General features: G+C 40.1%; 3 protein-coding genes across 3 annotated transcripts; 2 read left to right on the forward strand and 1 right to left on the reverse strand.

The window, feature by feature from the left end:
- The first annotated feature begins 390 nt into the window (after positions 1-390).
- Positions 391-6118, forward strand: wdr20b (WD repeat domain 20b). Its single transcript, XM_044106916.1, has 4 exons — positions 391-743; positions 2939-3121; positions 3232-4623; positions 5175-6118. Exons 1-4 carry the CDS (start codon positions 495-497, stop codon positions 5223-5225), a joined length of 1875 nt encoding a protein of 624 aa, XP_043962851.1. The 5' UTR covers positions 391-494; the 3' UTR covers positions 5226-6118.
- A 12441-nt stretch (positions 6119-18559) lies between these two features.
- mgat2 (alpha-1,6-mannosyl-glycoprotein 2-beta-N-acetylglucosaminyltransferase) lies at positions 18560-20300 on the reverse strand. Its single transcript, XM_044106917.1, has one exon. It carries the CDS (start codon positions 20126-20128, stop codon positions 18701-18703), a length of 1428 nt encoding a protein of 475 aa, XP_043962852.1. The 5' UTR covers positions 20129-20300; the 3' UTR covers positions 18560-18700.
- A 3956-nt stretch (positions 20301-24256) lies between these two features.
- rps29 (ribosomal protein S29) lies at positions 24257-25307 on the forward strand. The gene is made up of 3 exons (XM_044106918.1): positions 24257-24406; positions 24860-24959; positions 25205-25307. The coding sequence occupies exons 1-3, from the start codon at positions 24345-24347 to the stop codon at positions 25211-25213; spliced, it is 171 nt and encodes a 56-aa protein (XP_043962853.1). The 5' UTR covers positions 24257-24344; the 3' UTR covers positions 25214-25307.
- Positions 25308-72089: the final 46782 nt, after the last annotated feature.

Here is a 72089-nt window from a genome sequence, read left to right on the forward strand (position 1 = left end):
GCTGAATATAAATGATCATCACACTAGTCAGATTTTTATTTCATTGTAGTTTTTTTTTTTCCTTTTGTTTAAAAAAAATCGAAACCGCCCTTTTCTTCCATTTCACGGTTAGTGTTGGTTTGTGAAATAAACTTGCCAAGTTCAAGAAGTAAGGAATTTTAGATTTAATCCGTTTAAATTTCACTTCTTATTACATAAAGGATTGGAAGGAATTATATACGAGGTAGCAGGAAATAGTGACATATTAAAGGTATAAAATGATTAATTCATATATAGTAACATAGAAGAGCGATTAATTGTTCTCTACCACAGATGGTGAGAGGGGTTTAATTTTATGAATAGCTTGCCCGTTATCCTATTTGAAAATTGTTCATCTCCTTGCTAGCTAACATCTGTTTTCTTTCCAGTCCCGTCTCCCTGCACGCACGACTGACGGCCTCTACGTGTGTGTGTAACATCCGGGGCTGGGACAAGGATGAACGCCAATTTCCAAGATGGCGGCGGAGGGAGGAGGGAAGGAGACGAACGAAATTAAAACTCAGTTCACCACACGGGAAGGCGTCTACAAGCTCCTCACTCACTCTGAATACAGCCGCCCGAACCGGGTGCCTTTCAACTCGCAGGGCTCCAACCCCGTCAAGGTCTCTTTCGTCAACGTGAACGACCAGTCCGGCAACGGCGACAGGATCTGTTTCAATGTGGGCCGGGAACTGTACTTTTACATCTACAAAGGCGTGAGAAAGGTAAACAATACCGACAGACCCACCGGTGTCCCCGGGGAGCCCAGCGACCGGGCGCCTTTAACAGGTGTAAGCGCTGTGGGGTGCTGTCAGTGAGGTGCGCAGGTTGTCCAAACAACAAGGCCATGTAGCTGACCCTGCTAAGTTAGAGACTAATTAGCATTCTAAGCTCACATCGTCACAGTTGTTTATGCCTCGATAAGAATCCACTGGATGTTTAATGTGTCTGTGACAAGCTGCGACACGAGATTCCAATTCAACTGGAGGAGACTCGAAAAGCCTCGTCGTGTCATGTGATGTATGCTTATCGTGGTCATTTACATGGTGACATGGTAAACAGAATAAGAAAAAAAAATTGGTCAAGTGGTGTTCACAAGGAGGGACAAACTTTGTGAGCCTTGGAGAAAATCAGCTAAGGGATCCCGATTTAAGCCGTTGGACTGGAAGTGTAGAAAAAGTATTTGTTACCCTCGCTGTAATGATGTTCACATTTAACTCTCAGACTTTGAATGTAATGCATAGTGATCCACTGGTTGCATACAGTCGTTCTTGGCCTTGTTAAACAGGAGTGGTATCTGTGACTATGAAACCGATGAAGTGTTTTGTTTGTGATGCAGCGTCCCGCGCAGGCAGTAAGAGCATTGGTGGGCTGTCTGCTTTTACAACGTGCTAATATGTGCACATGAAAAGTAAAAGTGATCGTCTGGGCTTGCAACCTTCTCTGTTGTATGAATTCAGAAGGGAGTTGACATGAACTCTACAGGCTGACATATAACGTGCCATATTTAGACATGGAGGCTAATCCGCCCGCATGTTTAAACCTTAAAATATGGTATGAAATTGATTAGCATTAATACATTATTAATTGATTAGCATTAAGACATTAATCCGATTAATCGTGATGAACGGATTCGTGAGATAAACACTATCTAATTTAGTAATCGATTATTTGCTAACTGGAGTATACAGGCTCAAAAAAATGGGACAATTGCTGAAAGAACAACTCAGTCAGAGCGGTAATTGTGCCAAAACTGTATAAAAATTATATCCATTTTTCATTTAAGATATATATATATATATATATATAAACATATATATATATATATAAACAATAAAACTTTGTCTGCAAATATGTTTTACCTGGAACTGCTGAAGTGGCTAAGTTTTAGCTCCAGAAAGTTCTAAATAAAAACCCTCTTCATATTAAACACCCTTGTTGCAGCCCTATAATAGATAAAAATGATCAATTGATTGATGTTAATTTTTTTCAGCTATTCATCATTGTTAATCCATAAAAATATTTTTTTTATGCTTGGAAATCTAATAGTTTGTAAGTTGTATATTGAACTCAGAATCATTTCAGGTGTTTATGTTTAGTTATAGTGAAGAAAGATCTGTATACACACACAAACTCAGCAAGCCGCTATTAACAGGTGCCTGTTGGATCCTAAGATCCCTGTTGGATCCTAAGATCCCTGTTGGATCCTAAGATCCCTGTTGGATCCTAAGATCCCTGTTGGATCCTAAGATCCCTGTTGGATCCTAAGATCCCTGTTGGATCCTAAGATCCCTGTTGGATCCTAAGATCCCTGTTGGATCCTAAGATCCCTGTTGGATCCTAAGATCCCTGTTGGATCCTAAGATCCCTGTTGGATCCTAAGATCCCTGTTGGATCCTAAGATCCCTGTTGGATCCTAAGATCCCTGTTGGATCCTAAGATCCCTGTTGGATCCTAAGATCCCTGTTGGATCTTAGGGTCAATGTCAACATCTTCACATGAATTTATTACAACTTCATTTAGTATGGATACAGAAGGCCTGGTTTGAACAACTTCAATATGGCTGCTCAAGAGAGTGATGAGATAATTCGTCAGTTGACTAACCTATGAGATGACTTCTTGAAAGCTAAGCAGTTCTGCAGAGCTTTTTACATTGAATTTCCTTCCTTTGTGTGCCTGAACAAATAGCAGTAGTTTCTTTCTCGAACCAATGTCAGCAAAAACACAAAGGCGGATCCAAAGTGAGGCTGCCGCGAACTTAAAAAGAAAAAGAAAGTCACGCTACCTGTATGTTGCACAATGTGTGGAACAAGACCTTTTAAAATAACAAGTGGGGACACATCCACTGTTGTGTGGAAGCAGTACAAGCAAATTTCTACACAGAGCAAGTAATGTGCGAGTATATTTGTTCCCGTCTTAGGCTGCTGATCTCAGTAAACCCGTAGACAAGAGGATATACAAAGGCACGCAGCCGACATGTCACGACTTCAACCCCCTTACAGCGACAGCAGAGAGCGTCTCCCTGTTGGTAGGCTTCTCAGCCGGTCAGGTGCAGCTCATTGACCCGATCAAGAAGGAAACCAGCAAACTCTTCAATGAGGAGGTAGGCTTACATCAACGTTGTTTGTAAATTAACACCACAAATTTCACCAGTTTACGTACCTAAGTCAACCAGAAAGAAGCTGACCTTTCTATTTCTTCCTCTACTTATAGAGACTCATCGACAAGTCGAGAGTAACATGCTTACGATGGGTTCCTGGTTCAGAGAGCCTGTTCCTGGTGGCTCACTCCAGCGGCAGCATGTACCTGTACAACGTGGAAAACACCTGTGGCACCACCGCCCCTCACTACCAGCTCCTCAGGCAGGGGGACAACTATGCCGTACACACTTGCAAGAGCAAGTCGGCCCGTAACCCCCTGCTTCGCTGGACAGTCGGTGAAGGGGCGCTGAATGAGTTTGCCTTTTCTCCGGACGGCAAGTTTCTGGCTTGTGCGAGCCAGGACGGCTTCCTACGAGTGTTTGGCTTCGACGCTGCAGAGCTCCACGGAACAATGAAAAGCTACTTCGGTGGCTTGCTGTGTGTGTGCTGGAGCCCTGACGGGCGGTATATCGTGGCGGGAGGGGAGGACGACCTGGTGACCGTGTGGTCGTTCTCGGACTGCAGAGTGATCGCGCGGGGCCAGGGTCACAAGTCGTGGGTGAGTGTGGTGGCGTTTGACCACTGCACCACTAGCGTCGAGGATGGTGACCTACCTGCCGAGTTCAGCGGGAGTGATGAAGACTTTCACGAGCAGATTCACATGGGGGCAGGCAGAGAGAGGGCCAACAGCTCCCACTCTAGGCTTTCTAAGAGAAACTCTACGGAAAGTAGGCCGGTCAGCGTGACGTACAGATTTGGCTCAGTGGGGCAGGATACTCAGCTGTGTCTGTGGGACCTTACAGAGGACATCCTTTTCCCTCACCTCCCCTTATCTCGCACAAGAACTCACACTAACGTGATGAGTGCCACAAGCCCTACAGCCACTGGACAGACAGTTACCACCGTATCCATCACCTCCGCCACCAATTCCAGCGGCACCAATACTAAAGACAACGTGAGCAATAGTAGCGCCACTGGCAACCCAGCTAACTCACTTCCCGACACCCTGCCCCGCTCCAACAGCCTCCCCCAGGCCACCAACCCAGCCGGAGGCAGCACCCCCAACAGCCACACAGGGAGCAGCTGTAGCAGTAACAGCAGTAAGGGCAACAGCATCATCGAAAGCTCCTTTATCGCCAACAAGTTCGCAACGCTGTCTCTGCACGACTCGCGAAAGGAGCGCCATGAGAAGGACCACAAGCGAAACCACAGCATGGGTCACATCAGCAGCAAGAGTAGCGACAAGCTCAACCAGCTCAGCTCCTCGCGGACGGCAAAAGCCGAGGCAGCCAAGACTCTAGGCACGACGCTGTGCCCGCGCATGGAGGAGGTTCCCCTGTTGGAGCCGCTGGTGTGCAAGAAGATCGCCCACGAGAGACTCACTGTCTTAATCTTCCTGGAGGACTGTCTGGTTACAGCTTGTCAGGAGGGTTTCATTTGCACATGGGCAAGGCCTGGTAAAGTGGTAAGTTCAAAAGGCTTATTGGCTAATTTCACTTATCAACACTAGACTGAACTATGGTTTAAATAGTTTGCTGCCCATCCAATTAGATGGATTTTTAACTGAACCATAAGAATATTTATGGATTGACTACATTTCTGATCTTTTTGTCAAATTTTAAACTGACTCTTGTTCTTCTTTAACTGTAATTCACAGAAATTAAGAAGTCTTTTAGCCCTCCTCTAAGATATTAATTACTAATTTTTGGAAGTGATGTAATAAAACTGCTATCAGTTTACCCTTTAGAGCTTGATTAGGGACTCATGTTGACTTTAATCTCTCTTGCTGCCTCGATCTTTTCACAAAACAAATGAAGACAATAGTGTTCAATTAATATTTGGTCATAAACAACCAAACAACCATTGACTTACTTACTTCTTTGGTATTTCATTAAGTTCTGCAAAGGCCTAATCACTTAAGTTTGGTTTTCAGAACTAAGAAAACATTTAAAATATTTTATCTATCTAAACTGCCTGTTGTTTTACATCGGAGTAACCCTGTCTATCTTTTTGCAGGGCTTATCTCAAAACAACCCAGCCAACTCTCCCAGTGGAACAGTAGTATAGACACGTTGCCGGTGCTGCCGGCTGATCCATGCAACAGAGATGGGAATGTCCAAGCCCAGTGTGTGGCCCTTCACACACTGTCACACAGCTATTGACCTTCTGTTTCCGTGTCATATTCATCACTACTGCTACCCCAAAGTTGTCCCCCCTCATGTTAAGGAATCTGATGTTGATTGGGGCTCAAGGGATTTTTATTGGTAGTTAAAAAGTGTGTGAATGGATCATTGTTACATCTTTGGTTATATCAAATTGTCTAGTCTGAAGCTAACAAACTCTAATACCCAATCTCTTGTGCCTATAGATGTTCAAAGACTAGACACAGTGACGTGATGATGCCTCAACCCAATCTTTACTTATGGGTTTAGTTTGGTGACTTGTTTGTTTTGATGTACCCCAAAATAAAAGGGAATAAGATCACTTTGAGGAGGCTGCAACATATCCCTGAAACGATTTCTTGTTCTTCCCTTAGAAATATTAAAATCTGAGGTATCACACAGAGTGAATTTTGCACACATTTCCCTTCCTTTCGTACTCGTTCAATAACTCCCCCTCCAGCCCCCCCGTTTTGAATTTGTGACGGCAGAACGCAAGCGCAACTTTTCACATCTCTTTTTGAAGCACTTGGAGGAAGAAAAAAAAAAACAAAAAAACGGCTTATCGTTGTTCTCCGTCTCAACGTTAGATGCTGCAATCAGTTTTTTTTGTATGGAAAACAAATTCTTTGCACTTAATAGTTTATTAGAGGAGAATGGCTTTACTGTTTTTGGAGTGTGTCAGGATTCTGACAAGGTTGAGGTAAAACAAAAAAAAAAGAAAAAAAAAAGAAGCAAACTTTGTATCTATTGAACATTTATTTTATTATTGTTTCAGATTAAACTGTCTTCTGTATTATATGTAAATATTGTACTTCAATGATTTATGGGTGAAATTAACATTAATACTCTAGTTGAAAGATTTCTCATTTCATAAAAAAAAAATAGTGATATTTCTTATACAGAAAGTCTAACTAAGCGGAGTCTTGAATATGCAGGTGAGTTTTTCTTTTCCTGTTGTACATAAAGAGAATTCAGGTGTATTTTTTATTAAGGAAGCGTTTGGTATTAGGAAATTTTTTGAAATCCTCTCGTCTAACAGGTCGTGCCGTACGCTTGCTAGCCTGTTGCCGCAGGTTTTCGTTTTACAACACAGACAGGTAGGAACAGATGCGGCCATCATTGAGCTCAGGTAAACCATAGGAAGACTATTGCTGATACAATCCCCCCTCACCCAGAGGCCTTTGTCCCACCCTGGCAGCATGCTTGTGAATTAAATTCAACAAGACTGACAAACGAGTTCTGCACACCGGGCTGAGACTCCTGTTACACCGAGTTGTTTTGTTTCCGCCATTTGTCCTGAACCGATGCCGAACTCGTGAATAAACTTCTGACACTGTGATGAATTTCTGCTGAAAAAAATGTCCGCATTTCAAGGTGGTGAAGCTGAGGGCGAGGGGGGATTTATCACGCACCCCACATAGGACTGAGGATTTTAACAATGGGAGCCTTTTCCTTTATTTGACGCCTATTAAAACAACTTTGACAGAATACAACGTGTGTGTGTGTGTGTCTTATTTGTCTGAAACGATGGCATTCCTGTAGCTTCAGGAAGAAACCCCAGACATCCCTGCCTCCAGGTCGTTCTCAAGGTGTTTCGAGCCCAGACGGGATGTGCATAGACCACCTGTGAATGTTGAATTGAAAACATGTAAATCTGTTGAAGAAGGGACGAATTATTCTTACGAAATGTCACATGCATTATTAAAAAATCGGAATAGTTGGATCTATGATTCTAGAGAAATTTGGTCATAAAATAATCTAGAATGATTGGTGAAAGTAACAATTAGTCACTTGGTTTGTTGAAATGTTAAAACTCTGAAAAGAACAACTCCATGTGGACAATACAAGGGCAGCTTTAGGTATTGGGACTAAACAGCATTGCTTTAAAGTGGGTGTTCCATTAAATCCAGAAAGTGCCATTTTAAAGCACAAAGGTAACTGTTGCATTTATTTCTAAAACTGCTGTATATATGGAACATGAATTTGACTTCGTAATTTGACGCCTTGAAATTGTGCCTTTGTCTCTTTAAGAACTTGTATCATTTCTGACACTCTTCATCGCAACGTTACTCCTCAACGCTACATACTTATATATATATATATATATATATATATATATATATATATAAATAATGATGATTATCATTTATCATGACTCTACAGTTGCTTGCAATTTACACAAGGTGGAGCCAGATACCAGTTCACTTACTGCTTGGTCAGCTGACATCTGTATGTCTGCAGTCATATTTTTGAGATTTTATTGCATCAGGTGCTACCAATAAAGGGAGGGTATATATATATATATATATATATATATATATATATATATATATATATATATATATATATCTGTATGGATAGATAAATTTAGATATAGATATATATATCTTGCCCAGAAAGATAAATAGTTTTCAAAATTTTTCCCAATTTGTATAAGTTTAGACTTCTAAAAAGGCTCTTTTTGTTCCACGTTGTTTATGTTTTCTTTTTCTAAATCTCCCTCTAAATAAATAATTGTGGTTGTCTTATTTTCTGTTTAGAATTAGGAATAAAAATCTTACAATGGATGAACATGAGTAGGCTATAGATGTTGTTGAACGTGGCGGAAGCCGGAGCACCCAGAGTGAACCCACACCTACACGGGGAGACATTTCCCACCGTGCAGTCCTGGCTTTTTAATATTAAAATGTCCAACTAACAACAGCAGTAGTTCTTTTTCCAATTACCGCCAATCACCCAACCCATACGTGGCCCCACCTCCCTTTCAAAACTATGGTAACATAGACCTGGCGTAGAAGTGACGGCATTAAAACCTTTTTGAAATGGCTCCACAGTGAAATCGTTTTCATGTGGCCCTCTTCTTGCTCAGAGATATTGTTCTGCTCAGCTGACTCTTCAGCTGCTTGAGTTTCTGATTCCTGACGTGTTGTTTGAATCACATCTTCGTTTAATGTAACCGTTGTCTGTGGAGGGGATGTTTTCTGTTTTTCCATTAGACCACTCTCCACTTCTGTGGATTCCTTACCTGTTACGTCTTCTGAAACTTTGCAAGGTTTTGTCTCTATTTTCTTGAAAACTGTCTGGGGGATCTCTGGTATTATTTCTGAATTAGCTTTTGGTGCCTTCGTGGTTTGGATCAAGTTTTGATCTGATTCTATTGGGTTTACAATGGTTTCCAGTTTAGCTTTCATTGCCTTCTTTCTCTTTTTCTTACATTTAGATTTAGTCAATGGTCTTTTCTCATCTTGCACATCCCCATTTTGTTGTATTTCAGGGACCATTCCGTCTTTAGTCGCCTGCTGTAATTTACCAATCATTGTTTCATTTCTATGAATCTCATTTATGATGGTGGCTGTCTGATCCCTGTCTATTTCCGGTATTGAAACTTCTTGTTCAATGTTTTCTACAGAATGTTTTTCATTATTGGGCGTTTCCAATTCAGAAGCAGCTTCCATTGCTGCCTTTCTCTTGTTCTTATGCTTAGATTTCTTTGATGACCTTATCTTCACTTCTTCATCCCCATTTTGTTGCGTTTCGGAGATCATTACGTCTTCAGAGATTTGCTGGGTGCTGGAAATAATTTTTTCAACCATAGGAATGTGATTTTTGATGGTAGCTGTCTGATCCCCAACTGTTTCTGGTATAGAAACTTGTTCTTGTTCACTGTTTTCTCCAAATCCTTTATCATTGTTGAGGTTTTCCAATTCAGAGGAAGCTTTCATTGCATTCTTTCTCCTGATCTGACGTTTAGATGTTTTTGATGACTTTCTCTCATCTTGTTGGTCCCCATTTAGTTGTCTTTCAGAGACCATTTCTTCTCCAGTGATCTGCTGTACTTAAGCAATCACTGCTTCTTTTGTATTCTTTTGTTTTTGATGGTGGCTGTCTGATCCCCAACTATTTCCGGTACTGAAACTTCTTGTTCAATGTTTTTTCCAGAAATGTTTTTGTTAATGAGGATCTCCAGCTCAGAGGCAGCTTTAAATACTCTCTCCTGTTCTTACCTGTAGATTTGTTCAACAGCTTGGTCTGCTGATCCTGATGCCTGTTCAGTTGTGTTTCAGAGGGCTGGTTTTTGAGCAATAAAAAGGGCTTAGTTTGTGTCAAAATCCTTTGATAAACTGGTTTGAATTGACATCTGGTTTCCAGCACATTCATCTTAGTTTGCGTTGAAATTGTTCGACATAGTGGTTTTAATTGATAGCTGGTTTCCTGTACATCCATCTCCGTTTGTATTGAAGCAGATCGATAATTGTCTGTTTTCTGCGTTGGGCTGTCTTGCGAATCTGTCTGAATTTCAACAGAAACCATTGAATTTTTGCTTTGTCTTCTTTCTGAGAGCAGTTTCCTCATCAGATCTTTCTGCTGTTTAAGTTTAGCATTTAGTTTCTGAGTTATATCAAACATCTTATCGAGCTGTTTCATAAAGTATTTCTGTACTTCGATATATCCTAATTCAGACACGTACACTTTGCTTGACTTGTCTGTTCAGAAGAGTGGGGCAAATTCTGAATTTCAGTTAAACACTCTCCTTGAACATTTTCCACTGTTTGATTATCAGGGACCTCAGTTAAATTCTCTGTTAGGATGTTGTCCTTGGGCTTACCCGCTGATGGACATTTCTCCCCTTTTTGATCCAGTGTCTCCAGCGGTTTGAAGATGGATTCCTTTTCGGTGACTAGCTGTGTTGTAGAAATCCCAGGGTTCTCGGAATAACTCTCCTTTTTCAAGGAAGCTGCCTCGTCACGTTCTTGTGCCAGCATTGAAACATTTTGGGTTTCAATATTCTCAGCAAAAACACTTACATCTATGCGAGGTTCTGAGTTGGGGAGCAGTTTCCAAAATGTCTTCTTTCCACTGCTAGGCAAAGCTGCCTGATAACTTTCTTTTTCTGGCAGAGGACCTTCATTGATGTCGCTGTTTTCAGTAAAAAACGCAAGATCTGACTCTGACTCTGGGAAAGATTTCCATAACAGTGGCGCCTTCTTGATGCGCTTTGTCTTTGATGTTTGTTTTTCCCCTTTTTGATCCACTTTCTTCTGGGATTTAGAGATGTATTTCTTTCGGTGACTAGTTGTGATGTAGAAATCACAGCTTCCTCTTTGCAAATCTCCTTCTTTAAGGAATCTTCCTGATCACCTTCTTCTTCAGGCAGAGAAGTGTCCTGCTTCTTAACATTTTCAGTGCCAGATTTGGAGGACTGTTCCTTCTCTGGTGTCTCCTGCAGTACGGAGATCGAATCCTGTTTGGTAACAATTGAAGTGTCTTCTGTTCCAGTACTTTCAGCTGAATCCCTTAGATGAGCGGGGGCATGTTTCTCCAACCAGATTTTAAATGGTATCTTTTTCTTCTTGTTCCGCCTCATCATTGGTGGCTGTTCCTTAGACTTAGAGGAACAGGGCTGTTCCTTCTCTGCTACATCGACTGTCTCCTGCACTCCAGCGGTGGATTCTTCTTCACTGACCAATGAATTGTTTTGCTTTTCCATATTTCCTGCAGAAATTTCTTGGTCAATAGGGACGAGTTCCTCCAACGAGGTTTTAAATGGTGCCTGGTTCTTCTCATTGGACTCATTCTCAGCTGGCTGTCTGTTCCCTTTTTGATCCACTGTCTCCACTGCTTTGGCGATCGATTCATTTTCAATCACCAGTGAAGCGTCCTGCTGTCCAATATTTTCAGCAGAAGCCTTAAGCTCTTGCTGCGCCAACCAGACTGCCAATGACACCTTCTTCTTCTTGCGCTTGGGTGGCATAGGTGGCTGTAATTCCCTTCCAACAATGTTGTGGGACGCAACCTCTTCGATTCTAGGCTGGTTGGACTGCATTGTAACCTTTGCTTGTTTCAGGTTCTAAGATAAGTCACTTCTCTGGAAACTCAGTAAGGATTTCACAATAAGTTTGATGTCAATCTCCAAAAGAAATGTACACCAAACAAAGTTGAAAATCGTACTGTGAACTGCTAAATAAATTCTTAAGAGAAATGTATCAACAACGGCTGCTAAAGGGTTGTGATGAAAGGAGGTCGATGTGACGAGCTTATATACTCAGGCAGTTTCATTTGATATTCAGAGCGGATTTGTCTGATGGATTTTTTTTTATTAACACGACGGATACGTGCGCAACCTGACTGCAGAAAGCCTTAGTGGGCTTTTAAACTGTCACTGGTTGCTATAGTTTTTTTCCCCCTTGGTTGCCATAGTTACCCAACTTGTTGTTTTGACGATGTTGTCCGCGTAGCTAGCATAGGCTACTGTAACTGTTTAAAACTGAGTGCTAAAATAAGTTACGGTACCAAATTGACATTAGAGAAACAGGATACTGTAAATCAGTGGTCCCCAATCTTTTTATTAAGCGGACCGGTCAAGACTTGGCAATTTTATTGCGGCAGGGGGTGGGGGGTGATATGTGGAAATGTTTATTACTATAGCTATGTAAAGCTCAAATTATATATGTTTATTATATGTGGTTATGTTTATTCAGTTAAAAATGTTAACTACGAAAAAACATAACTCACCTCCAAATCATAGTGCAGCAAATAGAGCAGGTTCTCCCGCCATCTTTTATCAAACGCCTTTTCTTTTTGTTACGTCTTTTATCTCTTAAAATGAGTCCACAAACTATACGTCGTCCTCCGTGTTTGATTATTCTAAATTCACGTATGGTATGTTGGGGGTTTTACTGGATTTTCTTCTGGAATCGGGATGTTCGTGAGTGGACTCGGTTCTTGTGTGGTGTGTTGCTCCTGCCGTGTAGCTGGACACAAGAACCGATCGAACCTGTTGGACTTTTGTCGGCTCTGTGGTCACAGAGGTTTGGAAAATCGGCCGACAATCCTTAAATCCTACGGTGTGAACCAGTCCTAAAACTCACAAGCTCTACTCCTCTTATCTCTGGTCGCTATGGTAACGTTTACATAACTCTTCAAAATAAGATACAGATGCGTCACAAAAACGAACATTTTACTTTCGTGAAAATTGTAACTCACGATAAGGACTAATGAGAGCCGTGAGCTTGTTTCTCTGCAACGAGATGTTCCCATTCGGGAATGATGAGACATTGACACTCGACGTGTTGCTTATCCACAGGGTGCTTGGTCTCTAAGTGGCGAAGCAGTTTGAAGCTTCATTGGCTCATTAGCGAGCAGAGCGGGCTTGGAATGAGGAAATCACCTACCGGGATAAATCTATTCTCCTGTCTCTTCTATGGGCCTTTTCCCCTTTACAAAGAAACTTTCCAAAGACATCTGATCTGTTTCTTACTCATTTTGCTTCTCGTGGGCTCAGTGTTGGCGCAAGACGTAACCTACAGAATCCGGTTAAAGGATTTTCAAAATAAAAGATCCTCCAGACTCAAATAATACATAAAACGGAAACATTTAATTATTTCTTGCGCGACCCGGTACCACTTGGTCCACGGACCGTGGCGGGGGGTTGGGAACCACTGCTATAAATGGCTAAGAGTTGTATGGTGGTTAGAATTTTCCTGCTTTAAACAGAAATAGAATATCAACGTAAAACTAAAACCCAAGCTAACAATTTAGGAAATCTAAACTGTGGGGTTCATTTTTCCTCATGTTTCAATGTCTTTAGTTGAAATGAGAATGTTAGTTGCACTGTGGAAAAGAGTGGGCTTTGCTATTTGTTTTGCTGCTAACGACGGTCCACCAATGAACAGATGTTCAAAATTAGCAAGGCTGCCATAACACAACAATGCATTTAGCATTCCGATGTATTTGTAATTGCTCTTCATAAAAGGTGCTCCCCATTTTAACAGCTTAAACACTAACAGAGCATGGTCACAAATAGATATTTCAAAGTGTTAAAGATGCATACCAACAACTTTCAATATTTTGTTTGGGTGGCAGCCATATACTGCTGCTAAACTGGGAGTTGCTCAGTGAGGTCCAGCTTTCCCAGTCAGAATTGTTATTTTTATTTTTTTTACAATAAGAACACACCATTCTTTTACCAATCACCTCTGATCAACCCCGCTTGTATGTGTTCAAGAATAAAGATGAGAATTTTAATTTGTGACATATCCATTATTTTCTAGTCATATTTTAATCTTAATGTTTATTGGGAACCATCTGGCTGTACGCTGTCTGCCCTCTCCTTTGGTGTCAAGTCGATTTAGGAAAATTCTGCATGATTTGTACATCGGAAGGGAGACACCTGCAGATCCCTCTGTTACTGTGCAGAAGAAGATGCTCTTAAACTGGCCTTGAAGAAAAAAAAAATCCTTTCAGTTAGAGTGCATCCGTAATGTAATTATGTTGTATTTCAATAAAAGCTCGTTGCAGACATTTAATTAAAATCTCTGGAAACTATGTTACTTTCCATGAAGGTGAGCAATGCAATTGTGTTCGATTGTAAGAGCGACACCCTGGCCTTAGGTGTAATGCATCAGTAACACAATTTAGAAACACTCACTAGTCTCAGGGGATACTTTACTATTTAAGTGCATTAAATTCAGGACTTTCGGTGCAAGCAGCATTTTAAATACAGTGACCTAATAGAATATTTTTGCAGAGTGGTTTTAGAAAGCCACTCCACAGGGGTAGACCTTTAAAAACAACATAGTGCACTGCATCATGTCTCGCTTTACATGTGTTTTTAGTTTTAATCATAAGCAGAAAAAATCTGATTAGGTGATCAGATTTTCTTCTGAAACATCATCTTTCAGAAGATGTTCTAAGCTTCTCACTGCATGTTCGTCACACTGTCGTTACACAGATCTAAGCCAGTCTCACTTCCCTAGAGAGTTCTGGGTCTGGCACCTGTTAACCTTCAAGGGGCACTTGTGCGGTAAAAATGAAGTCAGAAGCTGCTTTTTTTTTTTTTTTTTTTTTTTTTTTTTTGCTGAGACATGTCCTCCCAGCAAGTGATATTTTTTATTATTATTATTTTTTTGCTCAATAGATGGCAGCATTGCTCAGAGAAGACTCCAGCACTTGATCGAACTGGAAAAATGACCGTCTCCCTACATTATCTTATCGTCTCCATTTCTTCCTTTCCCTTCATTCTGCATTCTCACAGCTTCAGCTCTGTTTTGTATTCCAAACGAATAATAATAATAATAATAATAATAATAATAATAATAATAATAATAATAATAATAATAATAATAATAATAAACACCACTCCTCCATAATTCATTAGTCACTTTTTGAAGAAGCAGGAGCTCTTGTCCCTCTAAATATGGCAACTGTGATTAGCAGGCCGGATTGACTCAGTCATCCTGTCAGGGAGCTGCTAAACGGCTCTGACTGACTGCCTGAGCTCCTCTATGGACTGCTCTCATCCGTGCCAAGCAGGTATCAATCAGAAGGGCTGATCCCTTAAATAAACAAACAGAATCGAATGGAGTTTGGGGGGTTTTTTGGGATTTTTTTATTTTCCTGCCCAGTTCTCCTGTCAGACACTTTTAACTGGCTATATACAAACCAGGTCACTTTTTCTCAGGGGAATTTATGAAGCAGCTGAGCCAAACTTCCCAGTCCTAGTCGGAAAAGTATCTTATTACCAGGCATTTAAAAAAAAAAAAGATATTGGAACCCTTCATTTGCAACTGATCCAGAATGCTGCTGCTCGCGTTCTCACTAAAACCAGGAAGATGGAGCACGTAATGCCAGTTTTAAAGTCCCTCCACTGGCTCCCAGTAGCTCAAAGAATAGACTTTAAAATACTGTTGCTAGTTTATAAATCACTGAATGGTTTAGCACCACAATACATTAAAGATCTGCTGCTGTTGTATCAACCTTCCAGACCTCTCAGGTCTTCTGGTTCTGGTTCTGCTCTGCATCGCCAGAACCAGAACCAAATGAGGAGAAGTGGCATTTAGCATCTATGCAGCACAAATCTGGAACAAACTTCCAGAAAACTGTAAAACAGCTGAAACACTGACTTCCTTTAGATCTCGACTAAAAAACCACCTGGTTAGAATTGTATTCGAAACTTAATCAATTACAAATTTAACGATGGCACTTGGCTTAATGCAATGTTTTGATTGTTGATTCTAGGTTGCATGACTTTGTGTTTGTTATGATGTAAAGCACTTTGAAATGCCTTGCTGCTGAAATGTGCTATACAAATAAAATTTGATTCGATCGACTGATTGATAGTAACGGTATAGTTTCGTTTCCCTGTGTAAACAATGATTTTTTTTTTCTAAAATAAACATCTGAAGTTAAATGAATGCATAGATTCCTTTTGAATTACAATTATTCAACATCAATATAACGCTCATCCTCACGAGCAGCTCGTGAAATCCTCTGGCCAGAACTGTGCTTGTCCAGGGAAACGGGCCCGGCCTCATTGCGACTTTGATCAGATGAGTTCAGTGTCCTCGGCTGCTCAGATTGTTAAAATGGCCTCCGTTTGTTTATGTAACATGTGTGCACTAAGGCTCATAAACAATGAATGAATTGTAAAAAGCAGCTGTTTATGTGTTGGGATGAGAGTGAGGTAACCTTTGAAGTAAAGATGATGCGACTGAGTTAGCAAAATGTCGTTGCTAATTGGAGTAATAAATGTGAAATATTGCATTGTTACACAATTATCTGAGATGTGCAGGGATTTTAGGAGCTACCCACAAAAGGAGAAATTTAGCGGCTTAATGCTCAACATCTATAAGTTGAGTGCTGCCGTGCCGCCTGTAGTTCTTTAAAATGAGGCTATTAGTGGGTTGTAATGGTGTACATGCTTTCTGCTTTTACTTTACTGTAGGCGAGAACAAATAGGTCTGTGGCTATCTCTGCAGGGCATTCAGTGGAAGCAGCGCGTTGTAATTTCTAAAGGCTCCCACATTAGCTCACCATCGGTCATCACATGAAGAGCAAAATGCCACATCCTCCATTCTTATTTCTATTCTGAGACAGCCATCTTCCCTTGAGGTGCAGGCCCAGTTATTGAGTCTCTCCGCCATGAGAGCAGCTGCACAATGTGCCAGTCACATGACCCGAGCACCGCAGCGTCGTGTTAGGAATTAAAGTTCACGCGCAGGAAATTAACTGGGGCTTTTCGGAGATCCCTCGGTGTGCAGGAATCCTTTGTCAGGCCTCATCATTGTTGAGGTTTTAAACAGATGTTCAACTGAGCAGCGGTGTTGGATTAAGCGTGTAGCATCAAGTTTAGGCGATGCTGAAAATGGGACCACCAGCAGAACTGTCTTATGACCTGGCTACGCGAATAACCAGCTTCAATTAAATACTTTAGGATTTTAAAATAGCAGGCAGGATGGAGAGATACATGTTGCTGAGTTGAGGAGGAGGGGAAAAAAAATAATCAATTCAGCCTAGAGGCCAGCAAGCTCTGGTCTCAGTGGAAACCGTCAATACAGACGCACTTAAAATGGAAATGCATCTTCAATAACAACAAAAGGGACAAGATAGCAGCGCGAGTGCCAGCGGACCTCTCTGGTTGTGCCTGTGCTTATCGGGGAAAAGAAAAATAAAATCTCTGCAGAGACGCAGTGGCCCAAACTTCCGTGTTCCCTCCTTAGGAATCAAGACAGTGATGCATTGCAACAAAACGAAACAATGCCCTGCAGGCTGCAGTTCTCGGCAGCAGCTCCCAGGATGGGCTTTTTCTGTCAAAGTTTACTGGACTGGGGAAATAAAAACAGAAGCTCCCATTTCTGTGTATGCCTTAAGCAGAAATAGACATTTCTGTTTAAGGCAGAAATTTTCTCAAACAGAAATGTTTAAGCATGTAAATAGGGTATGTTCGAAGTGGTATTCTCAGTAAGACTCCAGAAGCCTCTAAATGGAGCAAGGTGTCTAACTTGGCATGTCTGATCTCAGTAAATGTACCTGCTATAAATACCTTCAAATTAATCATGTGTGCACAGCAGGATTGTGAACACCAGAGGATTACCAGCTTTATGAGTACCCTGATGAGACAGGGCTTCAGTTCCTAATTACATTTCTATTTAAAGATGGGCTACATTTTGCTTTGCGTGATAAAATGTATTCCGATCTTTTAAAAGGATAGGTCAGAGTTCCTGGAATAAAGTTCCATTAAAGGGTTATTATTAGGTTGTATATAAAGTATACGACTGTTGATATGGCAAACACCCAGGGTGGCATGCCTTGCAGGAAATTTGTAAGCTGTGGGGTCAAATTTTTAAATATTAAATTGGAATAGGTACATTGTCTAGCGCAAAGTCTAGGCAGAGTTGGAATGCTGCAGTAGATGGCAACTTGCTACAACCGTCCCAAAGGTTGTTGTCAGATTTCCAGCTTCACATTTGCCACTTAAATACATGAACTTTTTTAAAAAAAAAAAACATTTAATCTAGATTAGAGTCAATTATCTTTAAATTGAGACAAGTCAAACCAAAACTGGATTGGTTTATACATTAGTTTTGTTTAGCTGATATACTGTTTTCAATGTTTTTTTTTTGTTGCCATAAGGACCACTTCAGATACAATATAGACTGGTCAAACCAGGTTAGTCCAACAACAATAGAAAAGTTAAAGTATTTAAGAGTTTTATGATTACAATTTGCTTTTATGAAAGGTCTCTTTTGGCTTACTTACTTTTGCAGCCTATTGAACCAATAACTTGTGCAAATCTACTTTACCCTAACAATAGCATTGAGTGTTTGTAGTTCTTAATGACTTTTAAGAAAACTTTGTTGGCCTCGTAAGAGGAAAGGGTGTGTTTTAAACATAAAACCGTTGATGGAAGGGCTAGCACTGCTTTGCATCTTTGTTTTATGTAAATCCAAATTCTCCCAACAGCTAAAGATACAAGAGGGTGAGACGGCAGAGAGCGAAACGATTTTAGGACTTGTCTTAAAACACTAGTATACGGAATATATAAAGGTTTTCTGGAATAAATGTTTAATACAAAAATAAAGAGATGTAACAAGGAGTTTAAGTTAACTACTGATACTTTTTACTGCAATATCAGGCACTGAAACTCATGTTCAAAGCTTCATACATAAGAAGCACTTTCTGCATTGATTTCCCAGAAACAAGACAGCGTTTGCAAAAACCACTGTTGCTTTTGTGGTTTGAGTTGTTGTGGCCACTTTGGCTTTTGCTCCTCAAGACCAACTAATCGCAATTTATGAAAAAAAGAGGCCAACCAAGTCATCTAACACAAGTAAAATATTATTTTTTCATGACCTTTGAACAAAAGCTCACAATATAAGAATTTTTACTCTAGCCGATATTCTTTAGCACAACATGGGTATCAACAACAGAGCCCAGATGTTCATGAAGAGAAGCCAAAAATTCAACATTCGTCTTTATTTGGAACAATCCAAGAAAACAGTCCAATAAAACAGGCAATATGGAGAGAATAGTCCATAAAGATTTACTTTTTTATATATAGGATGCAAAAGAGAAAAGAATACATAATCGTAGCAATTAAGGTCACTGTAATCGAACATAACTCTTGCAGAGTTCATGATCCCTGATGTCTCCCCAGCCTCCATTTTTCACATGCGGGGCCACTCCTCCGGCGCCGTTAGCCGGCAGTCTCTTTGTGATCAGGAGGTTTTTGGGGAACAGCTGGTTCCCACTGCTCTGGAGGATGTTTTCGATCTTTGTCTTCTGGCTGATGGGCATGCAGGAGGCCTTCTTGTGGTGCATGCCGCAGTCCCCGGCGTGAAAGATCCTGGGCGCCTCGCTCACCATGACCTTCCAGTAGGAGGGCAAGCAGGCCACAGTTAGGTGCTGCAGGGACCAGTCCCAGTTGTAGTCGTCGTAAGTGCAGAACGTGTCGGTGCATTGGATGAGCTTGTGGTACGTCTCTCTGCTCAGAGCCATTCCCATGTTGTGCTCCGTCGACTTCCAGGCCTTCACCTCCACCTTGTTCGCTTTGCTGGAGTAGCCGATGTGGCTGTAGCTCCCGAGGGACAGGATGTCGCAATCGGTGCACTGCTCCCTTCTGAGAGCTTTCATCAGCTTTAAAAGGTGGATAAAGTCTGGCGACAGATAGTGGTCTTCCTCTATGAGCAGAACCAGTCCTTGGTGGTCTTTGAGAGCTCTCACTCTGTCCCAGACGAAGTGCAGCTTCCACCACCAGTGGTGCTTGGTCTGGGAGAACTTTGCCTCGCGGTAGTGGCCGAAGGAGTCTGGGTACTCTGCATTGATGCATCCGAGTTTTAAGGCGTCTTTTTTGGGAATATCTCTTGGGCAGTCCCTGGGGTCATTCCCCGGGAATTCTTGGGGGTAGAGCTGAATGCTGAAGGGGAAGAAAATCTGAAGGACTTGACAGAAGTCAACGGAGGCCACCACTTTGTTTATCTCTGGAGACCAGTAGTCATGGCTGAATATCAGCAATATGCTCTCCACTCCCCTGGCCTTTCGCAGGCTATCCACCAACAGCTTCAGGTAGTCGGGTCGGTTGTGGACCTGAACTACCACGACCAGATCATCTTTCTGCCGAGTCTTGTACTTCTCTTCGTTTCTTATTGTCTGGTCAAAATTCAGCTGGAAGACGATACCGCGATAGACGAGAGTGGCGTTGTCCACCTCTGGCTTGTTAATTTTGGCTTTATCCTTTGCATTGTCCAGGTGCGTGCCGTTTACTTGGATAACGGGTGGTGGGACAGGTGCACGACTAACTGCAGGAGTGGCTTGCAACTGGATGTGATTGTTGAGGCTGCCACTGCTGCTGCTGCTGCTGCTGCTGAGGCTGCTGCTCCTTTTCACAGCCTCAAATTCCTTGGGGAACTCCTTGGAGAATTGAAGAGTTATGTTCTTTTTTTGCCTTCCGCTGCTCCAAAAAGCTAGGCCACAGATAACAACCACCAGAGTCAGTATCACCACCTTCCTCTTGTAGATTCGGAATCTCATGATAGAGAATCTGCCTCTTACAAAAAGATAAGAAATTCTGTACAAAAAAAAGTAGAAACACAACCAAAATATAGTGGTGTGTTTTTCCACAGGTGAAAAAAAAAAGAGGCTCAGTGAGGCTAATTGTTGGCAAAAAAAGCTCTAAATGTAAACATTAATTCTTCTTGGAATGTCATAATAGAAAATAGGGGGAAAAAAACCCCAACAAAATTTAAATGCGACATTGGTTGTGCAGTGACATTAAATGTTTTGCACAACACGACAATTTACGTACAAAAAATATACAAAAGTATGATTGTGGACTAGAAAATACTAAACAAAATTCTACCATAAATAAGTAACTAACACAGAAACTGTTGCATAAAAAGTAAATTTATATTTGTGTTACAAAGTGAACAACCCTCATTGTTATTTTTTCATTGGAAAGTATATTTAACGTTTTGGGATTTTAGGATGGCAATTTAAAGCAAGTTCGTTGGATTAATGTTCATTTGAAGACTTTTATTTTAAAGCTTATACACCCCAAGGGGTTTGTAGTGCATGCTCTGGTGCTTCATTTCTCATTTCTAATGAACTCATCTTCAGGGTTTGTCGAGGTTTACATAAATGAATCACAATGTACACACTGACGATTGTGAATTACAAAGTCGAAGCGCCCTACCTGTAATACTTTTTAAAATATGGTCTATTATAGAGGTTACATTATAAAAGACAATATAACTACATCATAAATAATAGAGCAAACAGAAGCTGCTCTTGACAGTACTAATTCATAATTTAGTTTTTTTTTTCAAAGCCTGCAAGTCATTTTTAAACCAACTTTCTGACACATTGAGGTTTTTGGATCCAGTGAACCATAAAACAAAAAGTGTTCTGCATGTTTTTGATGTGTCTGGATTTGTAAAAGCATGTTGTTCAGCGTTTGAAACATCCCAAGTCTAAAGGGATGTAATATGGTGCACGCCACAGTGACTATAAATCAAATAAAACTGCCACTCATGCAGTCCATAACACCGGAATCTCATGCAGAATTTCAAGCCATGTGTGCTTTAATTTAATACAGCAGATAAACTATCCTTATACTAAATGTTTACTTTAAAAATAAATAATGACCTAATTCCATCTAAAAACAAAAACCTGCTTCATGTCAAAGTCTATATTTAAAACTAGTTTATTCATTTATGGTCACAGAATGGATTAATTTTAGACAAGAGCTGGTCCAGTCATGAGCTGCATTATTATTGCAATGTTCTGACACATCCTCAACATCCCGGGAATTACCCAAGGATGCAGAAAAGACCCACAGTAAGAACTGAGGAAAGTTTGTCCAGGCTCATTTTTATCCTCTCCCCATCAATTTGCATTATTCAACTGAGATCGTGTGCACAGAAGGAATGTAATAGGATGAGATCAATTAATCATATTTTGCAAGAGCAAAATATGATCATAACCCATTAGTTGACTTGCTGTAACAGCAATTATTTAATTTCAGGGAAACAGGCTTCATGTCTGCAAACGTATTCCTCCATCCTAGTTTCAATGATAGACCAACTTTACTTGGATTATTATTGAATAAAACTCAAAGCTTTCTGCATTATGGTCTATCCTTAATTACATTATTGATATTGATTGGCCGTTTCTGCTCAGACCTGCAGAACAAACCTTCATATTTTATTGATTACTAAATGAATGATCTGTCAGCTCTCCATATCCTGCTCTGTCTGCCTGGAGCATACGATTCAGAAGAAAACCCTTAAAGGTACGGGTCACAACCGTGGAAAACTTAATAATTTGTCAACTATTAATTGAAAAATTCTTCCAATTGTCAATTAATTGTATATGTTCTTATTTGGAGACCTGGAGCTTAAAGAGCATCATTTACTCTCGTATTTATTTTTACAAATAGTTAAATTGCTTTTTTTCCTCCACCTCCGTCTACTAAATTTTTTAATGTGTCAAGTTTTCTCCCACGGCTTGAATCCTGTCAGTGTCTGTTAATTAGCAGCGGCTTGTCAGTGGCAAACCGAGTCAGCAGCAGCTCTGTTCGATCCTACCATTATTTATAGGCAGAGCTAACTCCGCTAGCTGGCAGTAAATTCTCCCAGAGCCACTCCAGACAACAGAAGCCGCAGGTCTAGCTTGGCTCCGTTATGACAGCTAGCATCCAGAAATGCTACTTCAATGCTAGCAACGGCTCCAGCTAGCAACTTCCAAGGCAGCCAGAGCCAAGACAAGAGCTCGTCGTCAACAACAACAGCAGCAGCGGCGGCGACGGCAGTGTAACAAACCGAGCACAAATAACAATGTTGCCCGCACTCACCGGAAAAACTGGACTGGTGCGGTCCTTTCACTGGGAGACATTAGAACGGCGGCTTCCCGTTCTCCTCCATACCTTCCAGCGAACTGCATGGAAACACAAATGACGGCTAGCTGTTCGAAAATAAAAAAATAAAAATCACAAATACAGAACCGCCGCCTCCCACTGTCCCACAATGCACTAGTCCGGGGGGAAGGGGTTGGTGGTGGTGTGGGGTGGACGAAGAGGAAGGAATCGAGTGGGGGTGTATTCCAACCGTTTTTATCCTATACGGTTATAGTATAAATATCTTCCTCTGACTGCTGCAGCTTCACTTAGCTCCTCTTTTCTTAGAATATAATTTTAAACATCGTAAAAATATGGCCACCGAGTAAAAAAACGACTATAATTACACTCCAGCGCATCAAAGAATTGTTGAGGTGTTGTGAAAATTTTCCCTGTTTAACTTTCAAACTTAATTCCGAGTGACAGCTGAGCTCACACAATTGTGAGATCTAAAGAGGCCTTCAGAATGAAGCTTAATGCTCCGTAAGGCATTTATATATATCTCGAAAGAATGTAAAATCAGCACTTCCACTGCACAGAAAATAGTCAAAAATGGCCTAAGCCCAGGTCTGGCCATACAAGCAAGTTTACCCTGAAAGCGGACCGCTAGATGCTAAAAGAGGTCTCCATAAACTCCTTAAATGTCCTGACATACAACAGCCTCTTGTGAATGTTAACGTGAAAGCATATTCCTGTCCAATCAGAAAGAGGTTGTGCAAATTTAATTAACATTTGAAATGTGTAAGCTTTGCTGTTTTATGGTCTGGCCAGGCTTTGGCTGCAGGAGATGGCCAGCTCACTATGGAATATGAACTTGGTCATTGGCCAACCAACATTTTATGTCAGCGTTTACCCTGTGTAAGCGCTGCTCATTAGCTGGATATAAAAACAAGCTATTGAAAACTCACTCAGGGAGTAGCTGAGTGATGTCTGTGATCGTGCCCTGGGCACACAGACAGACTATTCTGCTCTTCTTTGTTGACAAAAGTAGAAAACTGTCTTGTGCTTGGATAGGAAAAATATCTTTGTACAAACATATAGATATACATTTGAAAAAGGAAGATTCTTTTCTTCAAATTGCCTGCTATGGATTCCCAAACTAAAGCTAAAGTAGCCCAATTTTTGAAGTCACACAAAATACTAAAGCATCATCTGCACACAATAACTCACGTGCATCAGCTGAAAAATTCCCCTATACATCCTGCCCAAATCTGCCACAAATAGTCCAGACCTTTGAGTGATAATGTCATATTCAATCAATTAGAATTCTATAAAATTCAGTAAATCAATTCACGAAGTTAAACACAATATGCAGATTTATTACTCTCAATTATTTATTCAAGCCATTATTTCTATTAATTATAATAACGTTCTGCTGACAGCTGATAAAAATATGGAAATTGAGATTAGAATATAAAATATTTAAGACAGAAATGCCGGATATTGGAAGAAGATGTTTATTACCTGCTTAAAGGTCGCTACTTTCAAGAAGTACTTTTAATCTGACAAAGAGCCTACTGAAATTTATTGAATTTGGCTGTATGCTCTCACATATACCAAAGTAATAAAGAACTTTCTATATTGAACTAAAAAACTGTTCTTATCAATTCTTAATGGAAAAAATACTTTTTAATTTGTTCGTTTTTTTTTCTTAGAAATCAATAAATTAGACATCAATTTCAGTCTACATAACTAAGTTATGGATGAAACTTTTACCTCTAAAGTTTTGTTTTTCTTACCAATAGGTGGAGCTAAACAACAATTAGACAACCGGAAATACAGCGACTGAAACTGTCTTTGGCGCATGCGCGTTCCTGGTTCTTCCTTTCCGACACTCGAGCGAGAAGAGACAAGATGGGCCATCAGCAGCTCTACTGGAGTCACCCGAGAAAATTCGGTCAGGGATCCCGCTCCTGGTCAGTGACCGTGTTGTCGATTTGATTATGAACTAAAGAGTTAATTTTGCTTATATTTGTGGCTTAGTTAGGATTTTTTCTATGTTAAAATTGCATTCAGTTCCGTACCGCATGGGCGCTAAGTCTGAGCCAATATGGCGCTCGAGGTTGTAGCTTCCTACCAAGTTAGCACCCCAGCCACACGTTAAACGGTTTCCCCACCTGTTTACAATTTCAAGGATTCAAAACTGCAATCACAGTTATAGTGTAGTACCTCAGTTGCTCGTCAGCTGCTAATTAAATGCTTCGGATGGACTGCATCGTTATTTGTATTGACAATAGCAAGGATGCTCTGCTAAAGGATTACTAAATGCTAGCCGGCTACTAGCAATTTTCTACCGTATTGACGCATGCTAAAGAAAATCTCTTAACAAATCAAGATCAGTGAGTTAATTAACTCTTATTTCGTTTCAGCCGAGTGTGTTCAAACAGACATGGCCTGATCCGTAAATATGGACTCAATATGTGCCGTCAGTGCTTCAGGCAGTACGCAAAAGACATCGGCTTCGTAAAGGTGAGTAACATCTTCTCGCTACCAAACTTAGGATCGCGAATAAATGTGGCTTTTTGAGAGAATCTACTGACCTGTAAATATATAACGCAAACAATTATAGTTTTTTGTACAATAAATGAAAAAAAAAATACAGTTGTTGATAGAAATAAAGACACAGGCTGCTGTTCAGTACTTTACTTGGCCAGTGATGCTGACAATGATGCTGTCAACCATCTCACAATCACTTTTTTTCTCCTTTCTTTCAGCTGGATTAGATGTGCTGTGCTGACATCCACTGGCTAAGGACAGCTGGCTAAAATGGAAGAAATTCAACACTTCTAATAAATGCTTTTTTTTTGTTCCACCACATTGAGCTGTGTGGTTATTTGGTGACTAAAAATGTGCTTCTTAGAAAATATTCAAACATGGGTTTAAAAATTTAAAGCTGAAAGTTATTGTCCCTTTTATATCCAGCTGAAGATGAAGGAGTTAAGATTCATGCATCCGGGCATGAATACAGATATGATAAATACTAATATATAATTTTGTTTAATTCAAGAGTGCATCAAAATGCATCCAGTTTAGACTGAAATTATTGATCCCTTACCCAGGGAATTTGCCCCCCTTGAGATCTGGCCAATTGAATGGTGCATCTCTAGTGTAGACTTAAATTTGTATTTTTACAGTTGCATGAAAAAAAATATATAGTGTTGGTTCCTTGAGCTTAGAAATGTAGTTCCGATGAACTTTAAAATTTTTCTAAATGTTCCCATGGACTGGGTTAATGTTTACCTATGTAACAAAAATCATCAAGGGCTTTGAGATGTACTGATCTAACACTTCTAAATTATGTTAAATTTATTAAATGCAATACCTGCCGTATAAGTGGATGCACAACTGTATATATCATTAGAGGTGTTTTGGGGGGGAAAAAAAACTCAGGTGTGAACAACCAAGAGACCTCTGCACTGAATCTTATGGTTATTCCACCAAATATTGATTTCTGAACTCTTCCTGAGTTAAAACGTTAGTATTGCTGATTCTTAACGAATGTGACCATGTTTCTTTGCATTAGTTGAGGTCTGAAAGCTCTGCATCTTTTTTGTTATTTTGACCATTTCTCATTTTCTGCAAATATATACAAAATATTTGCTTGGAATTTCAGAGACATGTCAGTAGTTTATAAAAAAAAAAGAACGTTAATTTTACTCAAATGTACACCTATAAAAAGTAAAATCAGAGAAATTGATCATTTTAAATGGTCTCAATTTTTTCCAGAGACGTGTTTATATGTATGTGTGTGTGTGTGTTTGTATATATATATATATATTATCATGAGGTAACCAGTTTGCAGCAAGAGCCTGATTTAACATTTCTTTAAATAACCCTTTAAAAAGTCATGTGGTGCTAATCAACCCATCTGTACTTCTAATCGAACAAAACTGCAGACTAATTTTGGAGCCAGCATGTATTTACATTCAAGGACAGGGTACATACTGGGATTTTGTTCTGCTTCAAAGCTAATGCTTGCTGATAAGTCCCCTATAGGGAGGGCTAATTGGCCAGTAACTCATGACTTCATTTTCCAAATCTGAATAAGCTTCCTGTCATCTGTAGTCAGGTGGGTGGGCTTTTAAGAGTGTCCAAAAATAATCTTGGGTAGGATATAATAAAAATATTTAGCCTCTGTCTCCATTTCCGAATAGAAGGTGAAACACTAGAGGGCAGCAACACTGCATGTTGACTTAGGAAGATATTTATGACATACTCCTATTTGAAAATAACCTAAGTTGTACTTCTATTCTTTTTGATATACAAAATTTAAATTTTAAAGCCCCTTCCATTTTGGGAAATGAAACATGAAGAGTCCATGAAAACAGCACTTTGAGTAGGACAATTATGTCCTACACAATAACTATACGGTAGTTTATCAAACTCTTATTGGCTTTACATATTAACAGGAAGGTCAAGTGATAGAAATTCCAAAACTTTAAGACTCAAGGATTATCCCAACAATCTTTACTATCAGGTTTCAGATTGCAGTTTTTAAAATACAACAATATGCTATGTGCTTAAGGTTTTAAGATTAGATTATTCCCAATTTATCCCAAAAGCAATCGTGAGGTAACTTAACCAAGTGAGTAATGGAGTAAGAGAACTCTTAAACTAGAGTTATATCACCTTTAACTGAGAAGAATGCTCAAGTTGATGCTTCTAAGAACCCATGTCTCTTTTCGGGAAAGTCTTTAGGTCACTTTGCAATTCAAAGAAACACTTTGTGTAAGCGATCTCCAAACTGTTTCATTAAACGTCCCCACGTGTACAAAGTGAACACCACAGCTACATCAAAATGCTGATATCAAACAGTAAGATTATGCAATAAGTCAGTCACAAAAAGTCATCGCTCTATCAGATTAGAGTCTATAAATGGGACAGAGGTGCACACTGAAGTCTTCGAAGCTTTGCCTTGTTGACAGAGTGGCATTTCGGATCAAATCTGGCTCTGGCATATGGGTTTTATAAATGCTAAAATATGCATGAGGGAGAGTGTGGAGTCGGGAAGTTCCTTTTAAAGAACGGCTGCTGCGGGCTGGGCTGTTGGGACAGATGGAGCTGATCACACAAGTGCTGCATGTTGCATCACATCATGGAGGCGGATAGAAGGTGATTCTTTGATGTTCAGTTAGGCTGTACTCTTTTTTTTTTTTTTAACCACTTTCATTAATGCCCTAGTTAAGCTGCCATCTCAGGGTTGCTAGGACAGCCAAATGATGACATTTAAAAGGTTTGTTTCATCCAAACTCGGCTGCAAAGGCTCTTTGTGTCAGTTTGCAGCAGTAATTGAGTACCAAATTATGCCTAATCTTGTGTTATTGTTGCATTTCCCAGCTTGTGCGGTGCACTTATGTCGATACTCTTCTACTGCAGAGTGGTTTTAGCTGACAGATTCCAAAATGAGCCAAGTATGTTGTCCAAGTTTTTCAAATGAACAAAGGAAACCAAGTTGGGCAACTTCTTTCACAAAAATGGTCAATACACAGCAGTTTGTGGAGGACAATCATAAAAGCAGAATTTGAAGAGAAGGGCTGGTGACGCATAAAAAGCTAGTCTGAACCAAAAAAAATGCAGCACTGTCTGAATTCACTTTTCTGATGACAAAACAGTAAAGCAAGAATAACATTTGCCAGGAAAATATAAAATGAGTTACCCCAACCTGGCCTCTCAAAAATAAATTTACATTACTAGGAGCCAGTTTTTCAGTGGAGAAGAATAGAATGCATAATGTGGCTCCCTTCAAAGATCTGTAAATCCCATCTCTAGCTTTGAACATCTATATTAATGATCTAATAAAGGAAACAGAAATGCCTGACAACTTTCCCACACTGCCACAATAAAACACAGTAGAGCTTGAGAGCAAACAATTGTATTCAATTCAACAAATAGCTAAAAAATAAAAATAGTCCTGGATAAGCCCCCATTTAGCCACAACCTAATGTTCTTGAGCAAAACTATGAGGCCTGTATTTATGGTCAGATCAATCCAATTCCAATTCAGTAGTATTGGTTACTATATTGGTCCATAGCTTAAACTTACAATGAAATGCAATAAAACTTGAGACTATAGTGGGACAAAATGTAGCAAAAGTTCAAAAGATGTGAATATTTTGCCAGGTGCATCAAAAACAGTAAAACATATATGGTGAGATGAACATCATGCCATCCTTGTTAAAGAGAGTTAAAATTTTTAAATCACATTAACTGAAAAGAGTAGTTTACAGACCTAGACAACATATATTATCTGGTTTTTCTGCAGCATTACTAGGTTTTGTTGTGTTTACTAACATGTATATAGTTTATTTTTATAGTTTATGACCACAGGCACAAATTTTTCCCTGCAGAATCCCTCCCCGCTCCACTACGGTCTGATTTGCACAATGTCCATTCTTTTTTAAAGTAATCTAGTTTTGCAGTAGTTAATCAGAGGCTGTTTGTGGCTAACACAAACCTCCTGCTGAGGAAAAAAGTAGACTCTTGAACCATTTACCATTGCATTTTCAAAGTAAGTCAAACAAAAAAGCGTATCTTTTCAAGTTAATTTTACCAACAAAAAGAAGTAAATTTGAAATAGTCGATTTTGATGAAATCTTTTTTTTTCTGTCCATTTCATCTTTTATACATTACAAAAAAATACATTTTTTTAATGTTTTCGAGATTATCAAACATATTTTAATATCAGGCAAAGATTAAATGCTTTTAAATAGGTTTTTTAATAAGGCAGAAAAAATTTTTAATACAGTCACACATGACAATACACTGGATTCTCTGCTAGAACATGAGTCAAGTTTGGTAATTCAGGCTTGATTATTGTCAGAAATGTACAATCTGAAAATCACTTCAACAGAACTTGTCTGATGCTATGCTTTAAGATTTTAAAAAGCAGCTAATTATTCTCTGATCTGCATAATCAGACACTTTACACTGTTAATATAAGAGATTTCAGAAGGGCAGTTTTTGTCCAGAGGAAAATGAGCAAGTGCTCCAGCACCACCTAGTGTCTGTCTGCGCACATCCCTGTATCTCAATTAAATTTTGGACTTAACAGGCCGTTTATGCTTAAAAACCCTCTAAAATGACTGAATTAAATCAATTCTGCTGAGAAGAGTGGGTAAAAAATGTATGTAAAAAATAAAAAAATTAAATTGCCAGCTGTTTAACTTTTCACAGCAACCGAGGCCACCAAGGGTTGGACAGCTAGTTCATAGGTGTAGTTGGAAATAGCTTTAGATCGTATTCATTTTTGTTGGAAGTTTTGTCTGACACAAAAGCAAAAACAAAAGTCTCTTAACAGACTCTTTTGTTTTTGCTCTTTGTTTCACTACATTGTAAATGAACCATTCAAACTGACAAGGGTTGCAATTGATGTTATTTGGGTTAAACCATATATAACTGCCAACCACGGTACTTCAACACAGCTTAAGGTGTTAGGAAAATCCCGTCTTATAACTGCTCTTTACTTCTGTGACACAATGAGTGAGCTGCATCTTTACTGACAGCCAGAGTTTGTGTGTTAGGGGAGCACTTTAAGAGCAGACAGATAGATGATAGCAGCACAAAGACCCATTTTGTTATCTGCAAGTGACACGTGTGATGCAACAGCTGTGTACGTTTTGGGGGGGGGGGGGGGGACATTGTTTGTTGCACTGTTTAACTCTGTGAGTGCCCAATCTCTGGTAAGAAAGAATTCAAAGAAGATTGTGGTTACATCTTCGCACTGAAGGCAGACCTCAACAAAATACAAGCCCAAATCAAATGAGAGGAGAGCTGTTGTTTGCTGGCATGGGACCAAAAGCCTCATTGACGCTCTGGCTGGCTGGCTGGCTGTCAGGTACAATGCCCAGGTCTCCCCCTCTCCGTCTCCTGGATTATGGCGAGAAGAGCAGAACTGAAAGTGTTACAGCGAGCTGTTGGCATGGAAACATTCCACTGAGTTTTACCGACTCCTGATTGTTAGGGCAAGAGGCACTTCTCGCTGCAAGGTTCCTCAGAAAGGCTCCAGGCAAACATGCTGCTCATTCATTGAATTCTAACTGAGTGCGATTATTGTTGACCCAGGGACGGCAAGGAAAATGAAAGTTTTAGGATTTAAAAAATATATATATTTTTTTAACTATCATTTCTTTTTAAGGAAAATGGTTCAGTTGCTGGAGAATGGAAGAACAAACAGAAAGTTTAATTGAAATAAAGGAACCAACAGTGCTGGCAGGAACAGTTCAGTCTCAGTGAAATTATGCAGTAGCAGAGGAGCTACGGAGGAAGCAGCTGAATTTAATAAGCATAGAGCTGACTGACTGACTGACTCTGTCATGAAAGACTCCACACAAAAGGAGGCGAAAAGGATTTCCTTGGGTTATAGCTGACACCTGATCACATCAGGAAACCCACCGACTGGTGCCACTAATGATGGTTAATTTTAAATTAAGTGAGCTTTTTTGCCTAGCAGGCATTATTTGCCAAGACTTTTATCTGAACCAAACTACTGTCAGTGTTTCCATCTACTGTGAAAAAGATCAATTACGCTAGGATGTTATTTTTTATTTTTGTTCAACGAAGGCTGACTTTTGGTCCCTCGTGAATCAGCAGGCGCACTGGATCCACACAGTTTGCTGTTTGAAATGGTTTAGAAGTGGTACTTTTTCACTTTTGACTTCTGATTTCAGGTCTGAACCAAACTATTCTCTCTTGTTCGAGAATATTGGGAGCTGCCCAACACATCCCACTCCCGGCCCAGCTGTCGTTTGCTTAAAATGGAACTTTTCACGTGACAACACCTTTCTTCTTGTGGTGACACCTCAAACACGTGATGCTAAAAGGGCCTGACGGCGAATGTTAATGAAGATGTCACTCTGCAGCTGATTAGAGTCAAGAAACTTAGAGCAGTCCATCAACAAATGTAACTAAATATATGCAATTTGTTTTTTCACTATGTCAAAATGCGGAGGTATTTATTTTTGAAACGTTCCAATAGATATAGTTCTACTTGCTTTCTGTTATGCAAAATATTCCTCCAAAGATTTTATGCTCTACCTCTTTTTTGACTGAGAGTGACTCAAAAAAAAAAACTTTTGCTGTTGAATTTTGCTGGACTTTTAGTTCATTGCAGACAGAAGGTCTTACCACGAAACTGTTCACTCTGAGCTCACAAACTCGAGTCGCTCTCTTGAGGTTTCTCTGGTCAGTAATAACTCACCTATCAAGCTGGCGGTATCATAGACACACATGTGAGCTTATAAAAAATGAAGCTGGCATCACAGAACTGAAGGAGGCACAGAGTGGAGCTCACCAGGGTCAGCGAACAGAACCGAGTTACAACAAAAAGACATGATTAATGATTAATCGATGGCGTGTGACACCTTTTTATTTATTTTCTAGTAAAATCTCCACTGAAGAAACTACCCTTGGGTAAAGTTGCTGTACTTCAATGCAATCAGTCTAATGTGTGGTAATGGTAACAATTATACACCCGGTGTGTTTTAGAGTTTTCCTTTTTTTTTACATTTTGCCAGTAAGCTGGTTGCACAAATCATCTCTAATGATCTTTAATGTCCAACCCCAAAGGTGCAAAGGCATTGCACCCTTACATAAATCAGCCAATACAGGGCTGTAACTTCAGCAAAAGTCTTATATTTGATGAGTATTTTGTGAAAAAGGACTTAGAAAATGCTTTTAGGAAGATATTGTAGTAGAAACAACATTGGTACCAAAACAAAGATTAAACATATTCAGGTTCCTACCTTGGCTCTCACCGGAATTACATGACACCCAACCACCAAAGAGTTAACACTATGACATTCCTCCCTGCAGGTTTTTCTGCTAGGAACTTGCTCACAAGTTCCCACCTGAGACTTGACTTCAGGAGCATTCCCTGGCCTCTTGTTCTACCCTTTGTGTTTTATGATTAAGTCTTACATTTTACCCAATTGCTAACATTTGGCAGTGATGTATGATATATTTCAGTGCTACGACATATCCCGAAAATTGCCTGTGCTTGGGGCCATAAGTTTTTGGCCAAAGTTTGACTGAATATAGCCCTTGTGGCCTGGGAATGCCTGGAGAGAGCTGCTGGTGAAAGGAGGTATCGTCTGGGTTTCCCAACAGAATTTGCTATCCCTGTGATCCGATCGCAGACATTCAGAATGAAATGGATGGATAAATATGAAGAAATATGATTTGTCAGATGTAAAGTTTAAGCCTTAATAATTAATTGAAATGCATGCTATCCAGTCCTTATACTTATATTGCCATTGTTCTGATCAATGTTAGAACAGCATAAAGGCCAAGACAAGACAATTGAATTGGAGTGTCAATTCCAGCTTCGACGTCTCAGGTTAAGGAAGCATACAATTAAGCAAAGCCACTACAAAAACACCAAGAAGTGTCCGCCAAGATAAAAGACTCAGACAAGAGAACACTAGCAGGTACCGTATTGCCAAAAAGTTGGACATAATGAACCAGTAAGGACTGGACGAGAAACAAGGCAGCCCTTTTGTTGTGGATTGTTGCTCGGGGTGATTGCAAATCAGCAAATGATTGCATTCCTAGCTCAAGACAAATAAACTCCCAAATAAAAGAAGGACAAACTAAGAATCCACAAAAGAAGCATAAAGAATTTCAGAGTGACTCAGGTAGAACAATTCATCTCACAGCGGTGCGACAGAGACTCTCAGCTATAACAGCATTGCTATTACACCAGATTCCTGAGAGCAGCACAATGAAACGGAAAAACTGTCACAGTTGGGGGGGGAGGGGGAAATAACTGTAAACACTTAAATTATGCAGCTGTAATGCAAGTAACAGAAAAGTCCAAACAAGCAGGGCTGTGAATCCAAATGACCTCTCTGTGTTTAGAGTTCACGCCTTCAGCACGAACAGGCCAGAGAGCAGCATTATCGACCCATGAGCTTCAAAGGCTGTGTCGTGTAAACATGAAATGAAACACTAATTATTAACACCCAGGATGACTGGAGAGTTGCACACCTGTCACCACTTTCCAAGTTCGGTGGAGGCACAGAGTCGCCAGAAAAAGCTTGTGCTTACTAGATGAAATAGGAATTTGAGATTCCTATCTCCTCTCAGTCGGGCAGACAGAAAAAGTGAAAGTCTACAGCTACCTGTGAGGGCAGTGTTGTCTCATAGTTGAAGACAGAAGAAACAGAGCAAGCAGGCATGCAGAAAGCTTATAGTCCAAACATGATCAGGCAGACACGTCTGCCTACGTCTAATTGAACCCACCATGCTACTGAAGCAGAGATTATGACTGGAGCAGAAAAGAGAAGCAGCACTAATCCTGGCACAGAGGGAAAGCTGCTTTCATGTACCTGAAGAGAACATAAAAATCAAAGAGTTAACACCAGCAATGTTCTAACAGATTTCCCTGGTCGTAGTTATTTCTCGTCTCTTCATGTATCTGGTGTATGTATCCGTGTTATCTTGCGTCTGCCGTATCGAGCCTCGCGATTTTGGCATGACAATGAAGCCGATCCTCACAAACGGCGCTTCCGGAAATCATTCACAGCTCTTCACCGTTTTCCACATTTTCTTATGTTAGGGCCTTATTCCAAATTTTATTAAATGAATCTCTTTCTTCAAAATTCTACCCTCAAATACCCCATTATGACGATGTGGAAATATATATTTTTTTGAGTGCAAATTTATTAAAAATAGAAAACACAACAACAACAACAAAAAAAAAATCCTATCTATGTAAGTATTCACTGCCTTTGCCATTGAAGCTCAGAATCAAAATTCCATCCTGACAACATGGTTACAGTATCACTATAGCAGCACAATGTCCTGTTTGTTGGGCGACACTCTCAATAGCTACCTTTTTAGCTCCCGTACCATGGAGAATTTCTAAAGCGTCGCAATAAACAAGTGGCATCACCAGTACACGCACAATGACAAATCAGAGTGGATTCCAGTCAAAGCGGAAACTTCAGTTCACTGTGGTGACTTGCAGGAAACCTGCAGAGGTCAGTGTACATTTCAGCATTCGAGCGACTTGAGACTTGTAGCCAAGCAGAGTGCAGTGCTCAGAGGCAGGTGGGGGAAGAAGAAGAAGAAGAAGAAAAAAAGTTCCCTCAGAAACGGAAAAAAGACCAAATAGTGGCATTTAACAGTCTGCAGAGAAATGGTGTCACACAGACCCTCATCTTTCAGTCCTCCTCGGGCTAAAAGAATGCGATGTTCCCTCCGTATTGTAATTTATTTCTCACACAGGTCACCGCTCCGCAGCTGCACCACATACTTTATTTTAGAGGGTGGTCTCTTGCTGTCATCTCCTGTCACAGTCATGCACCAATGCAATATAAAATTTCCCCGGCTGTATGCCGTTTATTCAGACTTAACGCCTTTAAGTGACCAGATATAACTGCGGGCCTTTATGAAAATACCTGCCAACAACCATGTATGTCCGACTCTATTATGCACCGGTTTAAATTTGAACCTTTAAATTCACTGTCAGACTTTTACGTCCAAATATCAGAATTTCTGTGACAGGCGCTGGTGAAATTTCTTGCAGGATATGATAGTAAAGCGAATTCTAAAAATAACCTGTACACACTTGATGAAGACATGACCAGGATGTTTGATTTCCTTTCATTTCTTTATTTTGCAAAACCAACATGTAAACATGTCGAGTGCCTCTCTGTAGAGATGCTCCCTCTGAGGTATTGTGAATTCCTGAATTGTTTGAGAAGATAAACAGATGTTCAGAGATGATGAGGGAACAGCTGCCTCCCGCTGATCTGATTAGCAGCTGCTAATTCTTTCTACTGCGCCTCCAGTTGCGAGGTGTTTGTCTTCTCCTCGCTGCCGTCACCTCCTGCAGCCGGACCAGGGTAGCTGTCACGCCTTAAATCCGGGAATGGAACATTTTACTGTCACAAGTGTTTGGCTGGTAAGACTTGTTGATCTTGCACCTTGGTTTTATTTTTCTAATTTTAAACACTTGAGGGAGAGAAATGTGGGTAATTTTTTTTCAAGAACAGGACAGTGGGGGGGTGGGGGACAACAGCCCACCCCAGTTCAGTCGGTCTTACTTATTGTTTTATTAACCCCCTCCGAATGCCTTGAATAACCATTTTGCCTCTGGCTAAAACACTCAGAGTCTCTGCAGACAATCCAACAGGTCAGAAAATGACTAACATTAAATATGACACACAGCCCTTATACCATCACTACAGGCAGTCACCCCCCCACATAGAGTCAGATTAAGGTTGGTGCGGGGCGTAGGCATTTGAGTCACTCAGCTTCCACCATTTCCCACATGCTCTACTTTCAGAAACAAACAACAAACTGCTGCTTCTTGACATGGAGAGGCACGTTCAAGTCGGGGTATGTCTGCATATTTTGTCCCAGGATAGAGAACATGGGTCGTCGGCACTCGGGGCTGCATTCGAAATGCAGATCAGGTTGTTTTACAAAGGGCAGACATTCACATACATCCTTGCTAAAGTGTTCGTGAACCTGAATGAACCAAGAATGTTATGATTTTCTTTAATAGATCAACACGTGGCAGTACATTATTGTGAGGTAGAATGAAAATGACACATTTATTTTCAGTTTTTCTGCAAATGAAAACTGAAACATTCAAAAACAAACTTTATGAAGGCAAAGCAAAAGTAAGTTATGGTCCTGTTGAAGTTGAGTTAGGTTATAAAACACTGTCTCTGTCTTATAAATAATAATAATAATCACAAAGCATCATACCAACCCCACTATAGAACATGGTGACGGCAGTGTCATGCTGTGGAGATGTGTTTTTTTTTTAGTAGGGAGCTGAGATGCTGGGAGGATGGAAGAAGTTCAATGTAGGGAAGAAAACCTGTCGGAAGCTGCAAACGACTTGAATCGTTTACTTTCCACCGGGAGAGCAAACATCCATTTAGAGCCACAATGAAATGTTTTTGGTCAAAGACTTGGAAATTGCAATTTGATAAGATTATTTCTTTCTACTCTGGCTGAGGTCGAACTATTCAGTCGGGAAAAAATTCCATTTAAAAATGCAAATGTGCAAAACTGGTTGAAATACATGTGCAGCAGTAAACGCCACACTTTTCATATTTCCATATATAAACAAAAAACAAAGCAAAAACAGTTCCCTTTCTTTCAACACGGTTATTCACTCTTTTCTTTTGGTTAATCAAATAAAATCCCAATACAATACAAGAAAATTTGTGAAAATATATGCTAAGCTGTGAGGGATGTTAATACTTTTGCACAACATTGTAGATACCCGAACGCTAACCAAATCTCTCTTCAATTGTGATCTCTCTTGTACAGATTAGTTCTCGTAAAGAACAAGACTTTCTTTCAGCAATATACAATACTTCACACTAAAGTTCTTTATATGATCTGCAGTTCATGATCTCCACAACCTTTGAACCCCCAACTCACTTTTTCTTTCCAGATATTACTTACCATACAGTTTTGCTGCCTGGCGCTATACATTGTCTCTCTCCACTAAGTTCACTGTCTGTCACTTTATTCAAACTGCACACGCTCAGCTGCGTGCTATCTGCTGTCCTGCTATCCTCTCCAGATTCATTGATTCCGCCCCCTCAGCCCACCAGAGGATCCGATACCAGTTAACATGATGCAGAGTCCACATATTTGCAGGCCACAGGCTATCAGCGGGCCGCACTCTGGATGTGAGTGACTGAAAGTGATAGCGATCAGTTAGAGCCAGGCTACGATTGATCAGGTATGTGTGTATAAACAGATAGTGAGATCAATGGAGACAGGCAGGCCAACGGAAAGTCCACGTGTTTATATAAGCACCGGTGAGTGACACCAGATGTTAAGAGGTGTTATAGATTAATGCTAAAGCCTCGACTTTAGCTCCTCTGATTAGGTAAAATAAATAAATAAATAAAAAATCGTCTGGAGTGTCTGGAAATTGTAAGATCTAAAATATGTATCATGTTAAAATAAGAAAAAAAACTGCAATATTGGAAAATATAGATTTTAATAAAGTTTGTTAAGGACATCTTGACTTAGACTCAATTTTTATTTATTTTTTGCCAAATCAGTGAGAAATTACCATTACCAAAAGTCACTGAACCCTTGATAACCAGCTGGTGTTAAGTAACGTTAGCATGTTCTCACAATTGGTGTCCATCTGCTGAGCTCCTTATACAAGCTACTCAGTGCCACACTGGTAAAAAACTTTAAAGGGTTAATAGAGGAGCCATGTTGTGATGACTTCCTGAAGGCGGAGTTTCAGAAAAAGCAGGAGTTTTTAAAGAGACAAAGGCCCAATTTCAAGCCATTAACTTACAAAGTCGTTTTTAAAGTCATAAATGATATACATAGCATATTGATAGCAACTCAGTTGATTGTGAGGCATAAAATTACACTATGTGCCTGGTAAATACAAAATACTGCCCCTTTAAATATATTATTCTACACCAAACAGAGTTAAGGATTTTTAGGTTTATTGAAAGGACTTGTTTTTTTCTATTTTGTGGAAACAAAGAATATGTTTTCTTTGAAAATATCAAAAACTGACAGACACCAAGACCATATTTACAAAACCACTGCTGAGTTCAAGAAGTCTCACTAAAATGAGGCCTGATCTGGTATTCGAGCATCGTGATGCCAGTGAATAAGGCAGCTGCTAGAATAATCATTCAACTATAAAGTCCACCTTTGAGCATTCACATTGTATGCCACACTTGGGCAATCAAGACATTGCGGTACCTGCTGATCGTGGGCTGCAACATGGCTTGTGTGATGGGAATGAAAGGTAGGACCTGCACTGGAGCGGACAGCAGAGTGGGATTCTGGGAGTATGCTTATCTCTCTGTGTCAGGGTCCATCAGCATCTGTCATGTTTACTCCTAAGGCTGCTGGCTGACTGCTCTGTCGAGGTCCTCCATATCATTCACCTGTGAGCTAAAAGAGAGCACACAAAAGAAGAAAAGAAAACACACACTAAGCGCTTTGTTTCTGTAAAACAGACCTCTTGATTTCTTAAGAGATATAGACACATCTCAGTGTGTCTATATTTGTTTCCATTTTACTATGCTTAAACGTCTTCTGGGCAAATTCAACTGGACATTTTTAAACATTTTGACACGTTATATCTACCTCTGTCAGAGGAGATACAGGGTACCAACAGAGATAACCAAAACAATGCATTAGAAGTTGCACATCACCGAGATTGCGTAAATTTTCTTCTACGCCTTTCGAAACCTTAATCTGGGGGCTGTGTCCATACAGACGGCACATCCAGACGCTCACTGGAACAATAAGACCAATCCAATTTCATGCTAGAACTGGGCAAAATTTCCCATTTGAATGCACGGGGATTACGCCCTCAGATCTGTCATTATTGCATGTGCTGCGTGAGTGTGTGTTTGCAGAGCGGTGCGATGAAGTCCAAGGAAGGCGAACAAGAGATTTGAGGGAGATTCTCGAAATGTCGCAGGTGAAAATGTCAGCCGCGAGGCGGAGAGGAGTCAAACTCAGCAAGAGCCAGAGGTTCAAACTTTAATGAATTAGTGTCTGTGAGTCACTGCGAGTGGCCTTGTGTGATGTCACCAGCCTGTCCTCTGTATCCACTGCTGAGGACAAGCAAAGGGAGTAGCACACCATGGCCTCTGGCCTTTGCAAAGAATATGCTGTACTCTCTCCTGTTTCACTGCTGCACATCCTCCAGGCTCCAGCTCTAGCTGTGTCGGCTGTGATGACCCAAACACTATTTGTGGGGTCACACTCATGCCTGCTGTGACTGCTAATGACTATGTGTGTGTGTGTGTCACAGAAAGAGAAAGAGAGAGAGAGAGAGAGAGAGAGTCCAGTTTTGCAGTGCAAATCTTTCTTATCTTTTGGTAGCGTGTGAGCTGCTGCTTTATGACTGACCGGACTGTTGTAGCAACTACCGTCTGCTTGACCGTCTTGTCGACAAATCAGTGCAACGTTGAAGCAAATCTGAGCAACATATGAGAAGTTGGCTTCTGCGCGCCGCTTTTCTGTGAGGCAGATGACCGTGGCCTGTTTCATGCTGTTTTCTCCTCACTGCGGTATCGCGGGGAGACAGGCAGCCAACCACTGTGAAGAAGTGTGCCTGGGAATGACAAACACCCACTTGATCTCGTGAACCTGCATAGCAAATGGTTCTCAGAGTCATGGATGTGGCCGGTCCTGTGAGAGATAAGAAGTCTTGGGCAGTCAGGCAGTTCACACAAACAAAACTGAGCCGAGTTCTCGAAGCGACCGAGTTCCGACTTCCACACAGTGCTACATATGAACTTATCCGAAGGCGTTTTAGAGGAAATAATTAGGTGCGTTGTATTTCTATGAGAGGAGCTGTCACAAAACCATAACTTGCTCCAGCTTAGCACAACTAGCTGCAGCAGTGAAGCAGCTCTTTAAAAGTCATGTCTTGTTGAGGAAGCTCTTCCATGATTGGCTCATGTTACCAAATACATTATGCAAACAAGTGGATATCAAGAACCTCTATATTTGCTTAAAGCCATGGAGTTGGAGCTGAGGATGCCATCATACATCTGTGTTTCAACCAATCCACTGTCATCTGAACAAAGTAAAAAAAGACACCAATGGCGGCCTCAGCAATGGCCTATATCGATTGTTATCTGACAAACAGGCCACAACTTGTGAGACTGGACTGAAGGGTCACCTGTCTAACCAGGTGGTCAGCAGCACAGGAGCACCACAGAGAATTGCACTCTTGTCATTCTTTATATCTTTGTTGTGGCCATCAAGGCATTAGTGGGACAGGCTATGCCACCTCAGCTGTGTAAGTGCAGAAAATAGCCCAAAAGGTTCAACTGAAGATCTTTAAGATTGATAAATTTTGTTTTTCAAAGGGTCCTGCCCTTAAAAAAATGAAGACCCTTGTCATACATTTGGGCATCTCCCTCATGCTTCTAACTCCTGCAGAGACCTTTTATAAATTTGATTCTGCAGCATTTACAATGGCGTCTCCAACATCTGTGTCTGACCTAAGTATGATTCTGGAAGTAGAGTCAAACACACTTTTCAGCATTATGGAAAACCTTTCTAGCAGGGTTGAAGTGGTTGCGGCTCCAACAATTGGGATCATCGAAGCTAAACCTTATGAATGTGGAAATGGAAATGGAGGTCACTCAGGTTTACTTCTCTAATATTTTTGGGACGTTTTAACTGCATAAAAAGAGAAAAATGGACGCAAGATATTTCTACAGGACTTCTCCTTGATTCTCTGAACTGATATAACTGAGACTGTTGTCCAGATGAATTGAATTGCATATGCATAACTACCACAGAACTCATCTTTATAAGAATCAAGCTACTCTATAAAGCACCTTTCATCCACCTTTCTGAATAGCTATAAGCCAAGGAACAATATTTTAAAACATCACTTTTACATTAGATTAGAGTACAAAAACCTATTTGCCTGGCACCAGGTGGTGAAACATCGGCGAGGGAGGTCCGTGGGATTCTGAGAGGTCTGGGGAATTTGTGGATGCCAGGTGTTGTTGTTGCTGCACGATGGAAATGATAATTCTGCATCCTTTGACACGGGAGTGCACGCCGAAACAAGAAGTGCTAGTTAAAATAAGTACCGGCAGTCCTTCCGCACCGCGTTTGGCACGAACCACCTCGGGATCTGTTGATGGTGTCACTAATGTGTCATGTTAAACAGATGGGACAAAACGGAGGGGGTAGCACATCGGCGCTTGTGGTTGTGACCTAGTGATGCACGGAATAAGACATTGAAAAACGACAGAAAGCGAGACAAAGAAACACAAACAATTTGAGGATAAATCCCACCCCACAGGTGCTAAATTTTATTTTATTTTTTTAAATACTCCTTTTTTTTTTTGGCCTGTCTGTGTCCCGATCCAGCCCCCTCATGATATCCCGAGTCCAAAACTGTTCAGGGTTTTCCCTTCTGCTCAGGCGAGCGCGACATGATGGACGACGGTCTCGGAGCTCATCTGTCATTTAAAGAAGTCGCCGTCTGATTCCACCCGGCTGGTAAATGCACAGGCTCTTTACCGCATTCGTCTGCTCCACATCCAGGTCTCAGCGCGCCAACCTCACAACACCTGAGTGAACAGAAATAAACGAACAAAGCTTATGTTGTGCTTTAAGTAAATGTTGCACTGGGGCTTGGCTGTCACACCATAGCACTGTAGCCTCTGCTGGAAGAGGAGTAAGAGCTCCCGTTGTTTATCAATATCCTTCCTCTGAAAAAGCAGATAAAAAAAAAAATTTGAACAACTGTGCCGAATCCACAGTCGCCTGTTCCTCATTATGTATCTGGTACACACCATTTAGTGACCTTATGTGGAGCAGCTGATGTTGTGTTGCTAGTGAGAGTGCATGTACGTGTCAGGGAGAAAGAGCTAACCTGGGGAGGAAATATGCGTCTTTCTAACCTGAAAGTGTGTAAACGCGTGCACCTGTGTGTGTTTTTTTTTTTTTTTTTTTTTTTTTTTTTTAAACAAACAAAAAAAAACTAATGTTACGGATAAATCCTCATAGTGTGCGGCACTATGAGCACATGTGTTCCCTGGACGAACCGAAAATAGATGCTCTGATATTCATAAATTTCATAAGGGATAGCGCAATGCTTCAGGGAATTAAAAACAATAATAATAATAATGATAAATGCATACGTCCTGCAGAGGGGCCATACTGCTCCTCTGCGCTACACATTTGTCCTCAACTTTTGCTCTACTTCACACATTTCACTGCAAACTCTCGTCTTTAAATCTGCTTCCAGGCAAAATGGCCACAAAGCCTTCTGCAGAGGCTGCTGGGCTTTGATTTCTGACATCATAGATCTGATCCAAGTGTGAGGGAGGGAGTCTTGTTCTACTGCTTGGACCAATCTACATTAATCCTGCTGCCTTGGGGAGAGGCAGCTGAGATGGAAAAGTGTTGTTCCGATCCCTGACTCGGTAGGAAAGTGAAAAAAAGCAAAACTACAACAGGCTTAAATTGAAGGCAATTTGACTTTTTTCCTTGGGTTTTTCCTGAAGATGTTTTGACACCCATCCAAGAGTCTTTGTTAATAAGACAAAGACTCCTGGATAGCCTTCAATTTAAGCCTGTTGTTGTAGACTTGACGGGGTTGACTGAGAATATACACAGGCCACAAAGGGAAAGCAGCCTGCCACAGTCTTTGAAACAGCTGCCTTGAAATTACTGGTTTATAACTGCAGTCAGATGTTGCTTTAATATGCTAATTCAACTTTAATTTGCACTTGTACTCACTAAGTTTAGTCTCCAAATAAACCAAAGTTTATCAGCAGTGGCTATGAACAACTTTTTTTCTTAAAAAAACATTTTTTCTTATTTAGCTTTAGGTTTCACTGCAGCTCTGTCTGGATTTTCAGGGCTTCCCAGAGTGTAAAATCTTTTTGCGGCCACCAACAACTCTTCCCTAGCTGATGAAAATGATTCCTTCATCCTGCTGACTGCGATGGCGCTGATTCCCACCATGTTTTATGGTGCTGATGGTATTCTCAGGGTTATATGCAGTGCTATCTCAATTTTGCTTGTCATCTGACCAAAGGTTCTCTCACAAGTTTACTGTGACCCATTCACAGCTTATGAATGAAAATTGAGACTTCTAATGGCTTTCTGAAAGCAATGGGGTTTTTTTTCCCCCTGAGCTACATGATGCAGATATTCAGATATTTCTGCAGCTCCTCCGCAGATAGCGTGCGCCTGCGTTTCTGATCAGTGTTCATATACAGCAGCTTTGGAAAAAATGGAAGAGAAAAATGATCAGTTTCTCTGATTTTACGTTTTATCGGTATATGTTTGAGTAAAATGAACACTGTATTTTTTTTATTCTATGATTTCAGAGACTGACAACACGTCTCTGAAATTCCAAACAAAAATTTTGCATTTGTTTGCAGAAAATGAGAAACGGTCAAAATAACGAAAAAGACGCAGAGCTTTCAGACCTGAAATGATGCAAGGAAAACAAGTTCATGTTCATTTAGAAACAGCAATACTAATGTTACATCTCAGGAAGAGTTCAGAAATCAATATTTGGGTTCAGTGCAGTGGTCTCTTCAGTTTTTCCAGAGCCGTATTTTCTGATGATGGGTTGGATAGTGCGCTATGAGATGTTCAAAGTTGTGGGAAATTCCACAACTTTATCCCTGGCGTGTCTGGTGTGTTTCTTTCTTTCTAATGATTGTGGTTGCTCACTAATCTGGTTAAACTGGATCTTATTTTAGGCAGCGTAGAGGTATCTACCTTCACGAAAGCTGCACTACACTGATTTTTTATTTTATTTTTATTTTTGTACATTTCAGAAACTATGTATCATTTTCATTCTAGTTCACAATTATGCATGTGTGGAAGTACATTACAACAAGAGCCCAATAAAATATTTTGGTTGTCACTTGACAAAATTCATAAAAAAAATTAAATGGGCATGCATACTGTTACATGGTATCTGGATTAATCCTACAGAAGACATTTATTTGTACTATTGCTGCTGGCTCTTCTCTCAGGCAAGCCATACCTTTCTGCGACCTCTTTTGTCAGCCTTTATTAAAAAGTATTCATCTCAATGCTACACAGTAACAGGGACAGAGCAAGCCATGCGCTTTTCCTAAGTGGCTGATACTTATCCAAATATGAGTTAGTCCAATTTCAGCTTAGACTGACTAAATTAAATTCCAGAGGCTTCCCGCATCTAAATAATGATTCATGGGCACATTAAAATGCCCCTGGCACACACACACACACACCCGCGCACACACACGGACATATAAAGGGGACGTTAGACTCTGCAGTAATAATGTCAGCTAGAGTTTAGAAGAAAGCCTAATCTAGTCTCTGGGGGTTTCCACATTAATCGGTGTTGCTATGTCATGTTCTACCTTCACTTTAATTGCAGTGCAATTAATGCCTTTCTTAATTTTTTCTTGATCTCTTTATGGTACTGTGTGCTACTCAGTTTTTGGACTTTTACCAATCCTTGAATAATTGTTCTATTTATTTATTTATTTGTTTATTTATTTATTGTATGAGCCCAGGGTATAGAAGAGGATTAGGGGCACAAAAACGATTTCTGACTCTTAATCTCAGAATTCTGAGATTAGAGTCTGAATTCTTTTTTCCTTTTTTTCCCCCAGTGACCTTAATCCTTTCCCCATCTCTCTACCAACAAACCAAACATTAAAATATGGTTATTAAATTAATGCTACGCTGCCTTCATTAGACTCTATTTTACAGTTTAGCAGGTTCTTTGAAGGAAAGAAGACAACGTTAACACAGGATGATGCAACAAAAATGTAAAAAAAAAAAAAAAAATTCAGGGAGCAGGTGAGGGGAAAGCTAAAATGATGCTGTGCTTAGTGTTTGTCCTTTGATATTTGATCCTGTAATTTCATTTAATAATTTAGGCGAATGTTTTACTTTCGGCTAAAAACCCCTGTTAATTCAGCCATTTAGTTCTAGGTGAGTGTAATATCCCTCGGTGGAAAAATCCTAGTAAATTAGCAGCAAAGTAACAGGCAACTATATGGAGATACACATGAGGATAATAAAGGGGAAAAAAAAGAAAAATAAACGCTGTATTGTAAGATAAACAGCATACAGCATAAGAGGAAAAAAACGGCGCAGTTTTTGAAAATCAGATTATAGGGATGTGCAACAAAAGAAGTCTGTTCACATAAGGGTAAAAAATTAAAAAGGCCAATTGAAGACGGTGAAAACAGCAGCAGGGATGTGCACAACGCTGGGAGCAGTGAAGTCATAGATGTTGCAGAGTTGCTCTGCTGCAGCAACTCTGCAACTGGCTCGGCGTGAGGTGGAAGACGTTGTCGGTAGCCATGTTATTTTCACTAGAGTTCTCCTGTCTCCCACCTCTTGGACTGGGTCGAGGGGACATCGTGGGACAGAGCTGGCCTTCCCGATGAACTTATATAACCGCTTCCTCTCAGCTGTTGATAAACTGCTGCTTCAACAAAATACACCGTAAAAAGACAAAGGAGGCTTTTGGGAGCTGAGGAGGAGACGGAAGTCTTGAAGACCTCAGGTATTAAAAAAAAATAAATTTAAATGTTGTTTTTTTTGTTTGTTTTGAATTATTTTTTAAAAATTAAAAAAAAATACCAAAGATATACAAGAGAATCTTAAGGGAAGATAACGTCTAACCAAATAGATTTACCTGACAAAGAAAATGCGACCCACATGTGTTATTCTGTAGAAATTCACCCATAGAACCATGACTTAGTGGCTTGGTCCAGCTCATACTGCTTAACATATACCAGCATCAAAGTTTTGAAAAATGAACAATGATTTTTTGTTTTGACACCTCATGATCAACTGCATGGACCAGAAAACAGAACAGGGAAAAAAGCCACTCCACCAATTTGATGCCCCTGATTCTCCTCAAAATGTACTCACAACCCAGTAACTGCAACAAGATGAGCAAGCGATACGAGGTTGTAGGATGAGCAAGACATATTAAAGTGTTACAGCAGCTGCAGAGGCAGCAGGGGTCCGTGGTGCGAAGACCCACCGCATGATCTTCCAGAGTCCTTCTGATCTGAAAGATAGATTTCTCAGCAGAACGTGATGCAGACGTTGAGGACAGTGCACAACAACTTTGGTTTTACTCAACCCGACGCCTTTGCCTGTAACCTCAACAGGACGTTCTTAGAGCACACAGGGCCCATAATCTCGACGGCTCAAACATTAATGATGTTAAAGGACAAAGCGATCTGGAAAAGGCCGGGTTTGTTGTCTTCTTGAGGACCTATGAGCTGAAAGAAACCAGTGGTTCAGCACTACCACGGAAGCTGGTCAGAGTTATTGGGGAAGTACTGGTCAGTCCTGGAGGATAAAATGTCAAAAGCTGGAAAAGACTGGTGCAACTTACAGCAGCTCTCTAGCGTATAGCCCGAACTACGATGGAATACTTTATGTCAAAGCATCTGACATTATGGATGGAAATCCAAAGTGCACAGCTAAATTCAGGTGCATATCTGTGGCAAGAGCTACAAAATGCTTTTCACAGACATACTCCATCCAATCTGACCGAGCTACAAAGAGGAATGGGCAATAAATTTGGTCTCTAGATGTGAGAATCTGGTAGTTAAGCTGTTACTATCGTTACTGTGACAGCGAATACAGTCACAGTCGGGACGTGCGCAGATAGACACTAGTTGGTGTTGGAACGCCTGCCCTTTTCCTTTGGACAAAAAAAAAAACAAGATGCCCTTTTGATTTTCTGTTATGTTGTAATTTTTGGCCTGTAAAAAAAAAAATTAAATATCACACACTACTAAAGCAGCCAGCGGTTCCAGTCGCCACACCAGATTCCCTTTTTTATCCTTCACCATCTGCACTGCGAAAATGTCTGCATGCCACTGGGCACTATGTGCCAATGTTTATTTGTAAAAAAACAAACAAAAAAAACCAAACAAAACAACATTTTTGTCATTTCCCTTTCACTAAACTAGTATGCTCTACTCTGCAGTTACTTTTCTGGTGCAATAGGTATACGGCAAAGCAAGTGCAAATAGTGTTGTGTGGGCTTAGAGTTTACATTACAAATATGACAGCCATATAGGATAACTTTAATTGCCTCAATTAGTATAATGTGTATAATTAACCTCCCTCAAACTTAGCAGCGCTGATCATAATCAGGTTTGAAGCAACAAGATGAGGGTTATGATTTATGGACGTTAGGGTAAAAGGGCGTAATATCACTGCACGTCTCCTCATCTCGGACGTGACGACCTAAGCTACGCTAATGGCTCATTCTAAACACAAGCAGGGGCCCTCTGGCACAAGCTAAGCTTACGGGAGGTGGCAGCTTCGTTATAATGACTGAGATCAGTGCGAGAGCCCGCGCAAACAAGCTAGGACCAATTATTTAGATTAATTTGATCCACCCTTCCCAACCTCATTCTGCAAGGAGCATCTGCTCGGGCTCAAGGAAATTATGATGTACGAGGCGCAATTTAGCCCCGAGGAAACGAGGGTGGCGGGTGAGGGGGCGTGGGGGGAGATAAAAAAAAAAAATCACCATGCCTGAAGGTGGCCAAATGGATTTCAGATGAAGTGAGCTTATTAAGACGTAGAAGGGATGGCAATGTGCAGGTAAGAAGTTTATCAGTGTTAATAAAAACTGCAGACGCCTTTTTCTTGTGAGGTCGCTCAGAGGGGATCAGGCTTCAGTCGATGAGTTGGGCGTCACGTTACTGACGCTTGCGAATGGACGGAGAAGTAAAATGGCCTCCTTTCCGGGTCAAATTTGATTCAGGGGCTCATTTCTAAAGTCTAAGCACTACATGACAATTTCTGGGGCCACGTTTTTTCTGGGTAGGTGAAAAATCCGTTCTTCTGAGAAGCTTTATGGAGTCTTATAGTTGAGCTGAGCGAGAAGGAAAATTCTGTAAATTTGCAGGGGAGGGAAAAAATATATGTATATTGACAAAGTGTTTCAAGTGTTCAAATTATGAAATGACATACTTTTTCTGTAGAACTGAAATGCCCAGTGAAAACTTGAATCAGGGTTAGTTTTAGTGTCATTTCTGTTTAATCATTACCTAGTCGTAGTAGAATCTGATATTGTTTGAGGCACATATTTTGTGTTCGCCCACAAAAATGGGGAAAAAAAAAAAATGCTAATAGTCAGATTTGACTTCAGTACGTTTGTCAAGAAATTAGCTGTCAAGGTGTATGCATCAAGAAACTGGCTTTAATTTGTTCTCAAGGGATCCTGCAGTAAGAGCAAGCGTACAGAATCACCTAACACTTAGTGATTGTTGTGCCTGAGAGTAATAGCTGCCATTTGGCAGCAATCCAAGAACCGTTTCCTGTGGCCTGCGCAGTACAATTTTTCATCACTAACTCGTTTGACAGGTGAGCGCCTCACAAATGAGCTGTACATGCAGAAGAACGTCATGAGTGTGTTAGAATTATTAAAACACAAGTTGGAAATCTGTGAGGAGAGATGCTCAGCAGCAAGACTGTGGAGTGCATAACTACAGTTAAACTTCTCTTCCATTTGTATTCCAGTGAAAAATGTGCAATGATCCTGGACTCGTAATCAAAAATGCATAGTTAGTGGTGTCTTCGCGCCTTCAGGTTACTGTAGAGTCACAAATTGGTACATTTATTAAGACAGAATATTTATTTGTATTAATAAAGTTCAACATTCGCCCTCAATCAACAGGAATCTCTTGTGTATTGCTACAAGGGGGTGAACACAGGAGAAGAAGATCAACTGAGTAAAAGGAATATATATATATATATATATATATATATATATATATATATATATATATATATATATATATATATATATATATTTTATTTTTTTATTTTTTCTTCCGCTTTATTTGAATGCGCCTAGAAGACTGCTGGCTTTTGGTGAAAAGGGCTGAGAAAGATGATAGCTTAGACTGAAAGCAATTTTATAAATTATGAAAACTGTCTGTATTATTCATCAGTTCTGCGGTTGCAATCCAACCAGTGGATCTGACGATCGCAGCAGAGCCTCGTCATTCCTTTTCATGCATCTTAACTCCCAAGTGCCTGCACTGATAAGTTCACGGGTTTGGCTTTGTTGCACACGTTCGGGCTTCTTTTGTTCTTATCTGCATGAACGCTTCTTTGATGACAACTGAGAAGGAGAAGGAAAATCAAAATCACAGCTAAAAGGATGCATGTAGTATTTGTTCTCCCAGCACACCAAATCTGCGCCTTGGTGGTGAAATAAAATAAAATGAGATTTAAAAAAAAATCTTTTTTTTTTACGTTTAGAGGTAAGTCGAATTGAGGTAGGCAAACAAGCTGCTGATGCAGAAACTGAGCACTACCCCGGGATAATTACACCTTCTAAAGCCCTCCTTTAAACCAGCAAAGGCCCCGTTTGTGTCAATCTCTTTGCATGTCTTTCGCGCAACGGCTTCAACTCTTTGCTATGGATTTGTGCCTTTGTAGGGACCCGAGCGCAGCCATGTGTCGTGCTTGCTAATGAAGCCGAGAGATGAGAAGAAAGAAACCTTGTTTACTCAATGGAGATAACAACAGCTCAATCACCAACCTGACCTGAATCCCTAATTGGGATCATTATTAAACCGAGGACAACTAAACGAAGATAAGTTTCCAATTTGCATAGCAGACTGGCGATAACTTGGCGCTGCGTGTCACCCGTAGACAAGAAGTTCAATCACGGCATGAGCTAGATGTATCATTTAGTTACCTCATGACGTGGGACAAAAAGAGCATTTAATCAAATTAGTTCTCTTTTATTAGCAGAGAGGCATGAAACTTAGAGTAAATACGCAATGCCATTTTAGGCGCACGGCAGTCAATCTGCTGCTCCCGCTAGAAAATAGAATCCTGCAGCATAGGAAAATCAGAACAACCCTGCTGTGGCCCTGCAAATCAGGGAAATCTTCACGGAAGCTCCGTATCCCGTATCGGAGACCGGCTAATCTGAACTGATCCGTTCTTCACAACACAGCAGAATCTGTCATATTGCTTTCTGCCAAAAAGTGAGAAGTGCCATCTGACTTGCGCCCGCTCGCGTTAGCCAGTCGCACAACGCCGAGCTTAAGTGAAATGTCACTTTTTTCCTTTTTTTTTTTTTTTTTTACAGTGCGCGTGATTGCACACGTCTTTCCGACGAATTCCAGGTGGGACCCACCCTCCAGAGGTTTTATCCGGGTCTGGATATTAATTTCACTCCGATCAGGCTGCAGTGGGCCTCGGTGCATGAGTGCACGAATGCACACACTCATACACGTGGCGCAGGTGAAACCTCCGCTCAAGCCGTTGCTGGAGATTTCTTTATTGTTAGGAGCTCATTTTGCATTACCGCGCCTCCGGAACCCAATTTGAAAATGAAATGTCACTTTCAGTTTCTATTTAGATGGTGATTACAGGCTGTCTCCGCATGGCTCAGTACCTGTACATTTAATCTGTACCTTGAAAAAGTAGCAAAACTCATGCACAGAGCCTCTTTCCGGGAAGCTTCATGCCTATAGAGTTAGGAGTTTAATTACATTTTACTGTGTGACATTATTTTTAATGAATAAGAATCTATGTATGTTGAATTGAGATGGCTGTCGTTCCCACTGAATGTTATTTATGCATGACTCTTTAAGAAACTCACAACTTGACATTAGTGGAAACAAAATGTAAAAAAAAAAAAAAAAAAAAAAAAAAACAGTCCCAGTTATTAATAAATATTGTGAAGTTTGTGCCATATTCACTTTGAGCCTTTAAATATTCAGCTGTAACATAATTTTTTTTTTAGAGTGGAATGATTAAACCAAACTCCAAAAGCATGACTTAAATGCGCAAATTTAAATTTATTGTGTATTTTTTCAAATGTGTAGATGATTACAATGACTCGATATCAGACGTGTGCATGGAAGCCATCTAATATTTAGATAAATGTCTCCTAGCGATGTTTAACTTGCACCACATATTTTTTGTAGCCATCAAAACAGTTTCGGCCTCTGTGGATCTCAAACTGTTTTGAAGATTGTAAAGAATTTCACCTTTCATTTGAAAATGACAGTTTTGGTCAAATGTTCGGATACCTCTAAATGTTCCAACGACACTTTCTGGCATCGAAAAAACAGATTAACATTTTAGCTTGTGGAACAGCCCTGTCGTTAACTCTAGTAAGAATTTGGGTTAATAAAAGCCTACTGTATTTCTGACAAGAATGGAACCAATATTTTCATGTCAACTTTTTTCTATGGCCCCCAAACACACAATATAAAGAGTACAAAGACCATGTCAGCGCTTTAATCTTTGAGTGCCGTCTGTCAGTCTTCATTAGTATACTGTCAAATAACAGGGCAACTACTTCCTTTCTTTGCTCAAAATAAAAGTTTCATATACAGATAAAGTCAAGATTAATGCCCTCATCTTAAGATACAAGGCCCGTAATAACACACCAGACGACACCATGACAACGACAGGAGAGCCCTTCACTTTGATGAGAGGTACTGTTGCTTTCAATATCGCAAGATTTCATGAGACATTATCTTGTAACGCTCCAACAAGTGAAACACTCAATGCAATTGCAAATTTGAAGGGCAGAACAAAAGGAAGAAAACTGCACGCATCTCTCTATTTGTTCATTCATAAACCAGCATTCAGTCAGCATTGGTTGGCTGTAAGAGGCGTAAATTGGCCCGGAATGTAAAAATGCCTCTGAAATCCTTAATTCATTAGGAGGCCGGGTCGGGACGGCTGAGGGGGCAGATCTTTGAATTCTCATTGATGTGCTCATTAATGTCTTATGTACGGAGCGCAGATAGTTCCACTTGAGCGACCTCTCTACAGCAACTCCAAATTGGCATGTATAAAACAAGAAAATAGATTTTATCCATTACCTTGCCTCCGCATTCTGGATGTTATTACCTATCCTCTATGAATCAGACATCAGACACCATTACAGCAAGGAGTGGGAGGATAACTACACACTCAAACACTATCTTTTATACAAAGTAATATGTGACCCTGGCAGTTCAGTCAGACGTCGAACAATGGCGTCGAATACTGACGAGTTTGTGTCAGTCAGTTTTGTGCCTCTGTTTGTGCATATGTGGGAACTCGTGCCGCTTGAATACAGATGATCTATTATGGATATGGAGAGCTCTGAATGATGACATTTGGTATTCCTGCAGCTCAACAGCTAACACTTACTTATGCACCGGCTGAACTAAGATGTCTGAGAGGGAACAAAAGGCGGTTTTTCAAGCGGTTCTGAAAGTATCCAGTACATAGCTTAGCAAGTGCTTAGCAAGGACAAAATTGATTGAACATTTCACCCCGAGAGCACCCCTGCTTAAAGTCCTCGCATGATGACTAATTGGTTCGCAAATGATCTATCTGCAAACCGTAGCGGTTGCTATCGAGTCTGTTCACCCCGCTGCATAATTAGAAGTCAGATACACTGCAGTCCTCTTCCCCAAAAAGGGAACGTTTCAATTATGCTCCAATTGCTCTTATTGGTGTTGAGCTGGATTTGTTGGCCTGGCTAAAGAAAATGCAGTTAGAAGATTGTCTAAATGAACAAAACTCACTGGGTTCATTAGTCTTTGTCTAATGAAAAATCCCTTGACTCCCACAAGAGTAATGATAATTGAAAACAATTTCTCGACAAATTTAATACAGCTCTACAATCAAAGTGTGTTGGGATATTTAATCCAAATGGTAATTTTCTTTATGATGTGTCCTATATATTTTATTCTTAGTCCTTAAAATCGATCTTGGCGGTCTTTCCTCATGTTAAGTCTGTGGCATGCCTTCATTTTCCAGTATTTTTCAACAGTCATAACCAGAACACAAATCAGACAAATGGCTTCTAGTCTTATTTAACTGGAATAATAAAAACATTTTCTATTAGTGATTTGACTTTCTGCATATCCTGTGGGCACAATGATGCAAAAAAAAAAAAAAAAAAAAAAAAAAGCGAAACAAGCAACAACAACAACAAAAAAAAAAACCAACAGCCATATTTTGGCTGTTGTTTGGCATATTGCTTATATGCACATCCAGACCCAGTCGATATGCCTGGCCTAACTATGTTTGAAAAGATTTCTAATATAGTTTTGGAAACGAATTAGCTCAGCTACTATGAGCTGTAAGAAAACTGGACATCATAGAAGGTGTTTAGAGTTATTTTATGCAGCTTAGTGGCCAAAAAGGGACAAGTTCACTTATCGTACTGTACAGTGATTATTTTTTGGATAGCAATAGGTACTGGATGCACAAATAGCAACCTGTACTTGTGCTAGAGGAAATCCTCTCCTGATGGAGCATTGCTGTGAAGAGGGTGTGTTTGTCCTTGGACTTAAAAGGTCCCTTTGACAACACAGAGTTTCCCTCCTGAAACGCCTCTTCTTCCTGCTCCTGTTGCCAAAGTGACCTGATGCAGTGAATTGTTGAATACCAGCCCCCTGCAGTTTCAGTCCTTCATGGCTGGAGGCACAACACGTGCCAAACGTTGTTCAAACGACAATTGTACTTACCCTCATGTAAGACTCCTTTCTTGCTGCATGATAAGTTGAGGCTTAGATTACTCTGTCACAATTCTGATACCAATGCATGAAAGGGTACCGACTACGAGTCCGTCCACTTCATTGTTCATTAGCAGAAAACAAGACGCTGCGGAGAGTTTGAATCCTACAGAAGTCCAGAGCTTGACAGCCGTCCAAGATGAATCGTGTTCCACATTCCCACAATGGTTTGAAAGGACAAAGATGACACATTCCTGCTTTGCTTTTGCTCATTAGATTAAATGCAATAAGGGAGAAGAAAGAATCCATCAAAGTTTTAATGGGATTTTTTTTTCTCAGATTGTCCTAGCTTTCAGTATTTAATTTGCACATTTTGCTGTTTTTCCATTTGTGCATAATCAAATAAAATTGTTTGTTTGCTTATTTTACGCTACTTTTAAATAGGCCATCTGCTCCAAATTCTACAACAGCAACTCATTTGTTTTAAACACCTTTCAGGACAGTTGCTATAACAAAAGACTTGTTTTCAGAAGGACAGCAAGTACTAATTAGATTTAAATTGAAGTTTAACGTTTTTAAGCGCTTGTTTGTTGAAGCTGAAGCTAACACGATGGTTTCCGTTTTCCCCTCACAGTCAAAATAACGTACTGGAGAGCACACTTGATTTCCTCCTGCACGGAAAAGGCAGAAAAAAAATTGCTGTGAAATTGGTTGAAATCTGGAAATTGGTCACTAGGTGTCACCATAGCCCTTACGTTATTTTGGGGAAGAAAAAAAAAATCACGACTTAACAGTTGAACAAAAAACACTGTTTTTGCTACTTAGTGTGCTGCACATCTGGATAGATCTTTATAATAAAAATCTATCGAGACAGGATGAAGAGAAAAGCCTTTCAAAACGTCAAATATCCTTAATTTATGGCTCTCGCTGAGTAATTCCTCTTCTTAAATGAAATGGTAAAGAAATAAGACATTAAATGTAAAGTTCATATTTAAAATAAGTATAAACTTCTTCATTGTGAAATGCATTCAAATGATTCTTTGGAAATAACTGAACAGTTTTTGAGAGTAATCATGTACCAAACCTGTGATTTCTTTTATAGTAAGAATCCAGGAATGGGCTTCATATTCCTAGACAAAAGCATCCAGAAAATAAAATAAAAAAAAAAGACAGAATTTTCTAGCAAGGAGGAAGAAATGTTTTACCCTTAGGAAGCTTAATGTCAAAAAGTGCAAAAGCGTCGATGTGTTTTGACTGGAGGCGATGGATTCATCTCTACCTCCATGTTTTTATCTCACTTGGTGAAACTTACCCTTGACCTAAATAAAAACAATATTTTACACTCTTTTGCATTTGTTCAGTAAGGACAGGCGGGTGATTTTCCCCTCAGGTTTAGTCCCAGATGTAGATGAATACATTTAGAGATAATTAAATGAAATATGAAAGAGCAAAACTGCCAAATAAATACATTACTTTGAAAAAGGAATTTGTCCCCTCACCGATGTTTTTTTCTATTTACACTCTTTTTTTTAATTAAGTTTTAATTTGTTTTCCGCGGTGCTAGTGGCTCGCATTTTTGTGACGGTGGGCAGACAGGAAGGAGGGCGAGGAGAGGGGGGTGGACATGTGGCGAGGGTCGTTGGGACCGGGAGTCGAACCCGCGACATCCACATCGAGGACTGGGGCCTCCAGGTGTGGGGCGTGCTAACCCTCTGCGCCATCACCAGCTCGCCCCTTTATGCTCTTTTTTGACACACTTACAGTTGCTTGCGAAATGTAATGGATTCAAAAACATTAGCATCGAAGCTTTTCTATTTCTGGGTCCAATTCTTTTGCAAGAAGGAAAATTTGACGCAGCCTCTTTAAAATGATAAAAAATAGAACTGGTATGAAGGTGTAAATATGCTACAATTACAATGAACTTGTCCAAGTGCAAACCTGAGATTTATCTAAAAAATTATATATATGTAATTTATTTCGAAAGCATCATCCAGCATAACAAAAAGCCTATGCAATTAGGATCCTTACAGTCTAATCCCAACGAAATGCTCTAAGCAAGAAATAAGAACGCTGTGTTTCAGCCTAAGGTGGCAGAATTCATATTTCTTTGTTTTTGTTTTCAGACAGTGCAGTAAAATCCACCACAACACAAAGAGAGAACATCAGAAAACATTGAATGTGTGCATGTGTGTGTTTGTGGTCGACTGGATAACTCTGATTATGTGAGGTAGATATATTCTCTAGTGGTAAACTGTGGGCTCTTTGATTTCCTGGCCTCTTGACTTGCATTGATTATATTTACATGTGGAGTTCAGCTGATTTAATCGAGTGAGCTGTAGCGGCATTATGGCATTCTATAGCTTTAAATCTATATAAGTCTAAGTACAGACTGAGTCACCCAGAGACACGGACTCACAAACCAGATTGTCATCTGCTGTGTGAAGACTTGCTGTGCCTCTTTAATTAGCTCAGAGCCATGTGTAAGCTCTTTTGTTCATAAACTGACAGTGAAGAGACACGTTTTGCTCGAGGTAACTAGCAGCCATTTCCCATTTCATGGCAATGTGCGAAAAGCTCTGTATGCCCCCCTCACAGCTCTGCTCTGAGGAGACACAATTCATACCTAATGCTGCGTCACAGCGTCTGGCAATGTTGGTATATTGCTTTGTTTCAAGAAGTGAGAAAGGTCCTGTCAAAAGTACTTTGATTTGAGCGTGTGAATGTGTGTGTGACTGAAAGTAGTGTGAAGCACTTTGGAGTCCTCTCAACTTGATAAAGTGTTATACAAGTACCGGCCGTTTACCATTCACCGTTTAATTCGCAGTTTTGTGAATAACCGTCTGTCTTAATAACCGGACAAGTCGCACATTTCGAATAAAGTGCTTTATTTAAATGTTTGTTTACATATTTATTGCTTTTTTTTTTTGCTGGTTTTGATACCAAAATATGTCAGATTATTAATTTTTGTGTCAGACAGACAGCTTTAGCAAATAGAAAAATGCAGTTTTTACATTATGATTTCATTTATAATCTGTGCGAAAAGTGATTCTTCCCTAAGGGGAATAGTGGTGTTACCCTTTAACAGCATAAACTATCAATCAACCTTTTACATCAGCGTGGAGGATTATTTGTCCCAATGTTCTCTGTGGAGAGGTTTCAGCCATATTGGAGGATTTTCTAGCACATACAACCCGTAAACCACAATTTTAGTTGGATTTAATTCCCACAGCTACTGTAAAATATTTGTCTTTTTAAAGCTTTTTCAGCTTTTCCCCCCAAAATGTTCCACCTTTTACCAGAGGAGTCTGTTTTCTTGAACCTCTGTTTTGGACTCCCTTCTTTCCCAGTCTGTCTATGAACTTTGACATTAAATAAAGTAAGTGAGGCATCTAGGCCTTCAGACGTTGATTGTGTTTCTTATGTGACCTTTAGGCTGGGATGTCAATATGCTGTTGGGTTAATTCGATAGGCTGGCCACTTCTAGGAAGCTTCTCCGCTGTTCCATTTCTTCTCCGTCTGTAGATAATGGCTCTCACTGCAGTTCACTGGAGCACCAAACCATTAGAAATGGATTCATAACAATTCCCAGACTGATAGATGATCTTTTAACCTTTGTTCAGCACATTTCAGGAGCACGGCGGTTCAAAGTGCTTGTCACAACGAAACGCTATAATTTAATCGCTTGTTTCGTAACCATTCGCGACACAAGCATTAAACATTACTTTTTGTCAAAGGCCATCATCAAAATCATCAAGCATATATATTTGTCCAATATATCGGTCAGTGATTTACGTCGCTTTCCAGATTAGTGAAGCCTGAAAACTGAATGCTGCTTCTCTGTGTTTGCCTCTGAGACTGGAGATCGCTCCAATCAAAAACATTTCCTGATCAAGAAAAGAGATTAATCACAGTTAACATATGGATTAATGTGGATAGTTTTCTGTATTTAATCAGGTTGTCTTTGTGTGATGTTAAAATTAATCTGGCGATCTGAAACATTTAGGTGTTGCAAAGAAAAAAAAACAAAACAAACAAAAAAACGTGTAAGCAGGCAAATACTCTCCAACAGCACTTTTTCTACGTGATGAAGTCAACTCCAAAGTGGACGTGACTGCATATGCATCAGCAGGCCTCTTTTGTGAAGAAGTGGAAATCTCTCAAGTCTTTAGAATTGGTAAGAATGGTACACCTTCCTTTTTTCCCCCGTCTCCTTTGCGGCTGAACACTTTTATGAATAAACTAATTATCTTTTTGCATTAATGGATGTGTAAAGACGCAGTGAACCACACCGCTTGCGTTTAAATATTCACAGGGATGAACACACCTAGACATTTACACGCACTCCGAGAAGTACAGAACGCATTCACTCATACACACCGTTCTCTCTCTGTCTCTCTGGCGCTCCTTCCTTTATTTCCAGTCTGTCATGTTGCTTGGAGGTCCAGATGAATACAAATCAGCTCTCACTTGTCTGTCTGGGTTTAAGGGATTGCAGCTTGGTAAATATCCAGAAACTGTGTGCAAGCAAATTGAAGAAGAAATAAAACAAAAGACCAACAGTTAGGGGGATGAACAGTTGGGCAGATCTCATGACAGTATTACTCATCGGAGGGAAGATGTACTAAAAATCCTACTTCAGCCTATGGAGGGAAAAGCAATGAATTTCAGGGATGATGATTCTTATTAAACTTTTATTACTGTGTGTCTTCTCACGAATCCCTGCTGCCGCTGTGGAGAAAAAATAAAAAAATAAAAGCGGCTATGTCCTCAGTTTCCTTTAAGCTGTAATATCAAGTAAAAGTTTTAATATGTACTTTGATTGATATAACTGCTAACTTTTTTTGTTGTTTTGTTTTTGCTGTTTCACACTAGGAAGTCTTAGATTGTGTTTGGTTGACATTTTGGTCGAAAGCTACATTTTCATTTCATTTAATGTTTCTGTTTTCCTGGAAGAAGACGTCCTCAGAGATCTGATCTGGAAAATGTCAAAACACCCTGCCAAACCTCTAATAGCAACCTACGTGCACACCCCGCTTTTGTACGTGCAAAACCAGAATTCGACCCAATGTACCCCGGACTCGTCCCTTTTGAGCTGTCTAAAACAAATAATTGTTTTTATCAAAACCTGCCATTTCAGTTTTGTTGGAACTTGTAAAACAGACAATAACAGGGTTTGTCTTTATCTCGCCTCTCCTTTTGCAAATAGGACGCAATTAGTCTTCTACAACATATCATCCATAGGAGTCATTCCTCTGTGGAATCTCCTTTTATTGTCCTCACCTCTCAGTTTTTCTATAGAATAAAGAGATCGTGAAAAAGGGGGCTATTTTGTGCCTGCTTAAACATTTCTGTGTGAATTATTTGGCTAAACGTTTTGGATCGTCGTCTTGCTGTGAGACCCTGTTGTGGAGTCCACCAGATTTTAATGAACATGTCCTCATATTTCAGAGATGCATCATAGCATCGTCTTGCTATGATGCATCAAAATTTCCAGAACCTTTAGCAGAGTGCTAGAAGTGGGGATGACATGCCTTTTCTGCGTATCCACCCTGTCTTTCAGACCAAATCCCATTGATTGTTTCCTCCTAAAAACTACAGCTTTACTCTCATCCAACCAAAGCACAGGTAAGGATAAAGTTTGAGTAGAGATTAGCTAACTCCGCACATCTCTGACAGCAGGACAGAACAGGCTTCTACCGCGCATGGTTGTTATGGAGACTTGAGGACTTCAGGATGCATCTGTCTCTAAAAGCACTAGGTCTCTGTGTCATGTTATATATATATATAACATGACATATATATATATATATATATATATATATATATATATATATATATATATATATATATATATATATAAAACGCAGAGTCAAAAGGTGAAGAAAAACGATATTATGAATTTAAAAATCTACCTCAAATCATGACACTTTTAATACAAAGTTGATATTATTCAAAATATCTTTGTTATGACAACTTGACATTAACCAAGAAATCATGATCTAACATAAACTTGTTATAAAAGTATTACTGATTAAACTTTAAAAATTATGAAGCTTTATGTTATTAAAGTTAAAGTTTAATCAGTCATACTTTTATAACAAGTTTATGTCAGATCATGATTTCTTGGTTAATTACATGTGGTCATAACGAGGATATTTTGAATAATATCATTTTATGTCATGACAGTCTTATTCACAACCCATCAAATAAAGTGTTGCCCAGTTTTTTAGGTATATGAAGAAAAAAAAAAGCACGGCTCATTTTTACTCCTCTTTACTAGATGTGCAAATAAAAATGTCTTGTTCTATAATATGGAAGACTTATGTGTGTGAATGGTTCAATTTGCTGCAAAGTGCTAAAAATAATCAGGGTTAAAAGAGAACGAGGCAGGGCTGTTTAAAGGTCTAACATTGTGCAGTTGTATCAACAACAGCATCCTCTGGTGTGAACCCTGCGTTGTATTTGACAAGTGAAATGTTACAGTGGCGTCAGCTGTGAGGAAGTGTCTATCTCAAGAACCAATACTGACACCAGCACTGACAGTGAGACAAAGACGGGTGGAAAAAAACCAAGGAAGAGGACGGTGTGATGACACCACTATGATCCAGAGAACAGCGTGTGGATTGTGAAGAAGCTCTGTTGACTGGTTATTTTCAGCTTGTTTCAGTTTGGTTGAACTTCGGATGTGACTCAAAGTCGTGGTCGCCAAGCTTCAAGCGGCACCGTGTTTGCGCGTTGCTCAACGCAGCACAAGACTGCTGTCGCATGCCTCATTCGCTCCAAATAAATAGGCTTCGGAACGCTGTGGCATCAAAAGAAAATCTGTAATCGAAATCCTCGCACTACTGTTTTACCTTGGCATATGTATAAAAACATCCATACTTGAGACTGGATGTGAGGAAATTAATATCTCCAGTTTAGCTTTTTTTTTTTTTTTTATTATTTATTTATTTATTTTTTTTAAGATGTTCATCAAGAGGAACAAATGCATTCACAGATGTCGTAAAACTGATTTCTAGCCAAGGTCAATTTGAAATCCTTGTTCCCGGTTAAGCATTAAAACAAAAAGGATACAGAAAACAACTGCAAAGTAAATACAATACAAAAAGGGTGAAATGCTAGAAGATAGAAACAGAACAAAACATGAATTGTTTAGTTTGCATGAGCTGGGATGATGAGTGTAGACGTGTTAAAATACAAAATGACATCTCCATATTATTTCCTTTTCCCCCCAATTAGCTGAACATCCTTATGGTCAATAATTATCAGCTATTTTCATTATAAACCAAGTTAGCTGCTGCTGAGAGCTCAACAGACCAGAATTTGAAAGTGAATTGATCTTCAGTGCAGACAGAGCACATGCATGACATAGCCCGATATTAATTAGCAATGTTATAATTGGGTCATTTGCAGCAGTAGGGTTCACTTAATAATATGTGTAATTTGACAGTTGGAAGGCTTACAACCTTTGCAAAATGTCAAAAAAACAAAACAAAAAAAAAAAACAAACAAAAAGCAAAAACAAAACAAATCATGGCACCCTGGCTAAAATATGCATGCTACAGTATTAGAAAGTAATGGTTCAGTGCAATTTACTTAAAACTCCACCACTGAGAATGAAAGACATTGATCCTAGAAAAATCTATGCATTTAAAGCCTGCATAAATTTTAAATATAGGAAGGCAACAATTAAAATTCATAAATCTCAGTCTCCTTGGCTGCTTCTGTATTCACTGTGATTTTTTTTTTGCTTGTTTATTTTCTCTTCTATTACTCTGTATCTCGTGTCTGTATGTTGCGTTGGTATAAAGTCACTGTTTGAGCCTTCTGTATGGGTAGCAGATAATGACTGCGAAGCTGTATATTCCCATATGACTTTGTTTTTCCCTCCTCAGCAAATTGCTTCTTCCAAATCTACTGAAGGCTCCAAAAACAACTTCCCGTCTTCCACTGGGAAACAGATATTAAACAAAAAGCCAATCTATTGTTTCTGCCTTGACAGAAATCATATACATTATTTTAGGGACAGCAGAGAAAGAGTGAGAATTGGGGTGTGTGTGTGGGGGAAGTAATCCATTTTAATAGAGCAGTTTCTGTATTATTGGCAACTTTACCTCTGTGCACCTTTCTAGTTTTATATAAGAACACCACGTGTGTGTGTGTGTGTGTGTGTGTGTCAGCACACTACTGTAAATAATAAAGGAGCCACAGTAGTGATTGGAGTCGGCAAGTCTTGAAATAGCTTTGAGGGGGAGAGAATATTTATTCACTTTAATGATCAAGCCCTTTATTGACTTTTTAGAAAATCCAATATTCAGCCCGCAAGGCAGAAAGAATCTTTCTCATTGCGCTGCAATTTCACGATGGTCTCTGGGACAATAAGCATTTATAACCCTCAAACTGACATCAAACCCAGGCGCGCGGGCAGACATCTCTGTGGACATATTTGTGCAGACAAAGATGCATCGTTTGTGTACATCAGAATCTATATGACTCGTCCTGATTCAAACTTTTAAATATGCTCGGAAGCGCTCACAACTAAAACACACTTAGTTATCACGTTTTCAAAAGGGAGACACAGTCCTACGTATTGGTAAGATGCTTGCGTACAAACGGTTGTACAAAACTACCCATGTGGCAATGCACACACACCTCCTCTCCCCTTCGTCTCTGGCATCACCTGCTTTTCTTTCTCTCTCCTGCTCCCAATGTCACACTCTGCTGGGCCCTCATCGCACCGCTGTTGCCAAGAACGAGACAAAACATGATTTTGTCTGCCAGCCGGCTTCTGGCACTGCATTGATACATGGTAATCCAGCTGCCAGTGGGGAGCTGGGGCGGGAGTGGAAGATGCGAGTCGGGGAAAAAAAGAGGAGCGACAGACTCAAAGAAAGAAAGGAAGGTGAAGTGAAAGCGTCAGAAGCGGACTGGACACGCGGCGCGATGGAGGCGGCTCGCAGTTTTGCAGATATATCGGCCCCGCTGAGCACCGTCTTGAAATGCAGTGGGGAGTCGTTTGCACCAACAACAACAAAAAAAACCAACAAAGCAGGGTCCAAACTCGAACACAGCAAAACAACTGATGAAAGGGAAACATGAAATTCCGGGAGAATTTAAAAGCAATGCAGGTGTTTCTCTAGACGTAATGAGAAATCTCTGATAGACTGCTTGTGTTTGGTGTGCTTATGCTAAGTAGCAGTAGACTGGCTCAGGTAAAGATCAGCATCTACACAGAATAAAGTAAAAACCTTTGACTTGTACAATGAATTTATCTTAAATCAAATTAACAACTGTGATCCTACAGACAAAGAATCCAGCTTGATTTAGATGCATCTATAGTACGCTAAAAATGTATCAGGTGAAAGAACCTGTTGACATGAGAAGCAGTAGTCATCCGTCACCTTTATGGATGATCTACTCGGAGAAAGTCAGTGTTGAAAGAGACCCAGAGGACGTCGTGTTTGCCGCTTGCCACAACTCAGTGTAGCGAACGCAACAAATTTTAGGTGGGCGCTCAGGGCGGATGAGACGAAAATGTATCTTTTTTAAATCAAGTCAAAAAAGAAGAAAAGTTAGGGTATATTTGACCAGACAAAATGACTGTTCTGATTATTTCATGGATGTTGGCAAAAACAATCTGAAATGATGTAATTATCTGCTCAGGTGAGCTTCAAGTGATAATTCTGATATGTCAAATGAAAAATGTTCAACATCCATGCTCTTTCACCTTGCAAATAAAATATCAACCGCTGAGGGAGATCTAAATTCCTTACGCCCCCGTCATACAACGGTGTAGAGGGAAACCATCAGGAGACAAGCTGTCCGTTTAGATTAAATATCTCTGGTCCCACAATTGACTTTGCATTGATTTTGCAGTTACATGTTGAGGTTCACTTGATGGAGAACGGAGCGTCCGAAGCCTGAAATAAAGGTTTTTCAATAATTTACTTTTCCTACCACAATTCTTTTGTTTCGAAAATCACATCAAGCCTCGAGCCCAAAAGCCCGTCGTTTGTTTTAGACGATGTCGGTTCAGGATAGCAGAAACGGACTCACAAGCAGATTTCTATTGTTGTAAATTCAGTATTGTTGATGTAGGGCAGGGGTGTCAAACTGCAGTCCTCAAGGGCCGCTGTCCTGCAACTTTTAGATATGCCTCCGCTGCACCACACCTGAATAGGATAATTAGGTCATTAGCAAGGCTCTGGAGAACTGATCTACACAAGGAGGAGGTAATTAAGCCATTCCATTCCAGTGTTTTGTACCTGTGGCACATCTAAAAACTGCAGGACACCGGCCCTTGAGGACTGGAGCTTGACACCCCTGATGTAGGGTGTTGCAACTGGAGCCAGCTTGACGAGATAAAGCACTGACACCTGGCCAGGTGACTGATAAATGTCTCTGTGTTTTACACTCCTTAAATTGATGAAATGTCATTATTATTTTATTGCATATACTGTATGTAACTACTGTAAATCTTTTCTTTCAAGTGTGGAAATAAATACACCCCTTGAAAAAAACGTGAAAACCCAATTTATTTATTTATTTTTTTTTTTATGCAAATCATAGGGATACAATAAAAAAAAAATTATCATAGTTCAAAACAAACTTGAGTGAATTTAAAACTATCATGCAGCATGACAGTGTTTCCTTTAGCTAATCTTTTAAGTAGGACTTGAGGTTAATAAACAGGATTTTATTAACCTCAAGTTAATAAAATCCTGCCAACCATTTAACCTGGTTGGCAGGTTAAATATGTCTACTGCCCAACCAGTTGTTTTAGAGGAATGCTTAAAACAAAACACCTCTGTGCTCAGTGGATCAGGAAAATTGTTCACTGTTATGTAGGGTGGAGGATCAGTGGTACTGTGGACCAGTTCTTGTTGTGATAATTGGAACCTTGTTAGCATGTTTAGCACCATGGGGTGTGAAATACCAGGAAATTTTAGATATTGCTCACACGAATCCATCAACCTTTTGAATTGTTGCATGAGATTCTGTCCAGTTTTCATGTAAAAACATATTTCTCAACCTTGGACTTGGCTTGTAGTGCAAGCATATTTTATTTTGTTGCAGTGAGCAATTATGTTACTGCAACAAGAAAATTAATGTTTTTTTTCCCCCTCTCCCATCTTTACCAAAAGCATCAATAATTGTGCACAGGTCATAAAACGCTTGAATGCTTCAGTGACTCCAAACATTATTTTCCTGACACTCTTCTTCTCTTTTCTTGGAAAAATCTCTTTAAGGTCGTGACCCCTGATCTTTCTAGCAAGGGACGTTACTGTCCTCAAGCTTTCTTTTTATTTTTGGCTCACAGTATAAGTAAATTCAGAACGCCTACTTTGTGTAGAACAATCCCGTTCAGTTTGTTATCTCGGTTATTTATTCGTAAACACGTCAGCACGGCTCTGTAGTGAAATCCTGTCAATTTACTGTAGATTAGAAGATGCCTGGGTTTACTCAGCGTGCGGCAACAAAGCTGAACAAATCTAAAAGTTTGCTGTTCATTCTGTGTTCGGCTCTCATAATAGCGTGGCATGGCACAGCTGGTATGTACACAGCCATACTAATTGCCTTTAAAATGTATGAATCCTTGCATACTTTGATACAGTACGTTTTGGGGGTAAACCTATTAGCTTTGCATAGCTAGACATTGAACTCCTGTGACAATTCTTTACAAAATAGCTCAAGCTCAGTGAAATTTGATGAAGAGTATCTGCTATCAGCTATTTTCAAGTCTTCCCTCATATTCTCAGTTGGACTTAGACCTGAGTGAATGTGAGTGAGTGAGTGATGTATTCAGAGTGATGTTCAGTTTCAGTTTTCTGCCATACATCTTGCAACTAGGATATGTCTTTGTAGTGATCTCATCTAAGAGGTCTGGAAAACGGCCATCTCTTCTACCTTGCTCGAGGACAGCCATCAAAAGTGGTGCTAGAAAGTCTTGAAAGTCTTTGTAAAACTCGGATGGAAAACCAATAACACCAGTTATAAAGTCCCTCCACTGGCTCCCTGTAGCTCAAACAATCGACTTTAAAATGATGTTATTGGTTTATAAATCACTGAATGGCTTAGCTCCACAACACATTAAAGATCTGCTGTTTTCTGGTTCTGCTCTGCATCCCCAGAACCAGAACCAAACAAGCTTCTATGCACCACAAATCTGGAAAGAACTTTTAGAAAACTGTAAAACAGCTGAAACACTGACTTCCTCTAAATCTCGACTAAAACCCCACCTGCTTAGGATTGTATTTGAAACGTAATCAATTACAAATTTAAGGACAGCACTGGACTTAATGTCATGTTTTGATTGTTGATTCTTTGTGTTTGTTATGATGTAAAGCACTTTGAAATGCCTTCCTGCTGAAATGTGCTATACAAATAAAGTTTGATTGATTGACTGATGGTGCTATGTGTTCAATAATGTCCTCTGGTTAAATAACAAATAGACGAACTCCATTTACTAATTTGCTGACATCTAAAGGCAACTGATTATAAATGATGTCATTCAATTTGCGTGTCATGTTCTTCAGATTTTTATTTCTAAAAAGACCAAATCCTTGTGCACCTTTACCTCTATTTCTTTTGTACAAATCTAGTCTATTTAGCTTTTGTTCATTTTGTAAAAATCTCACTCCAACACTTCAAGCTGTGGTTGCAGCTTCCCCTCTTGGACATACGGAACAGCACTGAAACATGGCATCCCGTCAAGAACAGCTCATTTTTGTTGAACTTCATAGCTTTTTTTTTTTTTTTTTTTTTGCTAGTAATGCTGTTTTGTGTAAGGAAACTTTAAGACTTAATATTTTACTCGCTGATCACCAGAACAGCACTACACCATAACCACAGTAAAGTAGGATTAAATACGAAATAGAGAAAGAGAGTAGCAGAGTCCTGAGGATGGCACTGTGGAGACGCGGAGAGAAAGAGTCACGTCTGAATTTAAAAAGTGTACAGTTCAGCAGCACAGTTGATCAGGCAAATGCTCCCCTCTAATAGGGGCCAAGGGATTGACTCATTATGCATATTGATAACTTCCTTTAGCTCAGGGGAGAGGAAAATGAACATTGTATGGAGACAATACATACGCACAAAAGTCCTGATATTATTTTTGCACAGACGGTCTTTATGAAATGATATGGATCGCCCACGTAGTCATTTCTTTCAAGCGTGTTTTTTGCTGCACCCCCTACTAATAAATCTTAAATTCATTATAGGAAAATGGTGAATAAGAGGTTACAAAGCGCAAGGCAACAGCTGCCTTTAATCATTTCATTTTTCCGTGACTCATTGATCGTGGTGCATATATGAGTGTTCCCACATGTGAGCTAATGAGATGTTTGAATACAGACAGGGGTTTGATATTTTATCCAATCCTCGGATTAGGACCTTCGAAAGCATTTGTGTGGGTCTCGTTTATAGAGCTGATGTCAGATTTGTCAGGATTTGGATGGAGGATTTAAAGTTTGATATTTGGCCAACAACATTCACAAATAGACGTCTGCTCTACTGGGAGTGTTGCTACAAAAGAGGCTGGACACATTCCCACAGGTTATATATATATTTTTAAAAACCCAAAAAAACTCTATGTAAGCTGTAGTAAAATAAACTAGTGGGAAAACAAAATTCTGGGTGACATTTGGATGATAACAGATTGGATTTCACATCAGAAGCAGCGAAAGCACAGTGTGTTAATAGCAGGTAGGAAACGATTTGAGCAGCACCCTCTGTGTGTGTGGGTGTATTTGACAGAGTGACAGATGCTGAGTGGATGGACAACTAATCAATAGCTGGAGTGCAGAACAGATGAACAGGGAGCAGATACTCATTTCTGAGGTAAATAGCCCCATGCTTATTGTGACCAATTGAGTGTGTCATTGATTAATTATTGATCATACTCAGAGGAGATTCTCCTCCCTCCGTAAGCTGGAGCTGCACTGAGACTGCACTGTTCCTTACTCCAGAGGCAATGTTCCACCAAGCAGTGGAGGAGATATTTTCTATCATGTGAACCGATTTGTATTCTGAAGCCTGAGCTCGCAGTATTTATTTTAAGCCTTTGGTAACAGACACTATTCTGAAACTGCCTTCCTTTGACCCACATTGGATAAAAGCACCAGTTGCCAGCTATCGTGTCTTATATTGTCAAGATAGTTCAAGCTTCTACTGAGTAAAGCATCGGCTTACAAATATAACAAGTGCTATAACAATTCGTATCAAGAGAGATCAGTTAAATGCAAAGATTGTAGAAAGATAGTGACTTAGATCACTGGGAATCAGCAAGTAGCTGAAGCTAAAATAAACTAGATTGGGGCCAAATCTGCTCTGCATTTGGTAATGGTGAAAAAGGGATGAATGTGCAATCCATATTTAAGATATGATACATTTCATAAATCTAACAAAAGATGCACTAAAAGTTTCCTTTATAATAAATAAGAAGAAATAACAACCAAATAAAAAGCATTGTTTTTTTTTACAAAACAGTCTGCCTTGCCCCCCTGACACAGAATAAAGGCCCCCACATACTGGGGCGATCTGTGAGTATTCCATGAACCGCGCGGACGCCGCACGTACTGTCTGCAGACGGTTGGGTCTTTATACTCGAGCATACTGATTACCTAAAATTCTCTCGTGACAAATTCCTTTATTTCACACAATCCCAATGAGAACTAGCAATTTTGATGAACTATTTGGGCGCCTAGCTCTGTTTTGTCTCCAACTGGGAAGCCTCAACACACCAGTCAGTGCGAAACAGAGAATGGGAGTCACATGTCGGTTCATTCGGCAAAGGCCGTTGTACGACAGTAGAAATCGCCAGAATGTTGCTACTCTTTGTAGGATCTTGTAAAGGTCATCTGCAGCATTCCAAAAACACAGTTCTCCACCTGTTATGCATAATGGAGCGAATCCTAACTGCTTTGAGTAAAAACAAAACAGCCATTGGGTGGTCATGGTGGTTCACAGTCATGGTTGTCGTAAAGAGGAGTGGAGGGCCGTGGCGGCAGCATAGTGGCAGTCTACGTGACATGCAGCCCATCACTCACGTAGAAGGACTACCTATAGGCCAGTCCATCGTGGCAACTTCCTGAACATAGATCCAATCTCATGAACGCCATTTCATCCCAGAGCAACACAAGAAACTATTAAGCTTTTCAATTACAAATTATTGGCATGTCATTTTTTTGCCCCATTCTCTGGAACAATAAGCCAATAAATTAAATGCCTCATTTCCACAAAGCGGTTCATCATGGGTCGGTGTGGTTCTGTATGCTAATTTCTTTCTTTCCATTGCAAAAGTATGCAATTCAGCCGACCCCTACCGCACCAATCCTTGGTCCCTCTTCAGTGATAGGTCCATAGGATAATGGTACTGGATGGTTAGGGTGGAGTTACTGGCATCGTGCCACACTCTCCGCTGATTGAGGGACAGAAAAATGTCACTACTTGCGACAAGCACGAGCCATGCCAGTCCGTCATGTTTGCTGTTGCACTTGTATGATGCTGCCTGCCCAGTGAGAGTTCAGGTTGGGGAAGAAACGCTCTCCTGAATTCACCGTAACGTGAAATTGCGTACCGAACTGCACCGCCGTAACGCGGAAAAAAAGGCAAAAGTGTAAGTGTGCAGAGGAGCTGATGCATTAGCAGTGCAGTGCTATCAGAGTTAGCGGAAAGCAGCTCAAACCTCCATTCCAGATTTAAGCTGTCTGTAGCTACGTTTACACGAGACCACTGCCTGGAAATTGTCAGAATTTTCAGATGAGCATTGTGAAAAGGTTCCACGCTTACTGGGCACCTTGAGTCAGCTAGTTGTTATATGTCACACTGTGAATCTAGCAAGTCATCGAACATGAGTTTTTGACCCCTAGCTCACACCTCATTGAAAAAACAACTCGTCTCTGCTTCCTATGAACAAAGTGCTCCTGCGACATATATATTCCTCATCAGAAATAGTGCTAAACTGAACAGGTTAAGTGGCACAAAACGCTATCCGATGCTGTTTTTTGTCGTGTGCTGAAAAAATAAACCCTGGAGATGACAGTTCTGCGCACACGGTTCACGGTTCTCCGTACGGTGGTTTCAAAAAGTGCCGGTGTGACAGACTCCGATCACTGGTGTCGTGTGAACGAGCGGCTGGATCGCAACAACGTCACAGTTCAACTGAAGAGTGGCACGAAAGAGAAAGTATTTAAAGTACATCGCTTTTTTGTTTTTTCGTCTAACGTCTAGAAGGACCAAGAGCTGAGGTTCAATATACCTCGGCTGTGACTTAGCCCAACTTCTCCGAAGTGCAAAAAGAAACCGTGCAGTAAGATGTCAGTTTAAATGTCACCACATTAGTGACGAATGACCTAAAGTGAGAACAACAGCTTGAAAAAGTGTAAGCTAATGGGCGTTCAGTCCTGCTTTTTGTGTTCCACTTCGAGAGTTGAATGATGCCTTCGTTCCATTACTGGGTGCACAGAAGTGAAAGGGAAGATCTTACACAACCGGGCCTCAGCAGGGAGTGAATCTTGAACTCAACGCTTTAGTAAGTTTATCAGAAGAAATGCTTTTGAAGGAGCACATTTCATAAACTTCACAGCAAAAGAGCAACTTGAACCAGCGGCCTCTAAAATAGGTCAGCATATACCTCCCCTGTCATTACTAAAGGCAATCTTCTTTTTTCACAAGTCTTGGTGAAACCTGAGGACATGAAAGTGTCTCATTAAAGACGGATTTCTGCGCTGAGGTTTTTTTTTTTTTGCTTTCTTTTAGGTTTGGCAACTAATTAGGCTGCTTTCCAGGGAAGTGCTGCAGGAATGTGCGATAAAGAGGCCGAAGACAAATGCCGAAGAACAGAACGGATAGATAAACATTTCTGAACAGAACCGATAGGAGGATAATTTTTAACGAGAGACAATGATGGCACGCGCTGCTTGCTTGAACAATAGAGCAGAAAGAACGGTTTTTCGTGTAAGTGTTTGATCTGTGGCGTCCTCGAAGCTATTTTTCATCCAGATATTAATTCTTCATAAGTAGATCACTCTTTCTGCAGTTCACATAAAAAAAAGAACACAGCCAGAGAGAAATTTGAGAAAACATAAAGCTCACACAGGTAGGTAAAATAACTTGCAGGGCTCGCTTAAGCTGCACACATACTACACATACTGCACATACTGCACATACTAAACATACTACACGTACTGCACATACTACACATACTGAACATACTACACAGACCTAGACTAGATTCTCTGATCCTTTTATAGTCAGAAGTCAACATGTGATTTTATTGCAGTAAGATATGCAAGTGCTTTGGGGTTCATCACCACCAGGTTAACACATTTAGAGACAAACATTTCTCAACATTTTTCTTAGCACTAAAATTGAAGCTCAGTCAGATTGGATAAATAATGTGAACACCAACTTTGAAGTCTTGCCACAGATTCTTAATTGGATTCAGGACTGGAGTTAGATTGGACTATTCCAGCACACAAACAGGGACGGAGGTTGGACTCTTTAGGTGCCACCCAAAGTGACTGAAACGTCAAAAGATGTCATGTTAGGGTTGCCGTTTCTGTCCATGTGCAAGGAGACGCATGCGCATTAATGTGCCCTGTTTTGGGGGAGTGGCCGGTACCGTCCCCATTTTTGCAAAAGTCTGCAATTGGTGCTTCTCAATCGGAAAGAAAGAAAGAGCAGCAATGGAAGAATCTGAAAATTTGTCCGTTTTAACACCCTATGTATCTATATACAGATAGAGGGGCTCGTCGTTGCTCAGTGTTTAATAAACTTGTGGAAACGGTTAAAATGATTCACTTATAAGACCAACTTTGTAGTTAGAGATGTACACGTTCTCTTTAGTCTCCTCTCCAGCAACCACTACCAGAGTACAGACAGGTTTTATCTTCAAAGCTGTCCACTACAGCTGAACTGCTGCGCCTCAAGCGCACGTGCAGCCAAAACACGGAGAGTTTAAATGAGAACAGACGCCCACCATGTATGGCTGGCAGGAATACAAAAAGGACACTTTAAGGCTGCAAACTTACAAATTTACTACTTTTTAAAGGCAAGTAGAAAAAGAAGAATCAGAGTTACATGAAACAAATTACAGAGGGGTTACATTTGATAGTAAACAATATTGTAATTTTTTTTGTCATTTTGGATCAAATTGCTCTTGTAAAAGAGAGGAGGCTAGACACACGTTGCAATACCATGTAGAGAAAGAAGAAACAGAATATGTTTCTTTGTAAGTTTACTGACCGCCCTGTTGAGATCAGCGCTGCACTAAAACATAATTTGATCTAAACCACTCCACTATAGCCATCACTTTGTGACCTTTAACAGGTTTCATGCCAGGATTTCCCTTTATTCAGCTTCACTCGTCTTCCCATGGACTCCTATGAAGTTTCCCTGTTCCTGCTGAAATCATCTGAACTGAGAACCTTCTTCCATTTGTTGAATATCCATCCGTAAACAGAGATCATCCTTTACTTCAAAAATGGCTTCCTCCTGGGGTGTGCTGCGGTGGCGTAGAGGATAGCGCGACCCACATTTGGAGGCCTTGAGTCCTTGACGCGGCTGTCACGGGTTCGATTCCCGGACCCGACTGATATTTGCCGCATGTC

This window comes from Gambusia affinis, linkage group LG22 (genome assembly GCF_019740435.1).
Source record: "Gambusia affinis linkage group LG22, SWU_Gaff_1.0, whole genome shotgun sequence".
NCBI lineage: Eukaryota > Metazoa > Chordata > Actinopteri > Cyprinodontiformes > Poeciliidae > Gambusia > Gambusia affinis.

What these genes read in the sequence shown, in the direction of transcription:
- wdr20b (XM_044106916.1), top strand. Translation starts at nt 495, where the DNA reads ATGGCGGCGGAGGGAGGAGGGAAGGAGACGAACGAAATTAAAACTCAG. An exon ending in GCAAACTCTTCAATGAGGAG is followed by an intron (nt 3,122 to 3,231) that starts GTAGGCTTACAT and finishes CTCTACTTATAG; the next exon opens with AGACTCATCGACAAGTCGAG. An exon ending in GGGCAAGGCCTGGTAAAGTG is followed by an intron (nt 4,624 to 5,174) that starts GTAAGTTCAAAA and finishes ATCTTTTTGCAG; the next exon opens with GGCTTATCTCAAAACAACCC.
- mgat2 (XM_044106917.1), bottom strand. Translation starts at nt 20,128, where the DNA reads ATGAGATTCCGAATCTACAAGAGGAAGGTGGTGATACTGACTCTGGTG.
- rps29 (XM_044106918.1), top strand. Translation starts at nt 24,345, where the DNA reads ATGGGCCATCAGCAGCTCTACTGGAGTCACCCGAGAAAATTCGGTCAG. An exon ending in GGTCAGGGATCCCGCTCCTG is followed by an intron (nt 24,407 to 24,859) that starts GTCAGTGACCGT and finishes ATTTCGTTTCAG; the next exon opens with CCGAGTGTGTTCAAACAGAC.